Genomic DNA, 72,089 nt, shown 5'->3' with positions numbered 1-72,089 from the left:
ACAGCTAGAAGCTGAACTTTCATAGGTAGTGCCAGAGATGTAACTATCACTGATACTGCTAGAGACTGAATGTCCACAGGTGCTTCTAGAGACAGAGGGTGAGCAACCACAGGTATTCTAGGGACTGAACTATCACATGTAATACTAGAGAATACATCCCACAGGTACTGCTAGAAACAGAATCTCCACAGGTGCTTCTAGAGACAGAGAGTGAGATACCACAGGTATTCTACGGACTGAACTGTCACATGTAATACTAGAGAATACATCCCACAGGTACTGCTAGAAACTGAACCACCACAGGTGCTTCTAGAGACAGAGAGCGAGCTACCACAGGTATTCTAGGGACTGAACTGTCACATGTAATACTAGAGAATACACCACAGGTACTGCTAGAAACTGAACCACCACATGTGCTTCTAGAGAGAGAGGGCGAGCTACCACAGGTATTCTAGGGGCTGAACTGTCTCATGTAATACTAGAGAATACATCCCACAGGTACTGCTAGACACTGAACCTCCACAGGTGCTTCTAGGGACAGAGGGCGAGCTACCACAGGTATTCTAGGGGTTGAACTGTCACATGTAGTACTAGATAATACATCCCACAGGTACTGCTAGACACAGGACCTCCACAGGTGCTTCTAGGGACATAGGGTAAGCTACCACAGGTATTCTAGGGACTGACCTGTCACATGTAAAACTAGAGAATACACCCCACAGGTACTGCTAGAAACGGAACCGCCACAGGTGCTTGTAGAGACAGAAGGCGAGCTAACACAAGTATTCTAGTGACTGAACTGTCACATGTAAAACTAGAGAATACATCCCACAGGTACCACTAGAAACTGAACCTCCACAGGTGCTTCCAGAGACAGAGAGCGAGCTACCACAGGTATTCTAGGGACTGAACTGTCACATGTAATACTAGAGAATACATCCCACAGGTACTGCCAGAAACGGAACCAGCATAGGTGCTTCTAGAGACAGAGGGCGAGCTACCACAGGTAGTCTAGGGACTGAACTGTCACATGTAATACGAGGGAATACATCCCACAGGTACTGCTGGAAACGGAACCACCACAGGTGCTTCCAGAGACAGAGGGCGAGCTACCACAGGTATTCTAGGGACTGAACTGTCACATGTAATACTAGTGAATACACCCCACAGGTACTGCTAGAAACTGAACCTCCACAGGTGCTTCTAGAGACAGAGAGCGAGCTACCACAGGTATTCTAGGGACTGACCTGTCACATGTAATACTAGAGAATACACCCCACAGGCACTGGTAGAAACTGAACCTCCACAGGTGCTTCTAGAGACAGAGGGCGAGCTACCACAGTTATTCTAGGGACTGAACTGTCACATGTAGTACTAGATAATACATCCCACAGGTACCGCTAGACACTGAACATCCACAGGTGCTTCTAGGGACAGAGGGCAAGCTACCACAGGTATTATAGGGACTGAACTGTCACATGTAAAACTAGAGACTACATCCCACAGGTACCGCTAGAAACTGAACCTCCACAGGTGCTTCAAGAGACAGAGGGCGAGCTAACACAAGTATTCTAGTGACTGAACTGTCACATGTAAAACTAGAGAATACATCCCACAGGTACCGCTAGAAACTGAACCTCCACAGGTGCTTTTAGAGACAGAGAGCGAGCTACCACAGGTATTCTAGGGACACCACTGTCACATGTAATACTAGAGAATACATCCCACACGTACTGCTAGAAACTGAACCACCACATGTGCTTTTAAAGACAGACGGCGAGCTGCCACAGGTATTCTAGGGACTGAACTGTCACATGTAATACTAGAGAATATATCCCACAGGTACTGCTAGAAACTAAACCACCACAGGTGCTTCTAGAAACAGAGGGCGAGCTACCACAGGTATTCTAGGGACTGAACTGTCACATGTAAAACTAGGGAATACATCCCACAGGCACTGCTGAAATCTGAACCACCACAGGTGCTTCTAGAGACAGAGGGTGAGGTACCACAGGTATTCTAGGGACTGAACTGTCACATGTAATACAAGAGAATACACCCCACAGGTACTGCTAGAAACTGAACCTCCACAGGTGTTTCTAGAGACAGAGGGCAAGCTACCACAGGTATTCTAGGGACTGAACTGTTCCATGTAATACTAGAGAATACACCCACAGGTACTGCAAGAAACTGAACCTCCACAGGTGCTTCTAGAGGCAGAGGGCGAGCTACCACAGGTATTCTAGGGACTGAACTGTCACATGTAATACTAGAGAATACATCCCACAGGTACTGCTAGAAACTGAACCTCCACAGGTGCTTCTAGAGACAGAGGGCGAGCTACCACAGGTATTATAGGGACTGCACTGTCACATGTAATACTAGAGAATACATCCCACAGGTACTGCTAGAAACTGAAACTCCACAGGTGCTTCTAGAGACAGAGGGCGAGCTCCCACAGGTATTCTAGGGACTGAACTGTCACATGTAATACTAGAATATACACCCCACAGGTACTGCTAGAAACTGAACCTCCACAGGTGCTTCTAGAGACAGAGAGCGAGCTACCACAGGTATTCTAGGGACTGAACTGTCACATGTAATACTAGAGAATACATCCCACAGGTACTGCTGGAAACTGAACTGTCACATTTAAAACTAGGGAATACATCCCACAGGTACTGCTGGAAACTGAACCACCACAGGTGCTTCTAGAGACAGAGGGCGAGCTACCACAGGTATTCTAGGGACTGAACTGTCACATGTAATACTAGAGAATACACCCCACAGGTACTGCTAGAAACTGAACCTCCACAGGTGTTTCTAGAGACAGAGGGCGAGCTACCACAGGTATTCTAGGGACTGAACTGTCACATGTAATACTAGAAAATACACCCACAGGTACTGCTAGAAACTGAACCTCCACAGGTGCTTCTAGAGACAGAGGGCGAGCTACCACAGGTATTATAGGGACTGAACTGTCACATCTAATACTAGAGAATACATCCCACAGGTACTGCTAGAAACTGAACCTCCACAGGTGCTTCTAGAGACAGAGGGCGAGCTCCCACAGGTATTCTAGGGACTGAAATGTCACATGTAATACTAGAATATACACCCCACAGGTACTGCTAGAAACTGAACCTCCACAGGTGCTTCTAGAGACAGAGAGCGAGCTACCACAGGTATTCTAGGGACTGAACTGTCACGTGTAATACTAGGGAATACATCCCACAGGTATTGCTGGAAACGGAACCACCACAGGCGCTTCTAGAGACAAAGGGCGAGCTACCACAGCTATTCTAGGGACTGAACTGTCACATGTAATACTAGAGAATACACCCCACAGGTACTGCTAGAAACTGAACCTCCACAGGTGTTTCTAGAAACAGAGGGCGAGCTACCACAGGTATTCTAGGGACTGAACTGTCAATGTAATACTAGAGAATACACCCACAGGTACTCCTAGAAACTGAACCTCCACAGGTGCTTCTAGAGACAGAGGACGAGCTACCACAGGTATTCTAGGGACTGAACTGTCACATGTAATACTAGAGAATACATCCCACAGGTACTGCTAGAAACTGAACCTCCAGAGGTGCTTCTAGAGACATAGGGTGAGCTCCCACAGGTATTATAGGGACTGAACTGTCACATGTAATACTAGAGAATACATCCCACAGGTACTGCTAGAAACTGAACCTCCACAGGTGCTTCTAGAGACAGAGGGGGAGCTACCACAGGTATTCTAGGGACTGAACTGTCACATGTAATACTAGAATATACACCCCACAGGTACTGCTAGAAACGGAACCGCCACAGGTGCTTCTAGAGACAGAGTGCGAGCTACCACAGGTATTCTAGGGACTAACTGTCACATGTAATACTAGAGAATACACCCCACAGGTACTGCTAGAAACGGAACCACCACAGGTGCTTCTAGAGACAGAGGGCGAGCTACCACAGGTATTCTAGGGACTGAACTGTCACATGTAATACTAGAGAATACACCTCAGAGGTACTGCTAGAAACTGAACCTCCACAGGTGCTTCTAGAGACAGAGGGCGAGCTACCACAGGTATTCTAGGGACTGAACTGCCACATGTAATACTAGAGAATACATCCCACAGTTACTGCTAGAAACTGAACCTCCACAGGTGCTTCTAGAGACAGAGGGCGAGCTACCACAGGTATTCTAGGGACTGAACTGTCACATTTAATACTAGTGAATACATCCCACAGGTAGTGCTAGAAACTGAACCTCCACAGGTGCTTCTAGAGACAGAGGGCGAGCTAACACAGGTATTCTAGGGACTGAACTGCCACATGCAATACTAGAGAATACATCCCACAGGTACTGATAGAAACTGAACCTCCACAGGTGCTTCTAGAGACAGGAAGCGAGCTACCACAGGTATTCTAGGGACTGAACTTCCACATGTAATACTAGAGAATACATCCCAAAGGCACAGCTAGAGAGTGATCTATCATATGTACTGCTGGAGACTGAAGTATCACTCATACTCCTAGAGATTGAATGTCCGCAGGTACAGCTAGGGAGTGACCTATCATAGGTACTGCTGGAGACTGAGCTATCATTCATACTGCTAGATACTGAAAGTCCACAGGTACAGCTAGAAGCTGAACTTTCATAGGTAGTGCTGGAGATGTAACTATCACTGATACTGCTAGAGACTGAATGTCCACAGGTGCTTCTAGAGACAGAGGGTGAGCAACCACAGGTATTCTAGGGACTGAACTGTCACATGGAATACTAGTGAATACATCCCACAGGCAAAGCTAGAAACTGAACCTCCACAGGTGCTTCTAGAGAGAGAGGGCGAGCTACCACAAGTATTCTAGGAACTGAACTTCCACATGTAATACTAGAGAATACATCCCACGGGCACTGCTAGAAGCTGAACCATTACAGGTGCTTCTAGAGACAGAGGGTGAGCTACCGCAGGTATTCTAGGGACTGAACTGTCACATGTAATACTAGAGAATACATCCCACAGGTGCTGCTAGAAACAGAATCTCCACAGGTGCTTCTAGAGACAGAGAGTGAGCTACCACAGGTATTCTAGGGACAGAACTGTCACATGTAATACTAGAGAATACATCCCACAGGTACTACTAGAAACTGAACCACCACAGGTGCTTCTAGAGAGAGAGGGCGAGCTACCACAGGTATTCTAGGGGCTGAACTGTCTCCTGTAATACTAGATAATACATCCCACAGGTACTGCTAGACACTGAACCTCCACAGGTGCTTCTAGGGACAGAGGGCTGTCAAGACCGGTGGGGGGGGTCTGTACTTCCGCTCTCTATATGGTAGAGGAGAGGCACAGAAGACCCCAGCCAAGATTCTCGATTACGGTAGCGATGGACGAGCAATCAAGGCCTAGCTTCTCAGGAGGTGATGCAGGCTGGTTCTTAAGTACAGGGTATCCCCAAGCCCCCACAAAGGAATGTCCACACACTGTATTACTGAAAACACAGTCTTTATATAATTAATATTCAAGGGTTATGTACACTTATCACAATAACGCACTTTGTGCTCAGGAAAATCAGCAATGGTAAATATCTACAATTCTAAAGTGGTACCACTAATATTAGACCTCATTAAAGTGCATTCACAATACTGTTAAAATGGCACACAGATCAATAAGAAGGAAACCAGCAATAGAGAGAGGAGAGATAACAGAGGGTTGAAACAATAGGCAGAATACTGGCCCCTACCACTGGACACAGTTCTGTGTGGAGATCCCCCCACCTGGGCAACCTGTAAAATAAAGGGATATGACACAAGCCCAGTCCATATATTGTTCAACAGTCTTATTCTCTCCTACAATGTTTTTACCCCCCCAATGTACCTGGTGGAGTCGAGTTCTTCGAAGAGGCGTCGACAGATCCTTCTTGAATGACCCCCTTTTAAGCAGGAGTCACGGATCGTCGAGAGGCGTAGAGAAACGTCGAAGACCTCGGGGTTCGGCGACGGGGAATCGACGGCCCTTCTTGAATGCCTTCCCTTTCAAGCGGGAGGCACGGGGCGTCGAACGTCCGTCGACAAACGAGGTAGAATGATGTCGAAGAGGCGGCAGCTTCGTCCGAGCGGTGCTCGTCGGCGTCGGGGCGTCGGCGTCCTGCAAGGCGGAGGTGTGCGGGGCACCTCGATGACAATAGTTCTGGACCGCAAAGATTGTAGAGACGGGAGCCCAGCAAGGGCGTCGAGTCGCTCGAGTCTTTGGGATCGTGAGGTGGCGGGAAACCCACCGGCGGATTTCTCCTCGGCGCGTTGGTCGTCCTCGACTTTCTCCGGCAGGATAAGCGGTCGACGATGCGGTCGAGGGAGTCCTTCGATTGAAACGTCCTTAGGCAAGGAGCGGACGGCTCCGGTCGTCGGCGGCACGGCGTCAAGTGGTTCCCACGGCTGGGCAACACAACTTCGACGGGCCTCCAGCGGTTACACAGACCTGCGAACCCTGGTCGACGGCAATGGACTTCGACAGCGTCGATGTCCGGGTGCTTCACTTCGATCTCCTCGGCGGTCCCGTCTCGGGTCGGCAGCCTTTCGAGGGTCTGACTTCCAGGGCGCTTCGGCGAAGATTCAGCGGTGCTCGATGGTCCCTCGGAGCACGGGAAGAGGGCGCCTTACCAGGTCCTCTCTCGGGTCAGTCCTCGACGATTTCGACAACCTTCAGTTCCGTCGAAGCAAATGCCACAGCAAGTCTTCTTCTTCCAGCTGGACGTCGAGGATCAGCAAATCCAGTTACTCTTGAGTGGAGACTCAGCTTCTGAATGCTTCTGAACAATTTCCAGTGGTGAGAGGTCCCCAGATATACTATTCTGTCTCTCATCCACACTGCTGGCACACACACAGCAGCCAATCACACAGAAGGGCATTCATGCAGTCAGTCAGCCAATCAGGCACACAGTGCATTCAGGCCACACTCCTCCCTTTCAGACACTCACAACAAGGAATGTGGATTGGGACAAGTACCCAGCCATTCAACACTACACACTGCATTCAGGCCAGTTTCGGGCAGGGCTGTCTCAGTCTTTGTCTCTCATGCCAGAAACCAGACAACCACAACAAGGAGTGTATATTGGTCACACACTCCATTCACCCAGGTCCCACCCACAGGAGGTACCCATAACATACAGTCACTGGGAAGGCTCCAGTCAGTCTAGCTGGGCCTTTACAACAACACCATATATGGAACTTCCACCCAACAGCCAGTCAGGGGGAAGGGACAGAGTCAGGGCTTCCCAGGACTTTGGGAAAAACAAGATAACAGGCAATAGAAAGCAAGAGGCCACAGGGGCCATCTTGTTTCCTATCAGGAATCAACTGATTCCAATGGCAGGGCCTGGGTATCCCAAAATGGAGGACACCCAGAGCACCTGTCAAATTCAGCATGGAGCTGCCACCAGCCCATACCCTGCTCTGTGGGCCACCCACAGGTGCCCAAAAACATACACTAGGGGCACAGGGTTGTACCCCTACCCATGGGTGCCATAAGGGTATCCCATGGGTCTGTTCACCAAACCAAAAGAGAGCTGCACTGCCAGGAGTCCCTCATGGACTCCTGGGCAGAAAACATGACAGAACACACGGTAAAAACAGAAAAAGGACAAGGATTCAGAGGCCCTGTCCCTCAGATGCATTTCCGGCATCACAGTCGCCCCCCCCAGACTGAGGTGGAGGGTGCCTAATCTCCCACGGGATAGACACCCTCATCCAGACGGTCAACATACCTTCTGGAAAGGCCATCTGCATTATCGTGACTCTTCCCTGGTCTGTGCTCTATGGTGAAGTCTAGCCCTTGTAGGCTAATCGACCACCTGAGCAATTTCGGATTCTCACCCTTCATCTGCATAAGCCACTTCAGGGGCTTATGATCTGTTTGGACCTTGAAGGTGGACCCCGTAAGGTAGGGCCTAAAACGCCTAAGGCTCCAAACTATACTAAAACATTCCTTTTCAACAGTAGCCCACCTAAGTTCTCTACCCTTGAGTTGTCTACTGATGAATATGATAGGATGTTCTCTCCCTTTGTCATCTAACTGGGACAAGACAGCTCCAATTCCGGTGTCGCAGGCATCCGTCTGGACGATAAAGGGTCGGCTGTAGTCAGGCGCACTCAACACAGGTGCCCTACACAGACTTTCTTTCAAGCCATCAAAGGCCCTCTGACAGTCTTCAGTCCAATTAACCTTCCTAGGCTGTTTGGGTGAAGTTAGAGCTGTCAGGGGTGCAGCTATGGTTCCATAGTCTGCCATGAAATTGCGATAGTACCCAGTGAGGCCCAAAAAGGCTCTCACCTGGGTTTGAGTAGTGGGAGTCTCCCAGTTCTGTACGTCCTGTACTTTACTGGAGAGAGGTTGGATTTGACCCCCTCCTACCTCATGACCAAGATAGGTAACTTTCCCCTGAGCTATCTGGCACTTGGTGGCCTTGATAGTGAGGTTAGCCCTTTTCAAGGCCTGCAACACCTTATCCAGATGTGTCAAATGCTCTTCCCAGGTGGAACTGTAGACGGCAATGTCGTCTAAGTAAGCCACACAAAAGGCTTCCAGCCCACTGAGCGCATGGTTGACCAATCTCTGGAAGGTGGCAGGGGCATTCTTCAACCCAAAGGGCATGACCCTAAACTGGTAGAGTCCCTCAGGTGTGGAGAATGCCGTCTTTTCCTTGGCATGGTCCGTCAGAGCTATTTGCCAATAGCCTGAGGTAAGGTCAAAGGTGCTCACAAATTTGGCAGCACCTATAGTGTCCACGAGCTCATCAGCCCTGGGCAATGGGTGCGCGTCAGTTTTGGTGACGGCATTGACTCCTCGGTAGTCCACACAGAACCTCCAATCCTTGGTACCCGCCGGGGAACTTGCCTTGGGGACAAGGACCACTGGACTGGACCAGGGACTGGTGGAGGGTTCAATAACACCCAGATCCAACATCTTGGCGACCTCAGCCTGGATGTGGTTTTTGACGGTATCTGACATACGATAGCTCCTGCTTTTGACAGGCACACTGTCACCAGTGTCAATTTCGTGCTTACACCACGGTGTAAGGCCCGGTGTCAGTGAAAACAGAGGGGCATACTGCTGGAGCAAAGCCCGGCAGGCCCTCTGCTGCTCTGTTGTCAAATCGGGAGAGAGTTGTACTCCCTCCACTGAGCCATCCTGAGGGTTGCTATGCAGCAAATCAGGAAGGGGCTCACTCTCATCCTCTTCTTGCCCTGAAGCTAGCAAGAGACATGAGACCTCTGCTCGCCTGTGGAAAGGCTTGAGCCTGTTGACATGGAATACCTGGGGGGCTACCCCAGAGGCTCCCATGTCCACCAGATAATTGACTTCGCCCATCTTGGAGATGATCCTGAAGGGTCCAGTCCACTTGTCTGCCAAAGCTCTAGGCTTGGTAGGCTCCATCACAAGGATTTCCTGTCCCGGAGTCCAATCCACTTGCGAAGCTTTCAGGTCATGCCAGTACTTATTCAATTCCTGGCTGGCCTTGAGATTTGCTGTTGCCTGACCCATCATTTGTGTCATCCTCCGCCTGAGGCCTAACACATAGTCCCCCACTTGCTTGGCGGGACCTGGAGGGGTGGCTTCCAAGCCTTCTCGGATCAAGGCGAGGGGCCCCCTCACGGGATGTCCAAAGAGTAACTCAAAGGGGCTGAAACCAACACCCTCTTGAGGTACCTCTCTGTAAGCAAACAGCAGGCATGGCAGGAGGAGATCCCATTTCCTCCTTAGGGGCTCTTCCAAAGCACCTAGCATGCCCTTGAGAGTTTTGTTAAATCTCTCAACCAGACCATTGGTCTGGGGGTGGTAAGAGGTGGAGAACTTGTAGGTTACCCCGCACTCTTTCCACATGGTTTTCATGTAACTAGACATGAAGTTGGATCCTCGGTCAGAGACAACCTCCTTGGGGAATCCAACACGGGTGAAAATGCCCAGGAGAGCCCTGGCAACCACCTTGGCAGTAACAGTCCGAAGGGGTATTGCCTCAGGGTACCTGGTGGCATGATCTACCAAGACCAGGATGAACCGATGTCCACCTGAAGTGGGAGGGTCAAGGGGACCGACGATGTCGATGCCCACCCTCTCAAATGGTGTGCCAACCACTGGTAATGGCTGCAGTGGGGCAATGACCCTGCCTCCAGTCTTGCCAGACAACTGACAAGTTGGGCAGGTCCTGCAGTGGGACTCCACCTCTACTCCCATCCGTGGCCAGTAGAAATGGGCAGAGAGCCTCTGCTTAGTCTTCTTGGTCCCAAGATGACCAGCCAAGGGCACCTCATGCGCCAACTGCAGTAGGAAGGGCCTGTAAACCTGGGGTACCACCAACCTCTTGCGGGCACCAGGTTCGGGCTTAGTGGGCTCACTAACAAGGAGCTCACCCTCCCAATAAATCTTGAATGTCCTAGGCACTTCACCTTGTGCCTGGGACAGGGCCTGTTTCCTCAGGCCCTCGAGAGAGTGGCACTCTCTCTGTCCCTTACAGAAGTCTGCCCGGGAGGGTCCCCCTTCAGCTAACAAGCATTGAAGGTCGGGATGATCCTCCGGGTTGAGAACCTCTCCCACAGGAGAGTCTTCTGTCTCTTCTCCCACAGGAGTTGAGTTTGGGTTTTCCGCTGGACCCAGCCCGTCCGGAGCATGGATCCCATTGGGTGCTGTCGGAACAGCAGGAAGAGAAGGTGTTCCCTCCACAGAGGTGGCCTTCTTGGTCTTCCTTCTTCTTGCCTTAGGCCTCGCCTTTGGCTCGGATACCTGACTCACAGCCAGACCCGGTGTCACCTGTGACCTAGTGACTGCAGCAGCAGTCATGGGAAGACCATCCGAGATCAACCCCAACTCTACTAGATCATTTCCTAACAGAATGTTAGCAGGGACATTGTCCTGAACCAGGACAGGAAGCCTTGCTGTCTTGTCTCCAATCATGAGTGTGACTAGGGCTACAGGCGATAATTTGGGAGGCCCACCAGCTAACCTGGTGGTTTGCAGAGGAGCACCTTCATAGTCCTCTGGCTTGAGCAGGGTCCTGTCCACCACTGTCATGCTTGCCCCAGTGTCTCTCAAACCAGTAGAAGGCTGGCCATTCAAGAGGACACTTCTCAAAAATCTACGGGTGTTCTGTGGGATAGTCGCCAGTACTTCTGCGTACTGGTCCCAGGCCCCAAGGGACACTAAGGAAATCTCTACTGGAGCACCAAATGTGATTCCTGTAGAGGAGGGGAGGACAGTGGCCTCCACCTCAGACACGGGGTAAGGGTAGGTCAGGCTGACAGCCTGTACTCCAAGTGCCTTACCTTTACACTTGGGGTCACCCCTTTTGTGATCCAGAGCCCCACAATCCCAACAAGTGCCAGGAGTGCGGGGTACGGTACTGGAACCACTGGGAGCCTGCTTTGCAGCAGGTGGACCACTACTCTTATTCCCACCCACAGAGGACTTATCCCCACTAGATTTTTGGGTCTTAGGAGAGGAAGGTTTTGGTTTACCCGACTGTGACTGCTTTTGGGACTCCTCAGCTTTCTGAGAGGCCCCCTTTTCTTTGTCCTTGTCCTTCCCACTGGAGTCCTTAGGGGACACCCGGTGGGAGACCCACTTGTCAGCCAACCTAGCCAGCTTAAAGGGGTCCAAAATGTTCTGGTCAGCCACATACTGACGCAGCTCTGGTGAACAGGCTTCAGAAAAATGCTCAAAAAACAAGAGGTGGGACAACTCAACAAAAGTTTTCACCTTGTATCCATCAATCCACCCCATCAGGTTCATGTGCGCAGTACTCACCCAGTCAACCCAAGACACATTCTCTCTTTTCTTAAATTCCCTGAACCTTTTAAGGTATTGGGCAGGTGTCTTGCCAAACTTGGCAATCAAAGCAGACTTCATACACTCATACTGACCCCTTTCTTCCACACTCAGCTTCAGAATACAGTCATATCCAGTTTGAGGCACTCTGCTTAACAAACACTTAGCCCAATCTCTTTTATCTACATCATGAATTGCACAAGCCATTTCAAACGCTTCAATCCATTGGAGGATATCTGAACCCTCCACAAACACACCAACCAAATCTTTCATAAACTTGGTGGCTGGGGACCTGCCACTCTCAATTGGTCTAGCTGAAGTCTCCACTCTAGCTCTCTCTAGCTGGATTCTCTGACATTCAGTGTCCTTGTCTTTGAGCGCAAGATCCCTATTCTTGAGTTCCACTTGCTGTGCCAGCTCCTCTTTCTTAAGCTCAGCTTCTATTTCCAACTTGCGATATTCAAAGGCCAATTTCATCCTTAATAACTCAAGTTCCATGGAATTGCTGGGGTTTGGAACAGAGGCAGCAGGAATGGTGGCATTCCCAGAAACAGATTCAGCGACAACCCCAGGGGCAGAGTCCTCACTGGTTGCATCCCCCCCTTCATCAAGGGTTTCACCATCAGTCTGGTAGTCCACCAGGGCAGCTATCAGCTCAGCCCTAGACTTATCCACAAAGTCCAACTCCCTGGCTTCACAAGCACTCTGGAGAGCCTCTAAGCTCATCCGAGTCAATTTACCATTTGCAATGGGCTCCATTGCCTGTAATGCAGTTATTTGGTACACACCCAAACCTTAATCTAATAAAGTGCGGATATTTTGTAAGTGGCACGGTTATACACTGAGTCTTAAAACCATAAGCATCCCACCGCTGCCACCAGCTTGTCAAGACCGGTGGGGGGGGTCTGTACTTCCGCTCTCTATATGGTAGAGGAGAGGCACAGAAGACCCCAGCCAAGATTCTCGATTACGGTAGCGATGGACGAGCAATCAAGGCCTAGCTTCTCAGGAGGTGATGCAGGCTGGTTCTTAAGTACAGGGTATCCCCAAGCCCCCACAAAGGAATGTCCACACACTGTATTACTGAAAACACAGTCTTTATATAATTAATATTCAAGGGTTATGTACACTTATCACAATAACGCACTTTGTGCTCAGGAAAATCAGCAATGGTAAATATCTACAATTCTAAAGTGGTACCACTAATATTAGACCTCATTAAAGTGCATTCACAATACTGTTAAAATGGCACACAGATCAATAAGAAGGAAACCAGCAATAGAGAGAGGAGAGATAACAGAGGGTTGAAACAATAGGCAGAATACTGGCCCCTACCACTGGACACAGTTCTGTGTGGAGATCCCCCCACCTGGGCAACCTGTAAAATAAAGGGATATGACACAAGCCCAGTCCATATATTGTTCAACAGTCTTATTCTCTCCTACAATGTTTTTACCCCCCCAATGTACCTGGTGGAGTCGAGTTCTTCGAAGAGGCGTCGACAGATCCTTCTTGAATGACCCCCTTTTAAGCAGGAGTCACGGATCGTCGAGAGGCGTAGAGAAACGTCGAAGACCTCGGGGTTCGGCGACGGGGAATCGACGGCCCTTCTTGAATGCCTTCCCTTTCAAGCGGGAGGCACGGGGCGTCGAACGTCCGTCGACAAACGAGGTAGAATGATGTCGAAGAGGCGGCAGCTTCGTCCGAGCGGTGCTCGTCGGCGTCGGGGCGTCGGCGTCCTGCAAGGCGGAGGTGTGCGGGGCACCTCGATGACAATAGTTCTGGACCGCAAAGATTGTAGAGACGGGAGCCCAGCAAGGGCGTCGAGTCGCTCGAGTCTTTGGGATCGTGAGGTGGCGGGAAACCCACCGGCGGATTTCTCCTCGGCGCGTTGGTCGTCCTCGACTTTCTCCGGCAGGATAATCGGTCGACGATGCGGTCGAGGGAGTCCTTCGATTGAAACGTCCTTAGGCAAGGAGCGGACGGCTCCGGTCGTCGGCGGCACGGCGTCAAGTGGTTCCCACGGCTGGGCAACACAACTTCGACGGGCCTCCAGCGGTTACACAGACCTGCGAACCCTGGTCGACGGCAATGGACTTCGACAGCGTCGATGTCCGGGTGCTTCACTTCGATCTCCTCGGCGGTCCCGTCTCGGGTCGGCAGCCTTTCGAGGGTCTGACTTCCAGGGCGCTTCGGCGAAGATTCAGCGGTGCTCGATGGTCCCTCGGAGCACGGGAAGAGGGCGCCTTACCAGGTCCTCTCTCGGGTCAGTCCTCGACGATTTCGACAACCTTCAGTTCCGTCGAAGCAAATGCCACAGCAAGTCTTCTTCTTCCAGCTGGACGTCGAGGATCAGCAAATCCAGTTACTCTTGAGTGGAGACTCAGCTTCTGAATGCTTCTGAACAATTTCCAGTGGTGAGAGGTCCCCAGATATACTATTCTGTCTCTCATCCACACTGCTGGCACACACACAGCAGCCAATCACACAGAAGGGCATTCATGCAGTCAGTCAGCCAATCAGGCACACAGTGCATTCAGGCCACACTCCTCCCTTTCAGACACTCACAACAAGGAATGTGGATTGGGACAAGTACCCAGCCATTCAACACTACACACTGCATTCAGGCCAGTTTCGGGCAGGGCTGTCTCAGTCTTTGTCTCTCATGCCAGAAACCAGACAACCACAACAAGGAGTGTATATTGGTCACACACTCCATTCACCCAGGTCCCACCCACAGGAGGTACCCATAACATACAGTCACTGGGAAGGCTCCAGTCAGTCTAGCTGGGCCTTTACAACAACACCATATATGGAACTTCCACCCAACAGCCAGTCAGGGGGAAGGGACAGAGTCAGGGCTTCCCAGGACTTTGGGAAAAACAAGATAACAGGCAATAGAAAGCAAGAGGCCACAGGGGCCATCTTGTTTCCTATCAGGAATCAACTGATTCCAATGGCAGGGCCTGGGTATCCCAAAATGGAGGACACCCAGAGCACCTGTCAAATTCAGCATGGAGCTGCCACCAGCCCATACCCTGCTCTGTGGGCCACCCACAGGTGCCCAAAAACATACACTAGGGGCACAGGGTTGTACCCCTACCCATGGGTGCCATAAGGGTATCCCATGGGTCTGTTCACCAAACCAAAAGAGAGCTGCACTGCCAGGAGTCCCTCATGGACTCCTGGGCAGAAAACATGACAGAACACACGGTAAAAACAGAAAAAGGACAAGGATTCAGAGGCCCTGTCCCTCAGATGCATTTCCGGCATCACAAGGGCGAGCTACCACAGGTATTCTAGGGACTGAACTGTCACATGTAGTACTAGATAATACATCCCACAGGTACTGCTAGACACTGAACCTCCACAGGTGCTTCTAGGGACATAGGGTAAGAAACCACAGGTATTCTAGGGACTGAACTGTCACATTTAAAACTAGAGAATACATCCCACAGGTACCGCTAGAAACTGAACCTCCACAGGTGCTTGTAGAGACAGAGGGCGAGCTAACACAAGTATTCTAGTGACTGAACTGTCACATGTAAAACTAGAGAATACATCCCACAGGTACCGCAAGAAACTGAACCTCCACAGGGGTCTTCCAGAGACAGAGATCGAGCTACCACAGGTATTCTAGCGACTGAACTGTCACATGTAATACTAGAGAATACATCCTACAGGTACTGCTAGAAACTGAACCGCCACAGGTGCTTCTATGGACAGAGGGCGAGCTACCACAGGTATTCTAGGGACTGAACTGTCACATGTAATACTAGAGAATACATCCCACAGGTACTGCTAGAAACTGAACCACCACAGGTGCTTCTAGAGACAGAGGGCGAGCTACCACAGGTATTCTAGCGACTGAACTGTCACATGTAATACTAGAGAATATATCCTACAGGTACTGCTAGAAACTGAACCTCCACAGGTGCTTCTATGGACAGAGGGCGAGCTACCACAGGTATTCTAGGGACTGAACTGTCACATGTAATACTAGAGAATACATCCCACAGGTACTGCTAGAAACTGAACATCCACAGGTGCTTCTAGAGACATAGGGTGAGCTACCACAGGTATTATAGGGACTGAACTGTCACATGTAAAACTAGAGAATACATCCCACAAGTACCGCTAGAAACTGAGCCTCCACAGGTGCTTCTATGGACAGAGGGCAAGCTACCACAGGTATTATAGGGACTGAACTGTCACATGTAAAACTAGAGAATACATCCCACAGGTACTGCTAGAAACTGAACCTCCACAGGTGCTTCTAGAGACAGAGGGGGAGCTACCACAGGTATTCTAGGGACTGAACTGTCACATGTAATACTAGAATATACACCCCACAGGTACTGCTAGAAACGGAACCGCCACAGGTGCTTCTAGAGACAGAGGGCGAGCTACCACAGGTATTCTAGGGACTAACTGTCACATGTAATACTAGAGAATACACCCCACAGGTACTGCTAGAAACGGAACCTCCACAGGTGCTTCTAGAGACAGAGGGCGAGCTACCACAGGTATTCTAGGGACTTAACTGCCACATGTAATACTAGAGAATACATTCCACAGTTACTGCTAGAAACTGAACCTCCACAGGTGCTTCTAGAGACAGAGGGTGAGCTACCACAGGTATTCTAGGGACTGAACTGTCACATTTAATACTAGTGAATACATCCCACAGTTAGTGCTAGAAACTGAACCTCCACAGGTGCTTCTAGAGACAGAGGGCGAGCTAACACAGGTATTCTAGGGACTGAACTGCCACATGCAATACTAGAGAATACATCCCACAGGTACTGATAGAAACTGAACCTCCACAGGTGCTTCTAGAGACAGAGGGCGAGCTACCACAGGTATTCTAGGGACTGAACTTCCACATGTAATACTAGAGAATACATCCCAAAGGCACAGCTAGAGAGTGATCTATCATATGTACTGCTGGAGACTGAAGTATCACTCATACTCCTAGAGATTGAATGTCCACAGGTACAGCTAGAGAGTGACCTATCATAGGTACTGCTGGAGACTGAGCTATCATTCATACTGCTAGACACTGAAAGTCCACAGGTACAGCTAGAAGCTGAACTTTCATAGGTAGTGCTGGAGATGTAACTATCACTGATACTGCTAGAGACTGAATGTCCACAGGTGCTTCTAGAGACAGAGGGTGAGCAACCACAGGTATTCTAGGGACTGAACTGTCACATGGAATACTAGTGAATACATCCCACAGGCAATGCTAGAAACTGAACCTCCACAGGTGCTTCTAGAGAGAGAGGGCGAGCTACCACAAGTATTCTAGGGACTGAACTTCCACATGTAATACTAGAGAATACATCCCACGGGCACTGCTAGAAGCTGAACCATTACAGGTGCTTCTAGAGACAGAGGGTGAGCTACCGCAGGTATTCTAGAGACTGAACTGTCACATGTAATACTAGAGAATACATCCCACAGGTGCTGCTAGAAACAGAATCTCCACAGGTGCTTCTAGAGACAGAGAGTGAGCTACCACAGGTATTCTAGGGACAGAACTGTCACATGTAATACTAGAGAATACATCCCACAGGTACTACTAGAAACTGAACCACCACAGGTGCTTCTAGAGACAGAGGGCGAGCTACCACAGGTATTCTAGTGACTGAACTGTCACATGGAATAATAGAGAATACATCCCACAGGTACTGCTAGAAACAAAATCTCCACAGGTGCTTCTAGAGACAGAGAGCGAGCTACCACAGGTATTCTAGGGACTGAACTGTCACATGTAATACAAGAGAATACACCACAGGTACTGCTAGAAACTGAACCACCACAGGTGCTTCTAGAGAGAGAGGGCGAGCTACCACAGGTATTCTAGGGGCTGAACTGTCTCATGTAATACTAGATAATACATCCCACAGGTACTGCTAGACACTGAACCTCCACAGGTGCTTCTAGGGACAGAGGGCGAGCTACCACAGGTATTCTAGGGACTGAACTGTCACATGTAGTACTAGATAATACATCCCACAGGTACTGCTAGACACTGAACCTGCACAGGTGCTTCTAGGGACATAGGGTAAGAAACCACAGGTATTCTAGGGACTGAACTGTCACATTTAAAACTAGAGAATACATCCCACAGGTACCGCTAGAAACTGAACCTCCACAGGTGCTTGTAGAGACAGAGGGCGAGCTAACACAAGTATTCTAGTGACTGAACTGTCACATGTAAAACTAGAGAATACATCCCACAGGTACCGCTAGAAACTGAACCTCCACAGGGGTCTTCCAGAGACAGAGATCGAGCTACCACAGGTATTCTAGCGACTGAACTGTCACATGTAATACTAGAGAATACATCCTACAGGTACTGCTAGAAACTGAACCTCCACAGGTGCTTTTATGGACAGAGGGCGAGCTACCACAGGTATTCTAGGGACTGAACTGTCACATGTAATACTAGAGAATACATCCCACAGGTACTGCTAGAAACTGAACCACCACAGGTGCTTCTAGAGACAGAGGGCGAGCTACCACAGGTATTCTAGCGACTGAACTGTCACATGTAATACTAGAGAATACATCCTACAGGTACTGCTAGAAACTGAACCTCCACAGGTGCTTCTATGGACAGAGGGCGAGCTACCACAGGTATTCTAGGGACTGAACTGTCACATGTAATACTAGAGAATACATCCCACAGGTACTGCTAGAAACTGAACCACCACAGGTGCTTCTAGAGACAGAGAGATAGAGCTGCCATGGATACTTCTATGGACTGAAATGTCACATGTAATGCTAGAGAATAAATCACCACAGATACTGCTAGAGACCGAATCACTGCTAATATTGCAGGAGACAGAACCACTTGTGCTGCTAGAGCAGTATCACCACATGTACTGCTAGAAACAGGACTCTAACAAGTACTGCTACACACTGAATAGCCATGTGTTTTGCTAGAGATAGTACGATCACTGGCAGTGCTAGAGACTGAACCGCCACAGATATGACTAGAGACAGAGAGAACCCCACAGGTACCTCTAGGTACTGAATTGTAAGATTTGGAGCTAGAAACTAAATCGACAAAGATACTGCTAGGGACTTAACTGCCAGAGGTCTGTTAGAGGCTGACTCGCCACGGGTACTGCTAGAGACTGAACTATCACTGGTACTACTAGATACTTAATCAGCATAGGTGGTGCTAGAGACTGAACTATCGGTGGTACTGCTACAGACTGAATCACCAAAGGTACAGCTAGAGACAGAAATGTATTAGGTACTGCTAAAGACTGAAACATCACTACTGCTACTGGTAGAGATTGAATCTCCACAGGTACAGCTAGACTCTCAAGGACTGACCTATTATAGGTACTGCTAGAAACTGAACTATCAAAGATACTGCTAAAGATTAAATCACTGCCACAGATACTGCTAGAGACTGAATAATCACAGGTACAGCAGGAGACTGAACTATCACCAATACTTCTAGAGACTGAATTTCCACAGGTACAGCTAGAGACTGAACTTTCACAGGTACTGCTGGAGATGGAGCTATCACAGGTACAGCTAGAGACTGAACTTTCACAGGTACTGCTGGAGATGGAGCTATCACAGGTACAGCTAGAGACTGAACTATCACTGATACTGCTAGAGACTGAATGTCCACAGGTACAGCTAGAGACTGGACTTTCATCGGTACTGCTGGAGACTGAGCTATCATTGATACTGCTAGAGACTGGATGTCCACAGGTACAGCTAGAGACTGAACTTGCATCGGTACTGCTGGAGACTGAGCTATCATTGATACTCCAAGAGACTGAAAGTCCACAGGTAAAGCTATAGACTGAACTATAATAGGTACTGCTGGAGACAGAACTATCACTAATACTTCTAGAGACTGAACCTCCACAGGCACAGCTAGAGAGTGACCTATCATAGGTACTGCTGGAGACTGAACTATAATTGATACTCCTAGAGAATGAATGTCCACAGGTACAGCTAGAGACTGGACTTTCATCGGTACTGCTGGAGACTGAGCTATCATTGATACTGCTAGAGACTGAAAGTCCACAGGTACAGCTAGAGACTGAACTTTCATAGGTACTGCTGGGGACTGAGCTATCATTGATACTGCTAGAGACTGAAAGTCCACAGGTACAGCTAGAGACTGAACTTTCATAGGTACTGCTGGAGATGGAGCTATCACAGGTACAGCTAGAGACTGAACTTTCACAGGTACTGCTGGGAACTGAGCTATCATTGATAATAATAGAGACTGAAAGTCCACAGGTACAGCTAGAGACTGAACTTTCATCGGTACTGCTGGAGACTGAGCTATCATTGATACTGCTAGAGACTGAATCTCCGCAGGTACAGCTAGAGACTGAACTATCATAGGTACTGTGGAAACTGAACTATCACTGATACTGCTAGAGACTGAACCACCACAGGTCAACGAGAGACTGAACTATCACAGGTTGGGCTAGAGACTGACCCACTGCAGGTACTGTTTAAGACTGAACTATCACTCATACTGCAGACTGAGCCCCAACCGAGCTACCTGAGTCCTTACCCAATCACCCTTAGTCCACGACTTGTGTCAAACTGAGCACAAGAAGAAAAGAAATGGCAGAATGTTCGAGGAAACCTTAATCGGAAAAAAGCATTTCCAAAAGCAAACGGGTATTCATCATATTAAAAAGCAAAAATAATGACACAAATAAAGAGTGAAAGAGTATATTCCAGAAATGTGCTTTTCCAGGTAATGTGTGCCATGAACACATTTCAGCTCAGGTTGCGGCCCAGGGACTGCCATGCAAGATGCCCTGGCACGGGTTTAGGAGATAATGCCCTGCCTGAACACGCTGGGCAGATGACTCGCGCAATTAAGAAAAACAAGAGAACGAAATAAAACCCAGAAAGTAATGGATGCCTGAAGTGATTGTTGTGGTGGGTGTGCCGGGACGTGCCGGCACAGGTCCCGCATCCGCCGGATGACTCCCAAACCTTCAGACCCCACTTGACCTTCTCCCTTCTCTTTTTTAACTCTTCCCTGCCCACCATGCTTGGTTCTCTCATTCAGTGTGGCCTACACATGTCTTCTGTTCTGACCAACTCTTTCCCCTTCAAAGACCTCCATTGCTGCCTCCACACACACACTGTCCCGCATCATGACACCTGCCGCGCGACTTCACTTCTAAACCAAAGCAAGTGCCATGACCCCTATCCCAAACACCATCTTCTCCCAACCCTTTAAATTGGCACCTTTGCCAACCCAGGAGGGCATGGTGCCAGGGTGAAGCTTGCATGGCTCAGCCTCTATAGTGCTGTAATATGTGCGGAATACTATGTGTAGCGCACTGGTCGTGTCCCATGTGTGCAGTGCTCTGTTGTTTCCCAGCTAGGTTCACGCTTTGTAAATCATATGCCCTGCCAGCCATACCCACTCCCTTTCTTACTTGTGTGTCAGGTTGTGCCTCCCCCACCAGGTACACAAACACACAACCTGATGGCAGCTGGGGAGCTCAAGGCCTGCTTCCGGTGGTGCATGGAAGTGCAAACTGCACTTCGTCGTGCACCTAGATCATGCAGACCCCCTGGGGAGGTGCAACAGGTTGCTCTTGTGCCAGTGGCATTATCACCTATTATGTGGCCGAGAAGGTACTCGTGGCTGAGCCGCTGCTGCAAACTCCCTGATCGGCCGAAAGTCTACAGAAACCTCAAAGGACTTCCAAACTCCAGCAAAACAAGTCAATGCCATAGTTGGTCTTTCACAACGTCGACCACAATAGGATTTGTGAAGTGACACATCTCAGCCTCAATTAAAAAAACAAAAAAAATCATGGAAGAACTTTGGCTTGGCCCTCAACTCACATTAACCTGAATAATTAACCTACTTCCCTCCAAACGTATTGTTCCGAACAAAAGCACACATAATCCTGGCAGCAGATGCTGGTTGTTATAAAGCTGGATCTTCTGCCCAGGCTTGAACCCTTTCTTGCCATGGGAAAGATGTCAGCCTGCTTCTGGCAGAGCTAAGTTTGAATCAATGAGAGGCGGGGCTAAGGATCCGAATGCTCTCCTTCTGACTTCCGGTGTTTCTTCTGAACCCCAAGCTTCTACTCCCTTGCTGGTTGCCTGGGTTCCCAGGCGGCCTCCTCCCATGAGGTTACAGGCGCATGTGTGGTTCCTGTGTTCCCAGGCGACCTCCTCCCATGAGGTTACAGGCTCATGCGTGGTTCCTGTGTTCCAAGGCGGCCTCCTCCCATGAGGTTATAGGCTCATGGGGGCGACCTCCTCCCATGAGGTTACAGGCTCATGTCTGGTGCCTGGGTTCCCCGGTGACCTCCTCCCATGTTTCCAGGCAGCCTCCTCCCATGCGGTTACAGGCTAATGCCTGGTTCCTGGGTTCCCAGGCGGCCTCCTCCCACGAGGTTACAAGCTCATGTCTGGTTCCTGGGTTCCCAGGCGACCTCCTCCCACGAGGTTACAGGCTCATGTCTGGTTCCCAGGCCACCTCCTCCCATGTTCCCAGGCAGCCTCCTCCATGTGATTACAGGCTAATGCCTGGTTCCTGGGTTCCCAGGTGGCCTCCTCCCACGAGGGTACAGGCTCATGCGTGGTTCCTGGGTTCCCAGGCAGCCTCCTCCCACGAGGTTACAGAATCATGCGTGGTTCCTGGGTTCCCAGGCAGCCTGTAACTGGGTTCCCAGACGACCTCCTCCCATGAGGTTACAGACTCATGCGTGGTTCCTGGGTTCCCAGGCAGCCTATAACTGGGTTCCCAGATGACATCCTCCCACGAGGTTACAGACTCATGCGTGGTTCCTGGGTTCCCAGGCGGCCTGTAACTGGGTTCCCAGGCGGCCTCCTCCCATGAGGTTACAGACTCATGTGTGGTTCCTGGGTTCACAGGCGGCCTGTAACTCAGTTCCCAGACAACCTCCTCCTACGAGGTTACAGACTCATGCGTGGTTCCTGGGTTCCCAGGTGGCCTGTAACTGGGTTCCAAGGTGGCCTCCTCTCATGAGGTTACAGGCTCATGCCTGGTTTCTGGGTTCATAGGCGGCCTCCTCCCATGAGGTTACAGACTCATGCATGGTTCCTGGGTTCCCGGGCGGCAGACTCATGGTGTTTCCTGGGTTCCCGAACGGCCTGTAACTGGGTTCCCAGGCGGCCTCCTCCCATGAGGTTACAGACTGGTGCATGGTTCCTGAGTTCCCAGTCGGCCTCCTCCCATGAGGTTACAGACTCATGCATGGTTCCTGGGTTCCCAGGCACCCTGTAACTGGGTTCCCAGACGACCTCCTCCCATGAGGTTACAGACTCATGCGTGGTTCCTGGGTTCCCAGGCGGCCTATAACTGGGTTTCCAGATGACCTCCTCCCACGAGGTTACAGACTCATGTGTGGTTCCTGGGTTCCCAGGTGGCCTCTAACTGGGTTCCCAGGCGGCCTCCTCCCATGAGGTTACAGACTCATGCGTGGTTCCTGGGTTCCCAGGCGGCCTGTAACTAGGTTCCCAGATGACCTCCTCCCACGAGGTTACAGACTCATGCGTGGTTCCTGGGTTCCCAGGCGGCCTGTAACTCAGTTCCCAGACAACCTCCTCCTACGAGGTTACAGACTCATGCGTGGTTCCTGGGTTCCCAGGTGACCTGTAACTGGGTTCCAAGGTGGCCTCCTCCCATGAGGTTACAGGCTCATGCCTGGTTTCTGGGTTCCCAGGCGGCCTCCTCCCACAAGGTTACAGGCTCATGCGTGGTTCCTGGGTTCCCAAGCGGCCTCCTCCCACGAGGTTACAGGCTCATGCGTGGTTCCTGGGTTCCCAAGCGGCCTCTGCCCACAAGGTTACAGACTCATGCGTGCTTCCTGGGTTCCCAGGCAGCCTGTAACTGGGTTCCCAGATGACCTCCTCCCATGAGGTTACAGACTCATAAGTGGTTCCTGGGTTTCCGGGCGGCCTCCTCCCACGAGGTTACAGGCTCATGCGTGGTTCCTAGGTTCCAAGGCAGCCTGTAAATGGGTTCCCAGATGACCTCCTCCCACGAGGTTACAGACTCATGCGTGGTTCCTGGGTTCCCAGGTGGCCTGTAACTGGGTTCCCAGACAACCTCCTCCCACGAGGTTAAAGACTCATTCGTGGCTCCTGGGTTCCCAGGTGGCCTGTAACTGGGCTCCAAGGTGGCCTCCTCCCATGAGGTTACAGGCTCATGCCTGGTTTCTGTGTTCCCAGGTGGCCTCCTCCCATGAGGTTACAGGCTCATGCCTGGTTTCTGGGTTCCCAGGTGGCCTCCTCCCATGAGGTTACAGACTCATGCGTGGTTCCTGGGTTCCCAGGCAGCCTGTAACTAGGTTCCCAGACAACCTCCTCCCACTAGGTTACAGACTCATGCGTGGCTCCTGGGTTCCCAGGTGGCCTGTAACTGGGTTCCAAGGTGGCCTCCTCCCATGAGGTTACAGGCTCATGCCTGGTTTCTGGGTTCCCAGGTGGCCTCCTCCCATGAGGTTACAGACTCATGCATGGTTCCTGGGTTCCTGGGTTCCCGGGCGGCAGACTCATGTGTGGTTCCTGGGTTCCCAGGAGGCCTGTAACCGGGTTCCCAGGCGGCCTCCTCCCACGAGGTTACAGACTCATGCATGGTTCCTGGGTTCCCAGGCGGCCTCCTCCCACGAGGTTACAGAGTGGTTCCTGGGTTTCCATGCAGCCTGTAACTGGGTTCCCAGACAACCTCCTCCCATGAGGTTACAGACTCATGCGTGGTTCCTGGGTTCCTAGGCAGCCTATAACTGCGTTCCCAGATGACCTCCTCCCACGAGTTTACAGACTCATGCGTGGTTCCTGGGTTCCCAGGCGGCCTGTTACTGGGTTCCCAGGCGGCCCCCTCCCATGAGGTTACAGACTCATGTGTGGTTCCTGGGTTCCGAGGTGGCCTGTAACTAGGTTCCCAGATGACCTCCCCCCATGTGGTTACAGACTCATGCATGGTTCCTGGGTTCCCAGGTGGCCTATAACTGGGTTCCCAGATGACCTCCTCCCACAAGGTTACAGACTCATGCGTGGTTCCTGGGTTCCCAGGCGGCCTGTAACTGGGTTCCCAGGCGGCCTCCTCCCATGAGGTTACAGACTCATGCGTGGTTCCTTGGTTCCCAGGCAGCCTGTAACTAGGTTCCCAGACGACCTCCTCCCACGAGGTTACAGACTCATGCGTGGTTCCTGGGTTCCCAGGCGGCCTGTAACTAGGTTCCCAGGTGGCCTCCTCCCACGAGGTTACAGACTCATGCGTGGTTCCTGGGTTCCCAGATGGCCTGTAACTGGGTTCCAAGGTGGCCTCCTCCCATGAGGTTACAGGCTCATGCCTGGTTTCTGGGTTCCCAGGCGGCATCCTCCCATGAGGTTACAGACTCATGCATGGTTCCTGGGTTCCCGGGTGGCAGACTCATGTGTGGTTCCTGGTTTCCCGGGTGGCCTGTAACCGGGTTCCCAGGTGGCCTCCTCCCACGAGGTTACAGACTCATGCGTGGTTCCTGGGTTCCCAGGCAGCCTGTAACTGGGTTCCCAGATGACCTCCTCCCATGAGGTTACAGACTCATGCGTGGTTCCTGGGTTCCCAGGTGGCCTATAACTGGGTTCCCAGATGACTTCCTCCTACGAGGTTACAGACTCATGCATGGTTCCTGGGTTCCCAGGCTGCCTGTAACTGGGTTCCCAGGGGGCCTCCTCCCATGAGGTTACAGACTCATGAATGGTTCCTGGGTTCCCAGGCAGCCTGTAACTAGGTTCCCAGATGACCTCCTCCCACGAGGTTATAGACTCATGCGTGGTTCCTGGGTTCCCAAGCGGCCTGTAACTAGGTTCCCGGACGGCCTCCTCTCACGAGGTTAAAGAGTCATGCATGGTTCCTGGGTTCCCAGGCAGCCTGTAACTGGGTTCCCAGACGACCTCCTCCCATGAGGTTACAGACTCATGCGTGGTTCCTGGGGTCCCAGGCGGCCTGTAACTAGGTTCCCAGACGACCTCCTCCCACGAGGTTACAGACTCATGCGTGGTTCCTGGGTTCCCAGGTGGCCTGTAACTGGGTTCCAAGGTGGCCTCCTCCCATGAGGTTACAGGCTCATGCCTGGTTTCTGGGTTCCCAGGCGGCATCCTCCCATGAGGTTACAGACTCATGCATGGTTCCTGGGTTCCCGGGTGGCAGACTCATGTGTGGTTCCTGGTTTTCCGGGCGGCCTGTAACCGGGTTCCCAGGCGGCCTCCTCCCACGAGGTTACAGACTCATGCATGGTTCCTGGGTTCCCAGGTGGCCTATAACTGGGTTCCCAGATTACTTCCTCCCACGAGGTTACAGACTCATGCATGGTTCCTGGGTTCCCAGGCTGCCTGTAACTGGGTTCCCAGGGGGCCTCCTCCCATGAGGTTACAGACTCATGAGTGGTTCCTGGGTTCCCAGGCAGCCTGTAACTAGGTTCCCAGATGACCTCCTCCCACAAGGTTACAGACTCAAGCGTGGTTCCTGGGTTCCCATGCGGCCTGTAACTGGGTTCCAACGTAGCCTCCTCCCATGAGGTTACAGGCTCAGGCCTGGTTTCTGGGTTCCAAGGCGGCCTCCTCCCATGAGGTTACAGACTCATGCATGGTTCCTGGGTTCCCGGGCGGCAGACTCATGCGAGGTTCCTGGGTTCCCGGGCGGCCTGTAACCAGGTTCCCAGGCGACCTCCGCCCATGAGGTTACAGGCTGATGCGTGGTTCCTGGGTTCCCAGGAGGCCTCCTCCCATGAAGTTATAGGCTCATGGGGGTGTCCTCCTCCCATGAGGTTACAGGCTCATGCATGGTTCCTGGGTTCCCAGGTGGCCCCCTCCCACGGGGTTAATGGCTTGTGCCTGGTTCCTGGGTTCCCAGGCGGCCTCCTCCCATGGGGTTACAGGCTCGTGCCAGGTTCCTGGGTTCCCGGGTGGCCTTCTCCCATGGGGTTACAGGCTTGTGTGTGGTTCCTGGGTTCCCAGGCGGGCTCCTCCCATGGGGTTACAGGCTTGTGGGTGGTTCCAGGTTTCCCAGGCAGCCTCCTCCCATGGGGTTACAGGCTCGTGCCTGGTTCCTGGGTTCCCGGGCTGCCTCCTCCCATGGGGTTACAGGCTCATGCATGGTTCCTGGGTTCCCAGGCGGGCTCCTCCCATGAGGTTACAGACTCATGGGTGGTTACTGGTTTCCCAGGCTCCCATGAGGTTAAAGGCTCATGCGTGGTTCCTGGGTTCCCAGGCGACCACCTCCCAATCCATGAAGTTACTGGCTCATGCGTGGTTCCTGGGTTCCCAGGCGGCCTGTAACTAGGTTCCCAGATGACCTCCTCCCACGAGGTTACAGACTCATGCGTGGTTCCTGGGTTCCCAGGCGGCCTGTAACTCAGTTCCCAGACAACCTCCTCCTACGAGGTTACAGACTCATGCGTGGTTCCTGGGTTCCCAGGTGACCTGTAACTGGGTTCCAAGGTGGCCTCCTCCCATGAGGTTACAGGCTCATGCCTGGTTTCTGGGTTCCCAGGCGGCCTCCTCCCACAAGGTTACAGGCTCATGCGTGGTTCCTGGGTTCCCAAGCGGCCTCCTCCCACGAGGTTACAGGCTCATGCGTGGTTCCTGGGTTCCCAAGCGGCCTCCTCCCACAAGGTTACAGACTCATGCGTGGTTCCTGGGTTCCCAGGCAGCCTGTAACTGGGTTCCCAGATGACCTCCTCCCATGAGGTTACAGACTCATAAGTGGTTCCTGGGTTTCCGGGCGGCCTCCTCCCACGAGGTTACAGGCTCATGCGTGGTTCCTAGGTTCCAAGGCAGCCTGTAAATATATTCTCAGATGACCTCCTCCCACGAGGTTCCAGACTCATGCGTGGTTCCTGTGTTCCCAGGTGGCCTGTAACTGGGTTCCCAGACAACCTCCTCCCACGAGGTTAAAGACTCATTCGTGGCTCCTGGGTTCCCAGGTGGCCTGTAACTGGGCTCCAAGGTGGCCTCCTCCCATGAGGCTACAGGCTCATGCCTGGTTTCTGTGTTCCCAGGTGGCCTCCTCCCATGAGGTTACAGGCTCATGCCTGGTTTCTGGTTTCCCAGGTGGCCTCCTCCCATGAGGTTACAGACTCATGCGTGGTTCCTGGGTTCCCAGGCAGCCTGTAACTAGGTTCCCAGACAACCTCCTCCCACTAGATTACAGACTCATGCGTGGCTCCTGGGTTCCCAGGTGGCCTGTAACTGGGTTCCAAGGTGGCCTCCTCCCATGAGGTTACAGGCTCATGCCTGGTTCCTGGGTTCCCGGGCGGCAAACTCATGTGTGGTTCCTGGGTTCCCAGGAGGCCTGTAACCGGGATCCCAGACGGCCTCCTCCCACGAGGTTACAGACTCATGCATGGTTCCTGGGTTCCCAGGCGGCCTCCTCCCACGAGGTTACAGAGTGGTTCCTGGGTTTCCATGCAGCCTGTAACTGGGTTCCCAGACGACCTCCTCCCATGAGGTTACAGACTCATGCGTGGTTCCTGGGTTCCTAGGCAGCCTATAACTGCGTTCCCAGATGACCTCCTCCCACGAGTTTACAGACTCATGCGTGGTTCCTGGGTTCCCAGGCGGCCTGTTACTGGGTTCCCAGGCGGCCCCCTCCCATGAGGTTACAGACTCATGCGTGGTTCCTGGGTTCCCAGGCGGCCTGTAACTAGGTTCCCAGATTACCTCCTCCCACGAGGTTAGAGACTCATGTGTGGTTCCTGGGTTCCCAAGCGGCCTGTAACTAGGTTCCCGGACGACCTCCTCCCATGAGGTTACAGACTCATGCATGGTTCCTGGGTTCCCAGGTGGCCTATAACTGGGTTCCCAGATGACCTCCTCCCACAAGGTTACAGACTCATGCGTGGTTCCTGGGTTCCCAGGCGGCCTGTAACTGGGTTCCCAGGCGGCCTCCTCCCATGAGGTTACAGACTCATGCATGGTTCCTTGGTTCCCAGGCAGCCTGTAACTAGGTTCCCAGACGACCTCCTCCCACGAGGTTACAGACTCATGCGTGGTTCCTGGGTTCCCAGGCGGCCTGTAACTAGGTTCCCAGACGACCTCCTCCCACGAGGTTACAGACTCATGCGTGGTTCCTGGGTTCCCAGGTGGCCTGTAACTGGGTTCCAAGGTGGCCTCCTCCCATGAGGTTACAGGCTCATGCCTGGTTTCTGGGTTCCCAGGCGGCATCCTCCCATGAGGTTACAGACTCATGCATGGTTCCTGGGTTCCCGGGTGGCAGACTCATGTGTGGTTCCTGGTTTCCCGGGTGGCCGGTAACCGGGTTCCCAGGTGGCCTCCTCCCACGAGGTTACAGACTCATGCGTGGTTCCTGGGTTCCCAGGCAGCCTGTAACTGGGTTCCCAGATGACCTCCTCCCATGAGGTTACAGACTCATGCGTGGTTCCTGGGTTCCCAGGTGGCCTATAACTGGGTTCCCAGATGACTTCCTCCTACGAGGTTACAGACTCATGCATGGTTCCTGGGTTCCCAGGCTGCCTGTAACTGGGTTTCCAGGGGGCCTCCTCCCATTAGGTTACAGACTCATGAATGGTTCCTGGGTTCCCAGGCAGCCTGTAACTAGGTTCCCAGATGACCTCCTCCCACGAGGTTATAGACTCATGCGTGGTTCCTGGGTTCCCAAGCGGCCTGTAACTAGGTTCCCCGGCGGCCTCCTCTCACGAGGTTAAAGAGTCATGCATGGTTCCTGGGTTCCCAGGCAGCCTGTAACTGGGTTCCCAGACGACCTCCTCCCATGAGGTTACGGACTCATGCGTGGTTCTTGGGTTCCCAGGTGGCCTATAACTGGGTTCCCAGATGACCTCCTCCCACAAGGTTACAGGCTCATGTGTGGTTCCTGGGTTCCCAGGCGGCCTGTAACTGGGTTCCCAGGCGGCCTCCTCCCATGAGGTTACAGACTCATGCGTGGTTCCTTGGTTCCCAGGCAGCCTGTAACTAGGTTCCCAGACGACCTCCTCCCATGAGGTTACAGACTCATGCGTGGTTCCTGGGGTCCCAGGCGGCCTGTAACTAGGTTCCTAGACGACCTCCTCCCACGAGGTTACAGACTCATGCGTGGTTCCTGGGTTCCCAGGTGGCCTGTAACTGGGTTCCAAGGTGGCCTCCTCCCATGAGGTTACAGGCTCATGCCTGGTTTCTGGGTTCCCAGGCGGCATCCTCCCATGAGGTTACAGACTCATGCATGGCTCCTGGGTTCCCGGGTGGCAGACTCATGTGTGGTTCCTGGTTTCCCGGGCGGCCTGTAACCGGGTTCCCAGGCGCCCTCCTCCCACGAGGTTACAGACTCATGCATGGTTCCTGGGTTCCCAGGTCTCCTATAACTGGGTTCCCAGATTACTTCCTCCCACGAGGTTACAGACTCATGCATGGGTACTGGGTTCCCAGGCTGCCTGTAACTGGGTTCCCAGGGGGCCTCCTCCCATGAGGTTACAGACTCATGAGTGGTTCCTGGGTTCCCAGGCAGCCTGTAACTAGGTTCCCAGATGACCTCCTCCCACAAGGTTACAGACTCATGCGTGGTTCCTGGGTTCCCAGGCGGCCTGTAACTGGGTTCCAACGTGGCCTCCTCCCATGAGGTTACAGGCTCAGGCCTGGTTTCTGGGTTCCAAGGCGGCCTCCTCCCATGAGGTTACAGACTCATGCATGGTTCCTGGGTTCCCGGGCGGCAGACTCATGCGAGGTTCCTGGGTTCCCGGGCGGCCTGTAACCAGGTTCCCAGGCGACCTCCGCCCATGAGGTTACAGGCTGATGCGTGGTTCCTGGGTTCCCAGGAGGCCTCCTCCCATGAAGTTATAGGCTCATGGGGGTGTCCTCCTCCCATGAGGTTACAGGCTCATGCATGGTTCCTGGGTTCCCAGGTGGCCCCCTCCCACGGGGTTAATGGCTTGTGCCTGGTTCCTGGGTTCCCAGGCGGCCTCCTCCCATGGGGTTACAGGCTCGTGCCAGGTTCCTGGGTTCCCAGGTGGCCTTCTCCCATGGGGTTACAGGCTTGTGTGTGGTTCCTGGGTTCCCAGGCGGGCTCCTCCCATGGGGTTACAGGCTTGTGTGTGGTTCCAGGTTTCCCAGGCAGCCTCCTCCCATGGGGTTACAGGCTCGTGCCTGGTTCCTGGGTTCCCGGGCTGCCTCCTCCCATGGGGTTACAGGCTCATGCATGGTTCCTGGGTTCCCAGGCGGGCTCCTCCCATGAGGTTACAGACTCATGGGTGGTTACTGGTTTCCCAGGCTCCCATGAGGTTAAAGGCTCATGCGTGGTTCCTGGGTTCCCAGGCGACCACCTCCCAATCCATGAAGTTACTGGCTCATGCGTGGTTCCTGGGTTCCCAGGTGGCCCATGAGGTTACAGGCTCATGTGTGGTTCCTCGGTTCCCAGGTGGCCTCCTCCCATGAGGTTACAGGCGCATGCGTGGTCCATGGGTTCCCAGGCAGCCTCCTCCTGTGAAAACAAAAAGAAGATATTGAGGCTGAGTACCCCAAAAGGAAATACACCTAACACGGGTTACAAAGGAACATACAAAGATCTTTATTTTATACTGAACAGTTTCAAAGGACAAAGCAACAGTTAGCTATCGGCCCTCAGTACAACACAGCGAACTCCAGCATGGTTTGGTGTGCTCAGTGAGTGGGACTGTACATTAGAATAGTCGCACTCTTTATACCCTCGAAATCACGATGTTCAACCCATTTCCCAGTTGATATTGGTTAATACATTACGGGTCTAGGGTTCGTGCCGAGTTCGTACATTTGTACATTAAGGGTTCACTTTTAATGTATTCACCAACAAGCCTTAATAGTAAAAGTATATCTTAGGATTTCATGTTGAGGCTTCTCAAACAGTTTTATACAATGTAGTCAAACAAGTGTTCATATTTCAGTATTTGAATGCATTGTGTTTAACATATTCTTGCGGATTAGCTTAGTTGGTGCAACTAATCCCCTACACACAGGTCAGCGAAGGACAAGGTCTCAGTTCATGACCCCAACATGTAGCCTTCAGGCAAGTTATACATTAGTTTGTACACAGAGGTCAAGATTGCCATGCTGCATTCGAAATTACATTGTCCACCATCTTAGAACACAGGGTGACTTTAGAGGGAGAATCTAAAATGTCGGATAGATCTAAAATGGCGCCTTACACTTGATCTAAGGTCAAGACCTTGCAATGCGGATTTCCTCGCAAGTGGCTTATAAGCAGCTTGGCGTAGGCAAATGTACATATATTCATTCAGTATAGGAGGCACAATATAATTTCTGGTCGACAAACTCTCCTTTTGGCCTATGCCAAGCGCTAACTACTTCTGGTCACTTTACGAACAACTCCACGTCTCAACATCCATACACCCTGAATCACTGTCAGATATATCTATTGCCATTAGATCGTCTATCAAAATCTCTTCCAGCACATACTGTTAGGAACTCTTATCTGGGGCATATACCTTGTGTCCTATTGTACCTATCGCTTGTGCGCAACATCCCCCTAGCATCGAACATATACTAGGTAAACACTGTATACAGCAACAAAGAAACAACAGAATTCCCAAACTGATCAGCAAGACCGAAAGCACCTTCCAACCCCAAGATCGCAAGAAGTCCCAGAACCAAGCACTAAGATCCCAGTTTCCCTCGGAAACATGTACTTCTGAACTAAGGACGTGCAGATTCTGTATTGCCTTGAAGATAGTTGGGGAGGAATCTGGCACGAAAACACAGCAAGCGGACCCCACTAATTTACACACTCCACCACGTTCAGCCAAAATGACATCTAATGCCATCCTGTTCTGAAGTGCTACTAATGTTATTGCTTTCTGTTCTAACGTCATATTGTAGAGTATGTCAGTGGTCCGGTTGATGGTCCTCTCCAGTACTCTCGCTAGTCTCCTGATGTCTTCAGAGTTTGCTATTTGTCTCCAAAATGGCACAAGGGATTTCGCTACGTCCCCCAGAACCTGTGCTGGAGTATCCCCATTCTCGTCCCGCCGTGGACGAGCCTTTGAAACCTCTACAGTACTGGCTATGAATACCCTGGGTAACAAGATGCCTAAATAACAAGGTCCCTGCCAATCCCTGTGTAACCATGGAAATGCTACATTACCGCAAACAAAGTAGACAGGTTCGTCTACATACAAAGGTCTGTCTTCCCCAGTCAAATTCGCAACGTTGGCACAACCTTTAACATTTCCCATTGACTGAGTAACATTCCTCTGTATGCAGAAAAAAACTGAATCGGGGCTATGGTTAACATTGTAAGAAGGAGGCATGGCATCCTTATTGCCTATCGGAGCCATCTTAAAAGAAATCAAAGATTGAAAAGGACGAGACAGTCTATCAGAAGGCCTAATAGAAGCAATGTTGAGCTTGCTCCTATTTACGAAAAGCGAGCATCCCAAAGGCTTAAGAACACGTTTCTCAAAATTATTCAAATTAGTACCATCAAAGTTCCCCGAGATGCTATCGTTCCATCGGCCAAAGAATAGTGCTCTAAGAGAAGCATAACAAGCAGTTGTCAAAGGTAAAGGATGAATATACCAACCTAGCCCCTTATCCCCATGTTGCGGTAAATGCGAGCAGACCCAACAGTTGGACCTATTAAAAATAGCATGTGTCGCATTCATGATAAGTAACAACGTATTGTTGTAATATCTCTGTCTATGCTGAGAGTCTCTAGGAGATAAAGTATGCAAATGCACAAAAGGAGTAGGGACAGTGGGTACATTTTCAGTTGGTAACAAGGTTTCGAATGGATGCACTTCTTCCAGGTACCAAAAGGTTAGCACAGTTACTATTATAAAACCAATTGACATTATAAAAAGACAGCAGTACATTTTTGGGGCCCAAACAATGTGTCCATTCTCACTGCTCGTCACACGATCATTTATCAGTCCTGTACGAGCGGTAGCGGTTGCAGGCATTGCAGTCTTCAAATGAAAAACCCCAATGTTATTTGCTGGCGACCTCCCGGCCGAGCGACTTCTTAGTCCTTCCACAACCCTAGCCAACAGAATCCCCTTTTCTCATACAATTACTTGGGAAAAAAGCAAGCCCTTGATGATTTTCCTTTCTTCTTCGCATGCACAGCCGAACCGTGCCGTAAGTCTATTTCCTTGGACGCAAATTGTACCTTATCGTCCCCGGTACTGATTGATCCGAGAACAATGTGTTGTCACTTCCCGTTGGAAGCGACGTATCAAGTGAAGATGCAAGATCGGGAACAACAGTTTCCGGAAATGAAACTTTTGGAGAGTGTGGAGACAAAATAGCTAATTCCCCAGGCCTCAGGGGCTCAGAGAAAGACTCCGATGCACTCTCGTTGCTGTTTACTGCTTCGGGATCGTTGGTTGCAGTATTGGTGAGGGGTTCTGTTTCTTCTGTATCGTGTGGCACCGGGTGTGGAAGTCTCTTGACATGCGTCACGTGGATCCAATGTTTTCTGCCTGCGACACGCACCGCAGTCTGTGTGACCAGCAGGACCTAGAACGGGCCCCGCCACCGAGGTGCAAGGCAAGAAGATCGTTCAAATGCCTTCGTTAATACCCAATCTCCAGGCCGGATGCTATAACCTCGGCCCTCGTATCATACAGGTAAGGCCTCTCGCACCTGGTGATGAGTCAAATACAGGTTTTTAGTCAACTGGCTACAGTAATCTGAAAGAAGTACATTTTCAACATTCTTTAAAGATCGACATTTCGGAAGGTTCCAGATATTCGCAGGTCTCCCCATTACCACCTCAAATGGAGAGAGCCCAGTCTTAGTTTGAGGGGTTGTACGCATAGCTAGTAACACGATCGGTAAGGCTTCCGGCCATTTTAGTTTGGTGCCGGCACACGTTTTATCGAGCTTGTTCTTGATGATGCCATTGTGTCTTTCTACTAATCCGGCACTCTGAGCGTGTCTGGCCGAATGGAACCGTTTGTCGATTTGTAATGCTGCACATATCTGCAGAATTACAGCAGCGACAAAATGTGGACAATTGTCCGACCAGATGACTCTTGGTAGCCCAAACCTCGGGAAATATTCTTTTAACATAGTTTTTGCAGTATTCATGGCTGTAGCATCCTTGCATTTACGGTCTCCCTTGAAATGTACATCTCTGTGGAAAGATTGGTGGCAGTCTGTTTAGCTATCTGATCAGCGAAAGCCTTCCCTTATCCTATATCATCTATAATCTTTTGATGTGCTGCACATTTCACAACAGCTAACTGAGTAGGGAGTGCAAGAGCTGAGAGCAGTTGTACTATTAGGGAGCCATGCTGAATCTTTGTACCATGTGAGGTTAAGAACCCTCTTTCTGACCAAAGTCTACCAAACTTGTGAACCACCCCAAAGGCATACTGACTATCAGTATATATGTTTACTGTAAGCCCTTCGGAAAGTTCACAAGCTTGGGTCAATGCTATAATCTCTGCGGCCTGCGCAGAGTTATGCGTGATTCTCTTGGTTTCCACGACCGTGCTTAATGTAGTGATTGCATAAGCAGCTGTGGATGTACCATCCGGAAGTTTAAAACAGGAGCCATCGCAAAACAGCTCCCCTTGTGGATTATTCAAAGGAGTGTCCTTTAGATCAATTCTACCCTTTGTCTCTTGTTCGGTAGTGTACAGACAGTCATGTGACTCTTCATCACTGCAAGCAGTACCTTGCTGGAAAGGTAAGAGTTCAGCCGGATTAAGAACACAACACCTCTTGATTTCTATGTGGGGAGCAAACAAGATCAATTCATATCTCGTCAACCGTGCGGAAGTGAGGTGTTGCGTTTGGGTTCTGTTCAATAGAACATCTACAGAGTGAGGCACCATCAGGGTTAGATCATAGCCTAGGACCATTCCCTCACTCTGTTTTACAGACGCAGCAGCAGCAGCGACAGCTCGCAAACATCTTGGCAAAGCACATGCTACAGGATCAAGGGCGGAAGAAAAGTAACCGCATGGCCTATTCTTTCCTCCATGTTCCTGCGTTAATACAGCCGAAGCACATCCATCACATTCATGCACAAACAACACAATGGCCTTTTCATAGTTTGGTGTGCCCAAAACCGGTGCTGAGCACAATGCGGTCTTGAGCAGATCAAATGATTGCTGGTGTTCCGTGTTCCACGGCAATGGCAGAGAAATGCCCTTCTTTGTCAAAGCCAACATCGGTTTGATCACTAGTGAATAATTTGGGATCCACAACCTACAGTAAGAAGCCATTCCTATCAAGGCTCTAACTTCTTTCTGCGTATTTGGGACAGACATGCCAGAAATGTGTTTTATTCATTCAGGTGTCAATCTTCTTCCCTCCTTTGACAGGAGATAGCCTAAATAGGCGACCTCCTGACAACAATATTGGAATTTTTTAAGCAACGCTTTGTGGCCATGTTTAGCCAGATGTATAAGTAATAACACAGTGCCCTCCTTACAAGCGCTCTCAGAATCGGCAGCCAAAAGCAAGTCATCGACATACTGAAGCAATGTAGAGGGCAATTCAAGGTATCAAGCTGTTCTTTCAAAGCCCTACTATAAATGCTAGGACTTTCGGTGTAACCTTGCGGCACATGATTAAAGGTGAACGAGCGTCCCCCTAAGGTGAACGCGAACAAATATCTACTGTCCTTGTGTATAGGAATACTAAAGAAAGCATTCTTCAGATCCACAACACTAAAGTAAGTAGCTGAAGCTGGAATCATAGTTAATATCGTCGTCACATCAGGCACAATTGGAAATTGTGGTGCGACAACCTTATTGATGGCACATAGATCAATTATGAAACGAAAAGGAATTGCATTATCGCCTTTTTTGTACATGGTAAAATTGGACTATTGTACAAACTACCTGCAATTTCCTCAATCACCCCTCGGTGCACAAAATCAGTAACAATGCATTTCAAAGCTTGTTCACCCTCGACTGAAATCTTATATTGTGGAGTACGTGGCAGCTGTACTCCATGTTTCAAGACTATTTTAACAGGCTGGATCTGTAAAAGACCGACATCATTGTCATCAATTGCCCATAAACTCTCTGGTACATCACTGAATTCTGGCAGAAAAGGTCGAGTCAAGAATTGAGAGACAGAAAGTTGCTGTGGTGAAATCGTCAAACGCACTCCGTCAGAAGAACAATGAATTACCACATTTAATTCTTTCAACAGATTCAACCCCAGCAAATTCTCTCCACAATTTGCAGTCAAAAGGAATGGGCAGTGGTCCGTAAAGGGACCCAAAATATAAGTACCGGCGAAGAAACTGGACAAACAACTGGTGTGCCAGAAAACCCTACAGAAACATTGGTTTGCCCTGACAGTGGAATGTTTGGAACCTGAGAATGATCAATGGAACACTTCTGTGCCCCTGTATCTATCAAGAATAGATGCTTACTATTTCCCACTATCATCTCAACGTAGGGACCTTTCTGATTAACGGGGATAGGCGTCGGTTCCAAACCCTGCTTCGGGCAATCCTAACGAAACAGAATGTCATCAAAAGGAAGTTCTTCAGAGAGGTAAGCAGCAGAAGGATGGTCAAATATGTTTCTAGTATCCACACTTGGTACCTGATTATCCTGTGAAAAAGGTTGCTGTGGATCTTGTGTAAACTGACCGCTACCAGGGCCCCCTACACCTGGGCGACCTCTGGATCGTCTACCCATGTTTCCGAATGCGTTATTTGACCTTTGTCGAAGAATCGGGCATTGTGCACGCCAATGACCTTCTTGCCTACAATAGGAACACTGGTTCATGTTTACAGGACCCAAGGGCATACTTCCTTGCGGAACATACTGACCTCTAATCTGTGAACTACCCCCTCTAGGGCCTCTAACAATTTGCTGTAATAATACTTTAGTCTTTAAATCACCTTTTCTCTTCTCGACTCTTTCCTTTTCATTATTGACACGAATCTCATAGTACTGAGCCATGTGCAGTACTTCTGATTGAGAATTCGCTTGCCAAGCACTCTCAAAAGACATAATTTGTGACTGGAAGTCAGGCAGAAATCCAAGCACAAATTTGTCCACAAATAATCTTTTCCCAGACTCTGTGCCTAAGTCTTGTCCACTGAAATCCGAGAATACCTGTTTGAACCGATTAAAGAACTTGGTAGCACCCTCAGACTTTCCTTGGACACAGGCTGCGGATTAGCTTCGTTGGTGCAAGTAATCCTCTACACACAGGTCAGCGAAGGACAAGGTCTCAGTTCATGACCCCAACATGTAGCCTTCATTCAAGTTATACATTATTTTGTACACAAAGGTCAAGAAGGCCATGTTGCATTCAAAATTACACTGTCCACCATCTTAGAACACAGGGTGACTTTGGAGGGAGAATCTAAAATGGCGGATAGATCTAAAATGGCGGCTTACATTTGATCCAAGGTCAAGACCTTGCAACACGGATTTCCTCGCAAGTGGTTTATAAGCAGCTTGGCGTAGGCAAATATACATATATTCATTTAGTATATGAGGCACAATATAATTTTCCGTTCGACACTCCTATGGGGCTACAGGCTCATGTGTGGTCCCTGGGTTCCCAGGCGGCCTCCTCCCACTAGGTTACAGGCTCATGCGTGGTTCCTGGGTTAACAGGATGAGGTTACAGGCTCATGCATGCATCAGGGCAAAGGCCACACCAGTTACCTTTCAAAGGCAGGTTCCATGGGACTCTATAAGCAAGGCAGTGACCTGGGTAACCCCACACGCCTTCTGAAAGCATTGCTGCATGTGCCGTACCGTACCAGTAGTTCCTTTGCTTTTTACAGAGCGTGCCTTTAGTTCAAAAGTTCAAGAAATGCGTCCTGGCTGAATCTGTCCGTAGTCAGATACAGAATCAGCGCGGACTGGACCTGCAAGCTCTGCCAATTTACCAAGTTTTGGTCAGGCATAGACACACACAGCAAGTGACGGCCGGGCATAAACACACACAGCAAGTGACGGCCGGGCATAGACACACACAGCAAGCAACGGCCGGGCAGCAAGTGTCGGCCGGGCATAGACACACACAGCAAGTGACGGCCGGGCATAGACACACACAGCAAGCGACGGCCGGGCAGCAAGTGTCGGCCGGGCATAGACACACACACCAAGTGACGGCCGGGCATAGACACACACAGCAAGCGATGACCGGGCAGCAAGTGTCGGCCGGGCATAGACACACACACCAAGTGATGGCCGGGCATAGACACACACAGCAAGCGACGGCCGGGCAGCAAGTGTCGGCCGGGCATAGACACACACACCCAAGTGACAACCGGGCATAGACACACACAGCAAGTGACGGCCGGGCATAGACATACACAGCAAGTGATGGCCAGGCATAGACACACACAGCAAGTGACGGCCGGGCATTGACACACACAGCAAGTGACAGCCGGGCATAGACACGCACAGCAAGCGACGGCCGGGCAGCAAGTGTCGGCCGGGCATAGACACACACAGCAAGTGACGACCGGGCATAGACACACACAGCAAGCGACGGCCGGGCAGCAAGTGTCGGCCGGGCATAGATAGACACACACAGCGCCTGTGGCGTGCAGCCTGCGCACCTTCACCCCCTGCACATGCCTTTCCTCAGTGGCAAAGCCTTCATGGGCCTAATGAAACACTTCCAACTGAAAGACCTCTCCTTTTGGCCTATGCCAAGCGCTAACTACTTCTGGTCATTTTACGAACAACTCCACGTCTCAACATCCATACACCCTGAATCACTGTCAGAAATATCTATTGCCATTAGATCGTCTATCAAAATCTCTTCCAGCACATACTGTTAGGAACTCTTATCTGGGGCATATACCTTGTGTCCTATTGTACCTATCGCTTGTGCGCAACATCCCCCTAGCATCGAACATATACTAGGTAAACACTGTATACAGCAACAAAGAAACAACAGAATTCCCAAAATGATCAGCAAGACCGAAAGCAGCTTCCAACCCCAAGATCGCAAGAAGTCCCAGAACCAAGCACTAAGATCCCAGTTTCCCTCAGAAACATGCACTTCTGAACTAAGGACGTGCAGATTCTGTATTGCCTTGAAGATAGTTGGGGAGGAATCTGGCACGAAAACACAGCAAGCGGACCCCATTAATTTACACACTCCACCACGTTCAGCCAAAATGACATCTAATGCCATCCGGTTCTGAAGTGCTACTAATGTTATTGCTTTCTGTTCTAACGTCATATTGTAGAGTATTTCAGTGGTCCGGTTGATGGTTCTCTCCAGTACTCTCACTAGTCTCCTGATGTCTTCAGAGTTTGCTATTTGTCTCCAAAATGGCACAAGGGATTTCGCTACGTCCCCCAGAACCTGTGCTGGAGTATCCCCATTCTCGGCCCGCCGTGGACGAGCCTTTGAAACCTCTACAGTACTGGCTATGAATACCCTGGGTAACAAGATGCCTAAATAACAAGGTCCCTGCCAATCCCTGTGTAACCATGGAAATGCTACATTACCGCAAACAAAGTAGACAGGTTCGTCTACATACAAAGGTCTGTCTTCCCCAGTCAAATTTGCAACGTTGGCACAACCTTTAACATTTCCCATTGACTGAGTAACATTCCTCTGTATGCAGAAAAAAACTGAATCAGGGCTATGGTTAACAGTGTAAGAAGGAGGCATGGCATCCTTATTGCCTAACGGAGCCATCTTAAAAGAAATCAAAGATTGAAAAGGACGAGACAGTCTATCAGAAGGCCTAATAGAAGCAATGTTGAGCTTGCTCCTATTTGCGAAAAGCGAGCATCCCAAAGGCGTAAGAACACGTTTCTCAAAATTATTCAAATTAGTACCATCAAAGTTCCCCGAGATGCTATTGTTCCATCGGCCAAAGAATAGTGCTCTAAGAGAAGCATAACAAGCAGTTGTCAAAGGTAAAGGATGAATATACCAACCTAGCCCCTTATCCCCATGTTGCGGTAAATGCGAGCAGACCTAATAGTTGGACCTATTAAAAATAGCATGTGTCACATTCATGATAAGTAACAACGTATTGTTGTAATATCTCTGTCTATGCTGAGAGTCTCTAGGAGATAAAGTATGCAAATGCACAAAAGGAGTAGGGACAGTGGGTACGTTTTCAGTCGGTAACAAGGTTTCGAATGGATGCACTTCTTCCAGGTACCAAAAGGTTAGCACAGTTACTATTATAAAACCAATTGACATTATAAAAAGACAGCAGTACATTTTTGGGGCCCAAACAATGTGTCCATTCTCACTGCTGGTCACACGATCATTTATCAGTCCTGTACGAGCGGTAGCGGTTGCAGGCATTGCAGTCTTCAAATGAAAAACCCCAATGTTATTTGCTGGCGACCTCCCGGCCGAGCGACTTCTTAGTCCTTCCACAACCCTAGCCAATAGAATCCCCTTTTCTCAAACAATTACTTGGGCAAAAAGAAAGCCCTTGATGATTTTCCTTTCTTCTTCGCATGCACAGCCGAACCGTGCCGTAAGTCTATTTCCTTGGATGCAAATTGTACCTTGTCGTCCCCGGTACTGATTGATCCGAGAACAATGTGTCGTCACTTCCCGTTGGAAGCGACATATCAAGTGAAGATGCAAGATCGGGAACAACAGTTTCCGGAAATGAAACTTTTGGAGAGTGTGGAGACAAAATAGCTAATTCCCCAGGCCTCACGGGCTCAGAGAAAGACTCCGATGCACTCTCGTTGCTGTTTACTGCTTCGGGATTGTTGGTTGCAGTATTGGTGAGGGGTTCTGTTTCTTCTGTATCGTGTGGCACCGGGTGTGGAAGTCTCTTGACATGCGTCACGTGGATCCAATGTTTTCTGCCTGCGACACGCACCGCATTCTGTGTGACCAGCAGGACGTAGAACGGGCCCCGCCACCGAGGTGCAAGGCAAGAAGATCGTTCAAATGCCTTCGTTAATACCCAATCTCCAGGCCGGATGCTATGACCTCGGCCCTCGTATCGTACAGGTAAGGCCTCTCGCACCTGGTGATGAGTCAAATACAGGTTTTTAGTCAACTGGCTACAGTAATCTGAAAGAAGTACATTTTCAACATTCTTTAAAGATCGACATTTCGGAAGGTTCCAGATATTCGCAGGTCTCCCCATTACCACCTCAAATGGAGAGAGCCCAGTCTTAGTTTGAGGGGTTGTACGCATAGCTAGTAACACGATCGGTAAGGCGTCCGGCCATTTTAGTTTGGTGCCGGCACACGTTTTATCGAGCTTGTTCTTGATGATGCCATTGTGTCTTTCTACTAATCCGGCACTCTGAGCGTGTCTGGCCGAATGGAACCGTTTGTCGATTTGTAATGCTGCACATATCTGCAGAATTACAGCAGCGACAAAATGTGGACAATTGTCTGACCAGATGACTCTTGGTAGCCCAAACCTAGGGAAATATTCTTTTAACATAGTTTTTGCAGTATTCATGGCTGTAGCATCCTTGCATTTACGGTCTCCCTTGAAATGTACATCTCTGTTGAAAGATTGGTGGCAGTCTGTTTAGCTATCTGATCAGTGAAAGCCTTCCCTTATCCTATATCATCTATAATCTTTTGATGTGCTGCACATTTCACAACAGCTAACTGAGTAGGGAGTGCAAGAGCTGAGAGCAGTTGTACTATTAGGGAGCCATGCTGAATCTTTGTACCATGTGTGGTTAAGAACCCTCTTTCTGACCAAAGTCTACCAAAGTTGTGAACCACCCCAAAGGCATACTGACTATCAGTATATATGTTTACTGTAAGCCCTTCGGAAAGTTCACAAGCTTGGGTCAATGCTATAATCTCTGCGGCCTGCGCAGAGTTATGCGTGATTCTCTTGGTTTCCACGACCGTGCTTAATGTAGTGATTACATAAGCAGCTGTGGATGTACCATCCGGAAGTTTAAAACAGGAGCCATCACAAAACAGCTCCCCTTGTGGATTATTCAAAGGAGTGTCTTTTAGATTAATTCTACCCTTTGTCTCTTGTTCGGTAGTATACAGACAGTCATGTGACTCTTCATCACTGCAAGCAGTACCTTGCTGGAAAGGTAAGAGTTCAGCCGGATTAAGAACACAACACCTCTTGATTTGTATGTGGGGAGCAAACAAGATCAATTCATATCTCCTCAACCGTGCGGAAGTTAGGTGTTGCGTTTGAGTTCTGTTCAATAGAACATCTACAGAGTGAGGCACCATCAGGGTTAGATCATAGCCTAGGACCATTCCCTCACTCTGTTTTACAGACGCAGCAGCAGCAGCGACAGCTCGCAAACATCTTGGCAAAGCACATGCTACAGGATCAAGGGCGGAAGAAAAGTAACCGCATGGCCTATTCTTCCCTCCATGTTCCTGCGTTAATACAGCCGAAGCACATCCATCACATTCATGCACAAACAACACAATGGCCTTTTCATAGTTTGGTGTGCCCAAAACCGGTGCTGAGCACAATGCGGTCTTGAGCAGATCAAATGATTGCTGGTGTTCCGTGTTCCACGGCAATGGCAGAGAAATGCCCTTCTTTGTCAAAGCCAACATCGGTTTGATCACTAGTGAATAATTTGGGATCCACAACCTACAGTAAGAAGCCATTCCTATCAAGGCTCTAACTTCTTTCTGCGTATTTGGGACAGACATGCCAGAAATGTGTTTTATTCATTCAGGTGTCAATCTTCTGCCCTCCTTTGACAGGAGATAGCCTAAATAGGCGACCTCCTGACAACAATATTGGAATTTTTTAAGCAAAGCTTTGTGGCCATGTTTAGCCAGATGTATAAGTAATAACACAGTGCCCTCCTTACAAGCACTCTCAGAATCGGCAGCCAAAAGCAAGTCATCGACATACTGAAGCAATGTAGAGGGCAATTCAAGGTATCAAGCTGTTCTTTCAAAGCCCTACTATAAATGCTAGGACTTTCGGTGTAACCTTGCGGCGCACGGTTAAAGGTGAACAAGCGTCCCCCTAAGGTGAACGAGAACAAATATCTACTGTCCTTGTGTATAGGAATACTAAAGAAAGCATTCTTCAGATCCACAACACTAAAGTAAGTAGCTGAAGCTGGAATCATAGTTAATATCGTCGTCACATCAGGCACAGTTGGAAATTGTGGTGAGACAACCTTATTGATGGCACATAGATCAATTATGAAACGAAAAGGAATTGCATTATCGCCTTTTTTGTACATGGTAAAATTGGACTATTGCACAAACTACCTGCAATTTCCTCAATCACCCCTCGGTGCACAAAATCAGTAACAATGCATTTCAAAGCTTGTTCACCCTCGACTGAAATCTTATATTGTGGAGTATGTGGCAGCTGTACTCCATGTTTCAAGACTATTTTAACAGGCTGGATCTGTAAAACACCGACATCATTGTCATCAATTGCCCATAAACTCTCTGGTACATCACTGAATTCTGGCAGAAAAGGTCTAGTCAAGAATTGAGAGACAGAAAGTTGCTGTGGTGAAATCGTCAAACGCACTCCGTCAGAAGAACAATGAATTACCACATTTAATTCTTTCAACAGATTCAACCCCAGCAAATTCTCTCCACAATTCGCAGTCAAAAGGAATGGGCAGTGGTCCGTAAAGGGACCCAAAAAATAAGTACCGGCGAAGAAACTGGACAAACAACTGGTGTGCCAGAAAACCCTACAGAAACATTGGTTTGCCCTGACAGTGGAATGTTTGGAACCGGAGAATGATCAATGGAACACTTCTATGCCCCTGTATCTATCAAGAATGGATGCTTACTATTTCCCACTATCATCTCAACGTAGGGACCTTTCTGATTAACGGGGATAGGCGTCGGTTCCAAACCCTGCTTCGGGCAATCCTAACGAAACAGAATGTCATCAAAAGGAAGTTCTTCAGAGAGGAAAGCAGCAGAAGGATGGTCAAATATGTTTCTAGTATCCACACTTGTACCTGATTATCCTGTGAAAAAGGTTGCTGTGGATCTTGTGTAAACTGACCGCTACCAGGGGCCCCTACACCTGGGCGACCTCTGGATCGTCTACCCATGTTTCCGAATGCGTTATTTGACCTTTGTTGAAGAATCGGGCATTGTGCACGCCAATGACCTTCTTGCCTACAATAGGCACACTGGTTAATGTTTACAGGACCCAAGGGCATACTTCCTTGCGGAACATACTGACCTCTAATCTGTGAACTACCCCCTCTAGGGCCTCTAACAATTTGCTGTAATAATACTTTAGTCTTCAAATCACCTTTTCTCTTCTCAACTCTTTCCTTTTCATTATTGACACAAATCTCAAAGTACTGAGCCATGTGCAGTACTTCTGATTGAGAATTTGCTTGCCAAGCACTCTCAAAAGACATAATTTGTGACTGGATGTCAGGCAGTAATCCAAGCACAAATTTGTCCACAAATAATCTTTTCCCAGACTCTGTGCCTAAGTCTTGTCCACTGAAATCCGAGAATACCTGTTTGAACCGATTAAAGAACTTGGTAGCACCCTCAGACTTTCCTTGGGCACAGGCTGCGGATTAGCTTAGTTGGTGCAAGTAATCCTCTACACACAGGTCAGCGAAGGACAAGATCTCAGTTCATGACCCCAACATGTAGCCTTCATTCAAGTTATACATTAGTTTGTACACAAAGGTCAAGAAGGCCATGTTGCATTCAAAATGACATTGTCCACCATCTTAGAACACAGGGTGACTTTAGAGGGAGAATCTAAAATGGCGGATAGATCTAAAATGGCGGCTTACATTTGATCCAAGGTCAATACCTTGCAACACGGATTTCCTCGCAAGTGGCTTATAAGCAGCTTGGCGTAGGCAAATATACATATATTCATTCAGTATAGGAGGCACGATATAATTTTCCGTTCGACACTCCTATGGGGCTACAGGCTCATGTGTGGTCCCTGGGTTCCCAGGCGGCCTCCTCCCACTAGGTTACAGGCTCATGCGTGGTTCCTGGGTTAACAGGATGAGGTTACAGGCTCATGCATGCATCAGGGCAATGGCCACACCAGTTACCTTTCAAAGGCAGGTTCCATGGGACTCTAAAAGCAAGGCAGTGACCTGGGTAACCCCACACGCCTTCTGAAAGCATTGCTGCATGTGCCGTACCGTACCAGTAGTTACTTTGCTTTTTACAGAGTGTGCCTTTAGTTCAAAAGTTCAAGAAATGCGTCCTGGCTGAATCTGTCCGTAGTCAGATACAGAATCAGCGCGGACTGGACCTGCAAGCTCTGCCAATTTACCAAGTTTTGGTCAGGCATAGACACACACAGCAAGTGACGGCCGGGCATAGACACACACATCAAGTGACGGCCGGGCATAGACACACACAGCAAGCGACGGCCGGGCAGCAAGTGTCGGCCGGGCATAGACACACACAGCAAGTGACGGCCGGGCATAGACACACACAGCAAGCGACGGCCAGGCAGCAAGTGTCAGCCGGGCATAGACACACACACCAAGTGACGGCCGGGCATAGACACACACAGCAAGCGACGGCCGGGCAGCAAGTGTCGGCCGGGCATAGACACACACACCAAGTGACGGCCGGGCATAGACACACACAGCAAGCGACGGCCGGGCAGCAAGTGTCGGCCGGGCATAGACACACACACCCAAGTGACGACCGGGCATAGACACACACAGCAAGTGACGGCCGGGCATAGACATACACAGCAAGTGACGGCCAGGCATAGACACACACAGCAAGTGATGGCCGGGCATTGACACACACAGCAAGTGACAGCCGGGCATAGACACACACAGCAAGCTACGGCCGGGCAGCAAGTGTCGGCCGGGCATAGACACACACAGCAAGTGACGACCGGGCATAGACACACACAGCAAGCGACGGCCGTGCAGCAAGTGTCGGCCGGGCATAGATAGACACACACAGCGCCTGTGGTGGTGCAGCCTGCGCACCTTCAACCCCTGCACATGCCTTTCCTCAGTGGCAAAGCCTTCACGGACCTAATGAAACACTTCCAACTGAAAGACCTCTCCTTTTGGCCTATGCCAAGCGCTAACTACTTCTGGTCACTTTACGAACAACTCCACGTCTCAACATCCATACACCCTGAATCACTGTCAAAAATATCTATTGCCATTAGATCGTCTATCAAAATCTCTTCCAGCACATACTGTTAGGAACTCTTATCTGGGGCATATACCTTGTGTCCTATTGTACCTATCGCCTGTGCGCAACATCCCCCTAGCATCGAACATATACTAGGTAAACACTGTATACAGCAACAAAGAAACAAAAGAATTCCCAAAATGATCAGCAAGACCGAAAGCACCTTCCAACCCCAAGATCGCAAGAAGTCCAAGAACCAAGCACTAAGATCCCAGTTTCCCTCGGAAACATGCACTTCTGAACTAAGGACATGCAGATTCTGTTTTGCCTTGAAGATAGTTGGGGAGGAATCTGGCACGAAAACACAGCAAGCGGACCCCACTAATTTACACACTCCACCACGTTCAGCCAAAATGACATCTAATGCCATCCGGTTCTGAAGTGCTACTAATGTTTTTGCTTTCTGTTCTAACGTCATATTGTAGAGTATGTCAGTGGTCTGGTTGATGGTTCTCTCCAGTACTCTCGCTAGTCTCCTGATGTCTTCAGAGTTTGCTATTTGTCTCCAAAATGGCACAAGGGATTTCGCTACGTCCCCCAGAACCTGTGCTGGAGTACCCCCATTCTCGGCCCGCCGTGGACAAGCCTTTGAAACCTCTACAGTACTGGCTATGAATACCCTGGGTAACAAGATGCCTAAATAACAAGGTCCCTGCCAATCCCTGTGTAACCATGGAAATGCTACATTACCGCAAACAAAGTAGACAGGTTCGTCTACATACAAAGGTCTGTCTTCCCCAGTCAAATTCGCAACGTTGGCACAACCTTTAACACTTCCCATTGACTGAGTAACATTCCTCTGTATGCAGAAAAAAACTGAATCGGGGCTATGGTTAACAGTTCAAGAAGGAGGCATGGCATCCTTATTGCCTATCGGAGCCATCTTAAAAGAAATCAAAGATTGAAAAGGACAAAACAGTCTATCAGAAGGCCTAATAGAAGCAATGTTGAGCTTACTCCTATTTGCGAAAAGCGAGCATCCCAAAGGCGTAAGAACACGTTTCTCAAAATTATTCAAATTAGTACCATCAAAGTTCCCCGAGATGCTATCGTTCCATCGGCCAAAGAATAGTGCTCTAAGAGAAGCATAACAAGCAGTTGTCAAAGGTAAAGGATGAATATACCAACCTAGCCCCTTATCCCCATGTTGCGGTAAATGCGAGCAGACCCAACAGTTGGACCTATTAAAAAAAGCATGTGTCACATTCATGATAAGTAACAACGTATTGTTGTAATATCTCTGTCTATGCTGAGAGTCTCTAGGAGATATAGTATGCAAATGCACAAAAGGAGTAGGGACAGTGGGTACATTTTCAGTCGGTAACAAGGTTTCGAATGGATGCACTTCTTCCAGGTACCAAATGGTTAGCACAGTTACTATTATAAAACCAATTGACATTATAAAAAGAGAGCAGTACATTTTCGGGGCCCAAATAATGTGTCCATTCTCACTGCTGGTCACACGATCATTTATCAGTCCTGTACGAGCGGTAGAGGTTGCAGGCATTGCAGTCTTCAAATGAAAAACCCCAATGTTATTTGCTGGCGACCTCCCGGCCGAGCGACTTCTTAGTCCTTCCACAACCCTAGCCAACAGAATCCCCTTTTCTCAAACAATTACTTGGACAAAAAGCAAGCCCTTGATGATTTTCCTTTCTTCTTCGCATGCACAGCCGAACCGTGCCGTAAGTCTATTTCCTTTGACGCAAATTGTACCTTGTCGTCCCCGGTACTGATTGATCCGAGAACAATGTGTCGTCACTTCCCGTTGGAAGCGACGTATCAAGTGAAGATGCAAGATCAGGAACAACAGTTTCCGGAAATGAAACTTTTGGAGAGTGTGGAGACAAAATAGCTAATTCCCCAGGCCTCACGGGCTCAGCGAAAGACTCCGATGCACTCTCGTTGCTGTTTACTGCTTCGGGATCGTTGGTTGCAGTATTGGTGAGGGAATTCTGTTTCTTCTGTATCGTGTGGCACGGGGTGTGGAAGTCTCTTGACATGCGTCACGTGGATCCAATGTTTTCTGCCTGCGACACACACCGCAGTCTGTGTGACCAGCAGGACCTAGAACGGGCCCCGCCACCGAGGTGCAAGGCTAGAAGATCGTTCAAATGCCTTTGTTAATACCCAATCTCCAGGCCGGATGCTATGACCTCGGACCTCGTATTGTACAGGAAAGGCCTCTCGCACCTGGTGATGAGTCAAATACAGGTTTTTAGTCAACTGGCTAAAGTAATCTGAAAGAAGTACATTTTCAACATTCTTTAAAGATCGACATTTCGGAAGGTTCCAGATATTCGCAGGTCTCCCCGTTACCACCTCAAATGGAGAGAGCCCAGTGTTAGTTTGAGGGGTTGTACGCATAGCTAGTAACACGATCGGTAAGGCGTCCGGCCATTTTAGTTTGGTGCCGGCACACGTTTTATCGAGCTTGTTCTTGATGATGCCATTGTGTCTTTCTACTAATCCGCACTCTGAGCGTGTCTGGCCGAATGGAACCGTTTGTCGATTTGTAATGCTGCACATATCTGCAGAATTACAGCAGCGACAAAATGTGGACAATTGTCCGACCAGATGACTCTTGGTAGCCCAAACCTAGGGAAATATTCTTTTAACATAACATAGTTTTTGCAGTATTCATGGCTGTAGCATCCTTGCATTTATGGTCTCCCTTGAAATGTACATCTCTGTGGAAAGATTGGTGGCAGTCTGTTTAGCTATCTGATCAGCCAAAGCCTTCCCTTATCCTATATCATCTATAATCTTTTGATGTGCTGCACATTTCACAACAGCTAACTGAGTAGGGAGTGCAAGAGCTGAGAGCAGTTGTACTATTAGGGAGCCATGCTGAATCTTTGTACCATGTGAGGTTAAGAACCCTCTTTCTGACCAAAGTCTACCAAAGTTGTGAACCACCCCAAAGGCATACTGACTATCAGTATATATGTTTACTGTAAGCCCTTCGGAAAGTTCACAAGCTTGGGTCAATGCTATAATCTCTGCGGCCTGCGCAGAGTTATGCGTGATTCTCTTGGTTTCCACGACCGTGCTTAATGTAGTGATTGCATAAGCAGCTGTGGATGTACCATCCGGAAGTTTAAAACAGGAGCCATCGCAAAACAGCTCCCCTTGTGGATTATTCAAAGGAGTGTCCTTTAGATCAATTCTACCCTTTGTCTCTTGTTCGGTAGTGTACAGACAGTCATGTGACTCTTCATCACTGCAAGCAGTACCTTGCTGGAAAGGTAAGAGTTCAGCCGGATTAAGAACACAACACTTCTTGATTTGTATGTGGGGAGCAAACAAGATCAATTCATATCTCGTCAACCGTGTGGAAGTGAGGTGTTGCCTTTGAGTTCTGTTCAATAGAACATCTACAGAGTGAGGCACCATCAGGGTTAGATCATAGCCTAGGACCATTCCCTCACTCTGTTTTACAGACGCAGCAACAGCAGCGACAGCTCGCAAACATCTTGGCAAAGCACATGCTACAGGATCAAGGGCGGAAGAAAAGTAACCGCATGGCCTATTCTTCCCTCCATGTTCCTGCATTAATACAGCCGAAGCACATCCATCACATTCATGCACAAACAACACAATGGCCTTTTCATAGTTTGGTGTGCCCAAAACCGGTGCTGAGCACAATGCGGTCTTGAGCAGATCAAATGATTGCTGGTGTTCCGTGTTCCACGGCAATGGCAGAGAAATGCCCTTCTTTGTCAAAGCCAACATCGGTTTGATCACTAGTGAATAATTTGGGATCCACAACCTACAGTAAGAAGCCATTCCTATCAAGGCTCTAACTTCTTTCTGCGTATTTGGGACAGACATGCCAGAAATGTGTTTTATTCATTCAGGTGTCAATCTTCTTCCCTCCTTTGACAGGAGATAGCCTAAATAGGCGACCTCCTGACAACAATATTGGAATTTTTTAAGCGAAGCTTTGTGGCCCTGTTTAGCCAGATGTATAAGTAATAACACAGTGCCCTCCTTACAAGCGCTCTCAGAATCGGCAGCCAAAAACAAGTCATCGACATACTGAAGCAATGTAGAGGGCAATTCAAGGTATCAAGCTGTTCTTTCAAAGCCCTACTATAAATGCTAGGACTTTCGGTGTAACCTTGCGGCGCACGGTTAAAGGTGAACGAGCGTCCCCCTAAGGTGAACGCGAACAAATATTTACTGTCCTTGTGTATAGGAATACTAAAGAAAGCATTCTTCAGATCCACAACACTAAAGTAAGTAGCTGAAGCTGGAATCATAGTTAATATCGTCGTCACATCAGGCACAATTGGAAATTGTGGTGTGACAACCTTATTGATGGCACATAGATCAATTATGAAACGAAAAGGAATTGCATTATCGCCTTTTTTGTACATGGTAAAATTGGACTATTGCACAAACTACCTGCAATTTCCTCAATCACCCCTCGGTGCACAAAATCAGTAACAATGCATTTCAAAGCTTGTTCACCCTCAACTGAAATCTTATATTGTGGAGTACGTGGCAGCTGTACTCCATGTTTCAAGACTATTTTAACAGGCTGGATCTGTAAAACACCGACATCATTGTCATCAATTGCCCATAAACTCTCTGGTAGATCACTGAATTCTGGCAGAAAAGGTCTAGTCAAGAATTGAGAGACAGAAAGTTGCTGTGGTGAAATCGTCAAACGCACTCCATCAGACGAACAATGAATTACCACATTTAATTCTTTCAACAGATTCAACCCCAGCAAATTCTCTCCACAATTCGCAGTCAAAAGGAATGGGCAGTGGTCCATAAAGGGACCCAAAAAATAAGTACCGGCGAAGAAACTGGACAAACAACTGGTGTGCCAGAAAACCCTACAGAAACATTGGTTTGCCCTGACAGTGGAATGTTTGGAACCTGAGAATGATCAATGGAACACTTCTGTGCCCCTGTATCTATCAAGAATAGATGCTTACTATTTCCCACTATCATCTCAACGTAGGGACCTTTCTGATTAACGGGGATAGGCGTCGGTTCCAAACCCTGCTTCGGGCAATCCTAACGAAACAGAATGTCATCAAAAGGAAGTTCTTCAGAGAGGTAAGCAGCAGAAAGATGGTCAAATATGTTTCTAGTAACCACACTTGGTACCTGATTATCCTGTGAAAAAGGTTGCTGTGGATCTTGTGTAAACTGACCGCTACCAGGGCCCCCTACACCTGGGCGACCTCTGGATCGTCTACCCATGTTTCCGAATGCGTTATTTGTCCTTTGTCGAAGAATCGGGAATTGTGCACGCCAATGACCTTCTTGCCTACAATAGGCACACTGGTTAATGTTTACAGGACCCAAGGGCATACTTCCTTGCGGAATATACTGACCTCTAATCTGTGAACTACCCCCTCTAGGGCCTCTAACAATTTGCTGTAATAATACTTTAGTCTTTAAATCACCTTTTCTCTTCTCGACTCTTTCCTTTTCATTATTGACACAAATCTCATAGTAATGAGCCATGTGCAGTACTTCTGATTGAGAATTTGCTTGCCAAGCACTCTCAAAAGACATAATTTGTGACTGGATGTCAGGCAGAAATCCAAGCACAAATTTGTCCACAAATAATCTTTTCCCAGACTCTGTGCCTAAGTCTTGTCCACTGAAATCCGAGAATACCTGTTTGAACCGATTAAAGAACTTGGTAGCACCCTCAGACTTTCCTTGGACACAGGCTGCGGATTAGCTTCGTTGGTGCAAGTAATCCTCTACACACAGGTCAGCGAAGGACAAGGTCTCAGTTCATGACCCCAACATGTAGCCTTCATTCAAGTTATACATTAGTTTGTACACAAAGGTCAAGAAGACATTGACCACCATCTTAGAACACAGGGTGACTTTAGAGGGAGAATCTAAAATGGCGGATAGATCTAAAATGGCGGCTTACATTTGATCCAAGGTCAAGACCTTGCAACACGGATTTCCTCGCAAGTGGCTTATAAGCAGCTTGGTGTAGGCAAATATACATATATTCATTCAGTATAGGAGGCACGATATAATTTTCCGTTCGACACTCCTATGGGGCTACAGGCTCATGTGTGGTCCCTGGGTTCCCAGGCGGTATCCTCCCACTAGGTTACAGGCTCATGCGTGGTTCCTGGGTTAACAGGATGAGGTTACAGGCTCATGCATGCATCAGGGCAAGGGCCACACCAGTTACCTTTCAAAGGCAGGTTCCATGGGACTCTATAAGCAAGGCAGTGACCTGGGTAACCCCACACGCCTTCTGAAAGCATTGCTGCATGTGCCGTACCGTACCAGTAGTTTCTTTGCTTTTTACAGAGCGTGCCTTTAGTTCAAAAGTTCAAGAAATGCGTCCTGGCTGAATCTGTCCGTAGTCAGATACAGAATCAGCGCGGACTGGACCTGCAGTTCAAGAAATGCGTCCTGGCTGAATCTGTCCGTAGTCAGATACAGAATCAGCGCGGACTGGACCTGCAAGCTCTGCCAATTTACCAAGTTTTGGTCAGGCATAGACACACACAGCAAGTGACGGCCGGGCATAGACACACACAGCAAGTGACGGCCGGGCATAGACACACACAGCAAGCGACGGCCGGGCAGCAAGTGTCGGCTGGGCATAGACACACACAGCAAGTGACGGCCAGGCATAGACACACACAGCAAGCGACGGCCGGGCAGCAAGTGTCGGCCGGGCCTAGACACACACACCAAGTGACGGCCGGGCATAGACACACACAGCAAGCGACGGCCGGGCAGCAAGTGTCGGCCGGGCATAGACACACACACCAAGTGACGGCCGAACATAGACACACAAAGCAAGCGACGGCCGGGCAGCAAGTTTCGGCCGGGCATAGACACACACACCCAAGTGACGACCGGGCATAGACACACACAGCAAGTGACGGCCGGGCATAGACATACACAGCAAGTGACGGCCAGGCATAGACACACACAGCAAGTGACGGCCAGGCATAGACACACACAGCAAGTGACAGCCGGGCATAGACACACACAGCAAGCGACGGCCGGGCAGCAAGTGTCGGCCGGGCATAGACACACACAGCAAGTGACGACCGGGCATAGACACACACAGCAAGCGACGGCCGTGCAGCAAGTGTCGGCCGGGCATAGATAGACACACACAGCGCCTGTGGCGGTGCAGCCTGCGCACCTTCTCCCCCTGCACATGGCTTTCCTCAGTGGCAAAGCCTTCACGGGCCTAATGAAACACTTCCAACTGAAAGACCTCACAAGGCACGCCTTACCCACTCATCTGTGGGAGTTAATGTGGCCAACACAAAGCTTCCCTTTACATGGTGTCCTGCCTGGCAGGCAAAAAAGCAAAGTTGCCTTGTGCCACTAATCGAATGTTCTCAACATCACGACTGCCGAGGCGGTGGAGGCTTGGGTTAGTGGAGTGTATGGTACAATGTATTGTATTGCTTGTGAAATCTCTGAAAGTGTACATTAAGCTGTGACCTGCACCCCCACCCCCAATCTGTCCCACCTTCCCACTCCCTCCCTTTTGGACGCAGCCAGAGTACCACTCCTTCCTTGTTTCCACTTCCACCACTGGCTACACGGATGAGCCTCATTTTGGGCGAGCCGTCCTGAGGAGTCTGCTTGCTTAAGTCCCTTGAGACGTCTTCCTCCTGGATTGGAAGCCAAGGGGATGGGAACAGGGCGATTAAGAAAACGTGTCTCGCCTTTAGTGACTACCGTACACGTTGTCCATAATCCCTTTCCTCTATAAATCCCTCCCGCAGAACCCAAAATGATCCCGATAACGAGCCTCGGGACGATGTGCCAAAAAGGGGGCTACATGGTGGGGAGAGGAGTCAATGGAGGGCGAACCTACCGGGCGCCCCTCCACATGTGCTTACATCTGAAGAGGAAGGCATGTTGGGGTGCACATGGCTCCTGTCCTGTCACCGAGGGACACCCGGAAGTACAGAGGAGGGAGGAAGGAGAGGATGCTTGAGTTCCAATTCATCCTTTCTCTGAATCGAGTAATAGCTATAATCGATTGGATGCAATGTACAGCTTTAAAGTCCGCTTCAAGTGCCTGGTGGGGAGTCCCGGGGCTCCTCTGCGTGCCCTCTGGCCTGAACGCATCCCAGGAGGGGTGCAGGTGGCAGCAGGGTGTGGATGCTACTATTACTCCTGAGTGGAAGGCTGATTTGAAGGGGTAAAGGTCAGAGGCCCCGCCGCTTAAATGAATCTCTGAGAAACCTAAACCTTTCATTTGGTATGACCTCCCCCTCCCCCTTCCTCTCTTGGAAACTCTTTTTTTTCCCACTATGCAAATCGTTTTTAAATGCGTTGGACAGTAAGAAGAGAACCAGTTAGCTAATATATCGATTGATAAAAGTGAAATTATAATGTTCTCACATATGACCATAAATAAGCCATCTTCAGCCCTCAAGTGCAGAGATGCAGAGTTTTTCCAAATACTGCCGCTTTTGTAGGTTACTCCTCTCTGCTTGATAACCTGCTCGCCTTGGAAACGAGAGCACACGAAGCAACACAGGTTCGATCCCCGAGTCCGCGCTTAGAAACCTCTGGCTATTAAGCGCGTTATAAATACGCAACTAAGACATATTCCTGTAACAGCGCCTCGATGCCCCCCGGGCGGTGTGAGCGCTTTAAAAATGTAAATAAATAAAATATATTTTCGCGTGCGGCGGGCAGCACATAACGCGTCAATGTTTAACTGCAACCGGCCACAAAAGCGCTCGATGGACATTTTGGCTTACTGCACAAAAAACCCAGACTCATTTAAAAGTGGAAAAGTTTGCTTTAATGTGACAGGCCAAAGCTTACAATCAAAACGCTTAACTGGCTCTATGGCCTAACAAACTAAAGAAATATTTGAACAACCAATTAAATAACTTAAACATTTTCATTTTCATTTTTCCCCAACCATTAAATAATTAAATAACCAATTTCCTCCCTAATGATCCCTTGGATCCTACCGTCTCCTTGCCCCTTTTCCAGGCGTCCCGCTTTCTCCCGGGGCCATGCCCCTCTAGGCTCAAATACCTGTTCCCCCGGGGTGACCTGCTTGTGCAAACAGCGCCACCCCCTCCTTTCCCGTGTCATTCCCACATTGTGCTTCCCTCCCCCCACATCAAAAGGGGCCTTGCCCCCGGCGCCCCGACCCACTTCAACCCCTTTTAAACTCCCCTCTACACCAAACTCCCCCTTCCTATGACCTGCAGCCAGCCTGACCTGCCACATCAGCAACATATATTACACACAAATTTTCACAATGCCCTGACCTGTCACACAAAACTACCAAACCCTACCCTCATAACAGACCCCAAAAACTCATAAAAAACTCCCCATGACATCTAAAAAAAAACCCCGCCTAATCCCATGAACAATGGACCCCCCCTATTCCATAACGGACATTACCCTAAAACCAAAATGAAGGGGTGGGAGGGTGGGACAATCACTAAGTCCTAACCGTCGCCTGCCTCCCGAACCTTCCCTGAGCCCTTAAATACCCCCCCGGGAGGCGCTCTGCACCCCCACGGCCACTCGCTGGCCGTGTGCAGCGCCAAAAACTCCCCGTGGGGGAAACGCTTCGCGTTCCCCCCAGGCCTCCCCTTTTGGCTTACTGCAAAAAAAACCCAGACTCATTTAAAAGTGGAAAAGGTCGCTTTAATGTGACAGGCCAAAGCTTACAATCAAAACGCTTAACTGGCTCCATGGCCTAACAAACTAAAGAAATATTTGAACAACCAATTAAATAACTTAAACATTTTCATTTTCATTTTTCCCCAACCATTAAATAATTAAATAACCAATTTCCTCCCTAATGATCCCTTGGATCCTACCGTCTCCTTACCCCTTTTCCAGGCATCCTGCTTTCTCCCAGGGGCCATGCCCCTCCAGGCTCAAATACCTGTTCCCCCGGGGTGACCTGCTTGTGCAAACAGCGCCACCCCCTCCTTTCCCGTGTCATTCCCCCATTGTGCTTCCCTCCCCCCACATCAAAAGGGGCCATGCCCCCGGCACCAGAAAAACCCTCCCCCGAGGAGTTCTTTCTGCCCCAACCCCCCCCCAAATTTTGCTACCTCAAACTTTTTACCCAGTCCCCCAGCCAAGACCCAAAGTCTGCCAGGTAGTGATTATTCCCATACACGGACAAGTGTACCCCATCCTCTCTAAAGATAAGGAAACCCTCATATGTTATTTCCTTATGGTCCATGACCTGCACCGCCACCGAGGCACAAAATTTTACCATTTCCCTGTTTATCCCCTTCCTGGCCCGCTCTATTGCTCCCTCACTCCTCGCTCCCCTCCAAACTCTTTGCGGCAACAACTTAGTCCACACCACCACCGCTTGAGGCCACATATCCCGCACCCACACTAAGTCCCTCTTCATTTTCTTTAGCAGAGCCACCCCCGTATCCCTCACCAGGTCATTCTCCCCTGCATGCAGCATCACCACCTCTGGAACCCCATAGCGTTCCCTCATCCCTGCCAATATGGGCAGCAGCTCATCCCACCGCAGGGCCCCCAAACCGTGCCATCTCACCACCCCTTCCTTGTAACTGCACCCCAACTGCCTTCCAAACACCCTTTTCTCCGCCTCTTTCCCAGCCCACTTCACAAGTGAATGGCCAACAATCCAAACTTGCGCCAACTCCCCTTTCTTTTGCGCAGCATCTGAAACAGAAATTACAAAAATCACTGACAAGTCAAAAATTATTACCACAACAACAATTTACCCACAAAATCCTCCTCCATCTTTCTTCAACATTCCCCTTTATCTAAATCCCTGACGTACCCCTTGTATTTCCCCGACCTCCAACGCCCCAATCTTTTCACCTTGTCTTCCGAAAAACCCAGCCTGGTACCCTCAGATGCTGCGCCCATCCTAAAAGAATGAGTCCCAAAGTCCTCAGCCTTTTCTCCCACCGCCACCAGCGCCTTCCGCAATACCCCTAGCACCTGTGCCGCTGAAACCGGCGATCCATCCGCATGCTGAAAAACTAAGCCTGACTCACCCCCACAGCGCTCCTTCCACACCTTGCCTGCCTGAACTGGGCATAAAACCTCGCTCCCTCTACCCAGCAGAACCCAAGAGCCCCTTCCCTTCTGATCCGTCTTGGACCTTTTAATCTTGATGTCTAAACCTTCTTCTGTAATTTGAAATGGAATTGATCTTCCCATTGCAGTCCCCCTACCCCCCCTTTTCCCCCGACCAACTCAGAAACCCTGAAAGCCCCAAAGAATAACCATGTAAAACAAGTCGCAAACAATTCCCCTTCCCATACCGACCAGCAAACTCCCCCCACCACCTCAATCAACCTCTGCAGCAATTCTGCCGATATCGGCCTCCTCTTATCCTTGTCCCTCTTACTCTCCCTTGCCCATCCTTCCAACATCCTACTCGCCATCTCCCCCCCACTTGGTTGAAAACCCCAAAACCATTTCCCATAAAAGGCAATCCCTGCTAGCTTTCCTGCTATCGTCGCCCTTGACCAGCCCCTGTCCATGCACCTCAGTAGGAAATTCATGACATCATCCCTCCTCCGCTCTTCCGCATCCCATCTAGGCGACGGTTAGGACTTGGTGATTAGGCGACGGTTAGGACTTGGTGATTGTCAGTCCTGTTGCCTGCTCCCGAGCCTTCCCTATAGTAGCTGGGCCTAGGAGTGTGCGAGGTAGAGCAGGTGAGGTAGGGGAGTGTTAGTATAGTGTTAGTATAGTGGGCGGTTAGGTAGTTTTGTTAGTTTGTTAGTATAAAAAAAAAAAAAATAGATATATATAGTTGTGTGAAGTGGTATTTAGGGGTGCCGTAGATAAGACACCCCTCGCTACTTACCGTAGCGCCTGGTCCGCGTCGTTAAGGAAGTAAAGGAAGTTGTTGGCTCGAGGGCGCGGGGTGCCGTGAGCGTGTAGGGGAGTTTTTTATTAGGCGCATCCGTGCTCCGTTCGCTTGCCGGCGGGGTGCTGGGGTTGTGGGAGAAACATCGTGCTGCCACGAAGCGCATCCGCACGGGAGCGGGTGGGGGACAACACATTTTACTGTGTATATGGCATTGGCGTTCCCGTGTTGTTTCGTCGGGGAGAGGGGAATTGTGTGTGCGGTGTCCGTCGTGGGACAGAGCGGGCAGTGCGCTCCCATTTAAAGGGGACTCGTCCATTTGTGGGTTTGAGGTGCGGTGGTGCTCACTCGCCGCCAGGGGGCAGTGTGACAGGGAAGAAAATAGGCCCTTATATCAGTTAGGCTTATTGTTGTTGGGGATTTTCTTTTTCTGGTGGCACTTAGTTGCCAGGGCAGGGGGCTACAGGGGATAGGGCAGTATCTAGGAGGTAATTAGAGGGGGCAAATAAAAAAAAAAAAATCCTAGTTTAAAAATTATTAGTTGCAAATTTTGGGATAGGTCCACCGGTAGTTTCGGCTCGGGGGCTTAGGTTTGCTAGGTTCATTTTCAGGGGGCATATATATTGTGGTGCACAACCAATTTAGTAGTGCACGATGGTGGGCCAGGGAACCAGCAGGAAGGGGATGGTTGATGCTAAGGCTCTTAGGGAGGCTTTGGAAATTATTAGTATGGCATCTAGGGCCCAGTTAGAGGGGGCAGAGGGGGAGGTCACTGGCGGGGGGGGCTCGGGGGAAGGGGAGATAAGTGAGGGAAGGCCGCAGCGTAAAGCAGCGGCAGATGGGGCTCTCGCGGCAGTGGTGGCTTGCACCCCATCGGCGGGAAAAGGGGAGGTTTGGGAAACTAGGGTTAGGAAGCTGAGGAAGGAGATAGATAGGAGGGCGTCAGGGGGGGAAATGATCTCAGGTGGGCAGCCATGGAGGGAGGGAGCGTGTCATAGTGCTAGGGAAGATAGGAATTTTCAGATGGAGGGGGCTCAAAGAAATCAGAGTGGAGCCGGTGAAGGGGTGCAGAGGGGGGTGATAGGGCAAAGGGGAAAAGGGGGTAAATACCTGCGGAAGAGTGCAGGTGGGAGAAGGAGGGAGAGGTCACCGTCACTTGAGGAAGTTGGAGTGGGGCGCGGAACGGCCCCCCTGGGTAGGAGGAGTGAGGGCGGAGGGCGCTGCGCAGCCCCCGCTGGTCAGGTGGAGGTTGAGGGTTTCAGTACGGCCCCTCCTCGGTCAACGCAAGGAGAGCCTAGAGGGCGCAGCACAGCCCCTAGCAATGAGGATTCCAGGGTGGAGGTCGGAACGCCTCGCCCGAGAGAAGAGGACCAGGCAGGGGTTTCCACAACCCCGCCAAGAAGACGTCAAAGGAGTGGCGGGGCGGACGCCCCGGGCTCGCAAGAAGATCATCAACTCAACTCGGGCAAGAGCTCGCATCCGCAATGGTATTTAAGGGGTGATGAAGTTGGATGGGAGGAATATGTGGGGCAATGGGAGTTGGAAGATTACAGGGCGGAAAGGGAAAGGGGGGAGGAGAGAAGAAGGTCAACGTGGGACATGGAAAGGGAAGGGCAGGTGGACGGGGCGGAAGGGGTCAAGGGAACTATTGGCTGGGTGAGTGTACTGACATGTTTTGTCCCCGCAGTAGGAGCCCTCTAAGAAAGGAGAGGAGGAGCATTGGTGTGGACGCCAGACCACAGGCGGCAGGTGTGGAAAGAGGTGAGCGGGAAAGGGAATGGTCATCTGCATGGCAGAGAGGGGTCCCAGGAAAGGGGACAGAGGAGGAAGGGTCTGGACGGCGAGATGTAAGGAAAGAAGTTGGTGTGCAGGCCATTGGAGCCACAGGGGTTGAGAAGAGCATTTGCTCGGTGGAGGTCCAAACGGACAAGGTGGTGGAGCCATTGGTGCTCGGAGTGCAAGCTGGAAAAGATAAGGAGGTTGAAGTGAAGGGAAAGGAGAAAAAATTGCCATACATGGGGATAACAAAACCATTGGGGGCGCACTTGATGGCAGCGACCAGGGAGAAGATTCAGGCGGGGGAATTTGTCGATGTCTTTAAATTGCTACATAGAGAAGTGAGAGCAAAAGAGGGGTCTAAGGAAGAAGAGAGGGAATTGGCTTCACGCCCCAGGGTCCCGGTGACTATTGAGAATTGGACGTCGGCGTTTATCATTTATGCCAGTGTGTATTGTGAAAAATTCCCGGAGCGGTGCGTGGCCCTGCTTAAATATATGGATGTAATTAGGAAGGCTTTCACGAGTTTTGGGGGTTTTGCCTGGGTAAGGTACGATGAGGAATTCAGAGCGAGAATGGCAGAGGACAGTCAGGCGGTCTGGGGGGAGATAGATATGGATCTCTGGCTGCAATGGATGGCCCCAACGAGGCCTGCCCCGACATTGCACACAGCAAGTGGGCTGCCTGTGCCTTTCCAGCCCTTTCTTGGTCGCCCCGCCCATGAGGGGGCAGGGGGAGGAGGCAGGGGTCAGTCCTCAGCAGCGTGCTGGGGGTATAATAAGGACGGCTGCACAAGGACCCTGTGTAGGTTCAGGCACGAGTGTAGCAAGTGTGGTGGAAAACACCCTCTCACTCAGTGTTTCCAACAGGGAGACAGGGGGAGGGGGAGGGGTTCAGGAAAAGGGGTTGTGGGGAAAAGCTTTTACTCCAATTAAAGTGGGTGTGTTGGAAAAATGGTTGCAATTTTATCCGGATAGGGAAGGGGCTAAGATCTTGAGAGAGGGGTTTGGTCAGGGGTTCAGGCTAGGTTACCAGGGCCCAAGGGTGCGGCGGTGGGCTGAAAATTTGAAGTCGGCGTGAGAGAATGTTGAGGTGGTAAGACAAAAATTGAACAAGGAAATAGCGGCAGGGAGGATAGTGGGCCCATTTGATGACATGCCAGGTGATTTAGTGATATCCCCATTGGGGGTGGTGCCCAAGAAAGCTCCGGGGGAGTTCAGACTGATTCATCACTTGTCCTGGCCGGAGGGTATGTCAGTTAATGATTTCATTGCCCCGGGAGAATGTGGGGTTGTGTATGCGAGTGTGGACATTCCAGCTATAAGGACATGTTGTATAGATTGCAAATCGTTTCAGAGGGAATCGAGGCGTGCAAACTATTCCGGTGGATGTCGGTGGACCTTTTTCACAAACGCCTTGGAGTTGTGCAAGCCACTGGATGCAGAGGCAGAAAGAAGACCCATTTAGATGCAGTATCTGTCATGTGAGCAGTGCATACAGGTTAATCAATGAACATGTGGCTCGTTCAGAAACATGTACTCTGCAAAGTGAGCAAATTGTGCATGACTTAAAATGTGTATAGAAATGTTTGTGATTTACACAAAAAAGTATTCTTGAAAAGTGTGCAGCCTGGCTAAGCAAGTCCCTGTTATTCAGTTGCCTGTGGAAGGTACCCAGTGCAAGTGTAAGCAGTCCCAGGTCGGAGTAGTTACGTCAACATTGCTTTAGCTGGGACCACGTGCAGAGGTGGGAGTGGCTAAAGAGTGTCCTTCTGACTTCAGCCAATAGGATGAAAGGAATTATAGAGGCCACTCCCAACTCCTGTCTAGTGGTGACTCATCGGGGCTTCTACTCCGCTCTAATATTGATACCCTCCAGGAAACAATGTTGAGGGGGCGGGGGTGGTACGATCAATATTTATGGGTTTTGTGTACATCATTCGGGTGCTAAGAATGGTGTGTTGGCTCGTCCTAGTGGTGGTCTAAGTGTTGGGTGGATAATTAATGGAATTCCACAATAATTGTGCCCTTGGAAAAGGGGGGTAGTGTCCTGACGGTGGAAGTTATGATCAAGAATCCAGGTGGTCAGTATCGTCTATTGATCTTTAACATCCCTGATCGCCCGGGTATGGAGGCAGAGGCAGACATCTTGAATTATATAGAGGCCACAATGTCATCATGGCTGACCCACACGGCCACTGAAATGGTGATTTTGTGTGGAGATTGGAAGCCAGATGTGTCGACGTGGGTCAGCTCTCTCAGTATGAGCACGTGATGGGGAAAAGGGTTAGGAGCAGTCAGTTATCCAACTTGCGGGGGATTCAATGTTTGGGATGGTTGAGGGATTGGGACATGGCTATTCTCAATGGATGCGCCAATGGGGACAACCCGGGGGAGCCGACTTGCTTGGGCGGCCGTAAGAGTGCTACCCTTGATTATTTTGCCGCGGACAATAGGTTATGGGAATGTGTTAACGATCTAGTGGTAAGGCCCGTGGGTTTTAGTGACCATGCAATGCTAATCCTGGAATTAGAGCCGGAGCAGGCTGAGCGGAACAAGTGGGTACTTGTCTATTAATCAGGGGGGAAGCTGGCTGAGCTGGTCCAGTAGGCATATTGATAAGATCTGTGTGCATCTATTTGAGGAATTCTCTTATCTCTCATATAGTGAGCAGTATGTTCGATGCTGCGAGTAAGCTCCACTGCTTGTTCAAGAGACAGATTTTTTGCCAATCATTTCTCTTGAATTTTAACATTGTTTGTGACCTCACTAACTGATCTCTAATTATAGAATGTGTTAATTGTCCAAATTCACAAGTGTGACTGAGGGTGCGTAGGGCAGCCACATAACCCTCAACTGGTTCCGCAAACTCTTGTCGTCTCTGGAAGAATGCATGCCCCTTAAATGGCATGTTCTTCTTCGGCTCATAATGTGCCTGTAACATTCTGACTGCTTTTGTGAAGTCACCCAAATCACTGAACCCTCAGTTGTGGGTTATGATAAGCCTTCAAATACACAACGTCCTTCCGTTCTCAAGTTGGGTAGTAGAGAAGCATGTTTCCTTGCAGGGGTAACCCCCCCACCCCCACGGAAACAGGTAAGTGTCCACACACTCTTGTCCACCTTTCCCACCTTATTGGGGGGTTTCCTGGTCCTGCTGCAAAGGTGGTGGAGGGGGAATGCTTGCCGCGGCCATGACTGTTATGTTTTGTTTCTCTCTGTGGTGATTCAATAGTATGCCAAAGTCTCCTTTGTTGCTCAGTAATCGCAGCGCAGTGCTAATTTTCCAATTTTCTGCTCACTGATCACTGCGCTACGCCATTTCTGATTGGCAACGTTTCCCTTGTAGTCGCGTGCGCATGAGCGGCAAGCGCTAAGGTCCTTTACTCTAATTGAGACACGCGCTCATTGAGTCGCAAGCTCTGCTCCGTGCGCTCTACATTCCTGCGCACGACTAATTCATGGTTTGCTTACTGCGCACCTTCCTTCTGGGGAAGGGTTTTCCCTGAGCGCTCTGTTGGGACCACCCAACTTTCCCCTTCTCCTTCACTTATCTTGGCTTTCCATCGTCCCGCTGCTGTGCAGAACGCTGTTCTCTTGGTCACCACCATTTTCTGTAGCACTGGCAGCCGCTGTCCTTGTGCTCCGTGGGCTTCAGGATGCCTAAATCCTCTTCGCCATTGAAAAGATGACACTTTGGTGAGTTATATTGAAGCCCACAGAACCACAGCCTGTGCTGCCGACTCCAGCACTCAACAGTCAACTCTTGAATCCAAACACTCTAAGTGACACTAATACATTCTATAGTGGAATATGGTTGCAGAGAACCCAGAACATGAGTAACTTTGGACATAACAGCCTCTTTTGGCTAACAGGCCGCGCCACATTGCGCGATGTACTGTGATTGTAAATTAGGCATAGTTTCCGCTCGCGCAAGTTATCGTTTTTTTGTGGTGAATCAGCATTTAAAGGCTGCGGGTAGAGTTTAGCGACGTAACGCTAATAGTTCCGGCCACACGCAAGACACCACCCCTGGGCGCGGAGGGTGGGGGCCTATTCCTAAGGCGCTATAGTAGCAGAAAGCGGTTTTGAGAATCTTGCCAAATGAATGAGCTTTTTAATCCGCGAGCCCCAATTCGGGTCTAAATGCACCAGTGTCGCGTGCACAACACCGAGCATGAGCAAGTGAGAACTGCAGAGGGTGGAGGTGGTGAGGGAGGGGGGCGCCTGCTCGTCCGGTAAACGCCGAGAATGTTCTGCCAGGACCCCGACAGGAGCGCATTCCTGTCTGCAGGCAGATGGGCAGGGATAGGTCACCAGGCCGGGAATGCGAGGGACCCGAGGCGCGCACACAAAGGCGAGGCCTGGGGGTGAAGTGCAGGGAAACGCTGCACCTGGGGGCAGGGGCCTGGAGCCCAGGAATGCCTGCACCCTGAGGTCATGTTCAAAAGGTCCGCGGATTATCGCCAGGTGATGACGTGATGACTGACCTCTGCCCTTTCCTGCGGGAATGATGCTCAGAGAGTCGCCCAAATTAAGACATCAATGGTGCTGGGCTGACTGGCAGACCTTTGACATCTGCTACACGTGGGTGCGCCCCCGCCCCCCTCCTGCAAGGGAGCTTGGCCACAGAGTACATGCGTTCCCCTCGGAACAGGTCGCCTGCGTTACTGCAGCTCCCATAGACAACACGACCACTCACCCAAAAGCGGAGGGTTGTGCTCGCAGTTACCGTCTATAGCCCCGTATTGCGGCAAACAATAGGTAACAGTACCACGAAAAGGCAGCCCACCTTCGGCAAAAGTGATTCATGGCATTTCGCGACCAACTGCTTGAGTGGTGGGCAAAGGATACTTGCAAAAAGCGCCGTCCTTCATGTGCTTTTTTGTGAGAGGGTTTGTGGTAGAGTTTGTGTGTCTGCTAGCAAGCTGTGGTGTTGCTAACAATGCTCCACTACCATTACTCAAAGTGATCTGTCCACGTCTTAGTGCTCGTGCACGACACCATTACTGTGGCCTCGGCTACCTTCACATCTGCGCCTGTCAGGATTCCACTTCCGGGGCACCAGAGCTGTGACGAATCAACTTCCAGGGCACCAGTGGTCCAGGGACGAATATCGGTTTCTAAACCATCAGCCCTACACCTCTAGTACACCAGAAGGGATCCGAACAGATTGGAAAACAAGGAAATTACAAACCTCCTTGTGCAATTTTGGTAACGTGGACGGAACGGCAGCCTTATCTCCGCAAGGTCGTGGATCGTTGTTTAGTTGCAACAATGCGAAAATACAATTATTACCCAATGATAAAAGGGACTGTCCAGTCAAGGTTGTGTAAAAATATCTACTTTATTACTATCACAACTGACATTTCTAGCACACTACGAAATACAACCCACCCTGTAAAGGAATACAGAGGACAGACAGTTTCACGAAGCAAAAGAAATGCACCCTGGATACTGACAAGAGGGTAGTTGGTAAAGTAATGAATCGCAACAGTTGAAGGATACTTGGTTTCAACACAAAGGGGGCAATGGGTCGTACAATGTCACTAGGGGGCTTCAGAGAAGGACCAGGGGGACAGAACCACAATGTAACTTCTGCTTGCAGAAGTTCTTGGTGCTCGACAGTGTAGAGTCGGTTTCACAACGTTTTGCAGTTCCTGCGACAGAGTTCAAAATGGGAGACAGGTGCGGGCATCAGGCGGCAGGCAGTTTGGCAAGCAAGGCTGGGGGGATGGCTGCAGGCTTGCCTACACAGCTGCTTGGGGGCAGGAATCATTGTCTCAGTGCTGGATGGCAGGTCTGAGGCACTGGTCCGGGCGTCTCGGTCAGCGTTAGCAACTGCACACGTAACAACAGTCAGCGGTGCAGTCGGTTCTAGGTCGAGGGGCTCGACTGGCTCGAAAATGTCCTTTAAGATGGATGTCGATAGATGCGTGTCGATACACTCCTCTTAGCTTCTTCACTGGGCTTGTGTCATCCTTTAAGGCGGGTGGCCCAAAGCTAAGGAGAGTGTTGAAGGCTTGTCCTCAGTTTGGTTCAGAGACTCTCTGACACTTCCCACCTAGGAAGCTTGCATCAGAGCCTAGCAGGGCACGCTGTGTGCTGGCTGGGTACCGGTTCTGGAGCTGTTTCAGGGTCCTCTGGATTCGTTATCTCCCTCCTTTCCATGCACGATGTTTAGGGGAGGGATCCTGCTTCCCTCCTTGGAAATCCTGGCCTTCCTTCACTGGCAGAAGCTGTAAGGCAGACTGTACCTTCAGCCAGGGTCCAAATGAGTTCTTCTTGTTACTCCTTGTAAAGTCTTCAGATGATCTGGCCAAAAGAGAGGCTTGGCCCTCTTTTAAAGACAAATGGGCCCCAGTGATTGGTGCAGGCTATGCCTAACTTAATTAGCCAATCCTGAGTCCCCACCAACAATCTCCTGTATGCATGAGGTCATAGCCAGAGTGCTTTGCAACAGAAAAGGTAAAGGGGTGAAAACATGTAATACTAAGTCCCACCCATCTTTCTGTCTTTTGTGGATCAAAAAGTCTCTCTAGTTAATGGTGCTCTCTGTGGTTCCTGATTAAAGCGGCAGGTCTCCCTTGAAAGTGCGGCGGGACCAGACTTTTGGTCACCGCCAACCCACATACTCGTACCTCCTGAATGGGGTCCCCCTGCGGGGATGATTACTTTAAATACATAGTTCCAGACATGACAGGTCACTGCCCTTGATGCTGAAAGGTGGGAGCTAGCTTCAGGTTAACACAGTGAATATCAAAGGTTGTTGGGGTTTTCCTGTCATTTGTTAGTCCTGCGACCAGGCCTCCCGTGGGCCTGCCTCAATTAACTCTGATTAGTATGCGAGGCTGCCACCAGCAGCTAACAAAGGAGACAGCGGATCCAAGGAGTCTTGTTAGTTAATCAGGCTGGCCATGGCAGGAGGAATGTTTTGCCCTCCCCCTTCTGAGATGCCTTGATGTACTCTTGGCTGTCATATTCCAACTAAATATGACATGGGGGACAGCACCTGTAGGCAGTGTCCAACCAGAGTACAGGTGTCTATGTGTATGTTGTGCGGCGAGCATAGGAAAATGTATGCATTCTAGCCCCACACATTTTCCGGTGGTTCATCTACCATCATTCAATTTCATTTAAAATTTCAAAAAAGCCCAGGCGAGGGCACACCCACCGTGCGGATGTTCGAATTCCTCACAGCGCCCCATTTATCATACTGCTAACCCTAAAATCAGCAGTATTTACCTGTCTTGAAGAAGCACTGGCGTAAGCCCGAAACACATGCTGGCAACATAGCTGTGCAAAATAATACAAAATGTCTTGCGATAGCACTAAGATGCATGTGTGGGAACTGTTAGAGGTAGTGCCGGGAAACATGTGTTATTAGCACTTGGGCAATCATTGTCAGCCAATCACTTTCACCGGACAGGAGCTTTACTCACAGATAGAAGCATGCATTCGAATCTGCTGGCCGGTGCCTTGCCCCCGGAAACTCCATTTGTCTCCCCATGCCTTCTCTGCCCCTTCCTGCACTCCTATTATTATTGTTATCATGAATTTTTATAGTGCGCAACATGCGCAAAGGCCTCAGTGCGCAACATGCGCAAAGGCCTCAGTGCGCAACATGCGCAAAGGCCTCAGTGCGCAAAAGACTTACACAGGAATAAAAGCAGAGCAATCCATAGACACACCGCGTCAGATGGACAGGTGAGAAGTCCCGGTTTAGCCTCCCTGGCTCCTCCTCACCTATTGCTGATGCCATGCCCAGCAGGGCGTGTTTGCCATACGTGGCCCACTTTCCCTTGCCACCGCCTCTATGCCAATGCATTAGAAATGGAAATGGGCTCCGCACACGATCAGGTGACCATACTAGTGGGAGCTCGTAGTGTATGTGCAAAACTGCCCTCTTTAACCATTTAAAAAAAAGTAAGTGGCAAACATTGTGATAGCTCGGCCATGAAAGAGCCGCCATGGTACCCCCCATGCTGCGTAGAATGGAAGGGGGGAGAAGGGAAGAGGGTTGGAGGCTCTAACATGTGGGACACAGAAAGATGCATGGCGGCGGTGGTGCTGCTAGAAGCCCACCAGTGCGCCAGGAAACCTGGTCTTTGGCATGTGTAGGATGCGAGCACGTGCGGGTTCAAATTGAAACCCTGAAGGAAATCCACCCACGAGGTTGAACCTGCACATTAATGAGCAGGGCAAGTGGGGAGGACTGCCTGGGTCAATGCAGAACAGGTTTAGGGAATACGTCATTAGAGCATCCAGTAATTCCATGTGTTTTATTACAGGCTAGGACTTACCTTCGTGAATTGGATGCAAGGTTATTTATCTGTGAATTTTCCTTTTGGTGCACTGCCTTTAATCGACCAATGAAATAAGAGTATATTGTTCTAGGTCACTGAAGAACACACAAGATTAACATGCAACAAAGAAAGGACAACGCATAGCCCTGAAGATGAATAAGGTGCATTATCCGAAACGCGTTGGCAAATGCTCTACTTTCTCGCGTTACTGTTTGTTAAAGTCTTTATTGATGTATACACCAGCCTTGGAACTCAAAAAGCTGTTTATATGATAAAATATTAGAACCCCAGGTTTGGGTCTGTAAGTATAGCTATTTTGATGTTTTGTGAATTTTGTCTGGTGACATTTTGATGAAACTCTTTAAGTTGTTAGTAACACGATTTGGTGAAGTTTTCTTAGAAGGTCTTTGGTCCATTAGGAGTGCACGTGGGTTAACCCCTCGGGAACTAGGCGCTTTTTCTTTATGCATTACTAAGCATGCTGGACATACTTTTTCCTCTGAAGCAGAAACCCTGGGTTGGCGCTCACCGCGGTTTGCATTTTCCCACTGTTACTTCACCCTTAGCACTCTGCATTTGCTTAGGCGTTTTTAGCTGTAATTCCTCGTTCTTCGAGGCCCTACCTGGTAAATATGGCCCACATGGTTAACCAACAGGCCCAGCCCTCAGAAAGATGTTTTATTGCTTTAATAAAACGCTTTAACACCCCGCTCACTGGTACCCTCTTTACAGGGTACTCCCTAGACAAGATAGGGCAGGAGTGCCTCCATGCCAGAAACCCTGGACTGCACCCCAACATTTTAATATCACTGCAATATGAACAAAGGCTGGCTTTATTAACTTGTTATAAAGTCCTTAAAAGTCATATGTAGACACATCAAAGTAGACCACATAATTCAAAAAATAATTCACTTTCATTAATTGCATAACCATGCGCCTAGCTTTTGAGACGCAAAAGCATTTTTAGCTGCTGTTTAGCCTATTTGATGTAGGACTGATGCTAAACAAGTTATAGAAAGAAGTCAAAGAAAAAATAAAAAAACAAAAAAGAGAAAAAGGAACAGCCAGTAACTAAGGCGGGCAATTAACAGAGATGCCTGCTATTTGTTAAAGATACCCTTGAAAGGAAATCACAGAATTAACTCCTCCTCATTAGTCTAGTAAAACAGGAGTACTTTTATTAATAGCGTACCTGGCAAACTGAATCGCTTCTAGGTGCGCCCCACTTTGTCAGCTTGGGCACCGCGAGATTAAATGACTGAGCAAGATCACACATTTTGTTTACGCAGTGCTTTGATACTAGTCTGCAATTGAGCCACTTACCCACATAAACTGCTCTAGTTGGGTAATGATATGTGTTAATATTTGGCTTATCAAGGCTAAAATAATATTCAGCATATTAGAGATTAATGTAAAAGTACACAAATCGCACAATAAAACCAACTGACAAAATATAAATCATTACAGTAATATGTTGAGCAGAAAAAGCCTGATTGTAGCTTTACTTTCCCTGGGGGGAGGGCAGCTTGTTGGCGTGAGGCATCGGCCAGGTAGGCCTGCGTACCGCAGGATATGTTGGCCGCGCACGCGCCGCGCCGCCAGCATAGAAAGCCTTGGCAGTAGGAGCACTTGCTTCTGTAGCCTCGTGGCTTGTTGCACCAGCGTGTTCATTATAAGCGGGGCTTGAGCCCCACAAACCCATATAACCTATTAACTAATGGGCTTCATGGCCAGTCCACACCCAGATGTGGTGGTTAAAGGTTAGACGCACACATCCAACTGAGTTACCAGTAGGTGATGCCCGCCACTGCAGGTAGGAATGCGAACGACATCTATAGCACAGCAACATTGATCAACTTGATGGAGACCCTCATGAATTGGTCATCACGGCCAGGCGGCGATCGGTTTCCTGCACTACGCCCACCCCAGCCTGCAGCGGGTCCTTTGCCCACCGCCTTGCCCACATGTATACATTCTGCAAGGAGCCCTACTGAGGGTGGAGAGTGGAGGCCTTGGGGTTCCAGAAGCAGTGCGCCTCAATGTGGTGGGTACATCACAGCCCCCCATCCATGGCCCTTCTGCTGCTAGAGGTGGGCTTGCTCGCTGAGCCAAAATGGGCGACTCTACACAGCAGCCTTTGCCAATTTAAATATACTTCTACACCTCAGAGATAGCCTGGCTAGAACATGAGGAATTGCATAGCCTCCTGTCCTCACAAGACAATGGTGTGCCCCTGATTTTGAGGGTGCACAAAGGGCACTCCTGTAACAGCTGGAGACGCTGCAAATCTTTCCCTCTGCACCGGAAGAGCTTTTCAGAACGTCCCTGGTCAGTAAAGGACAGTCCCTGTATTCAAGGGTCAGAGTCGGAGTGCCCCTGCAATGCCGGACAGAAGTCCTGAATGCCCACCCTGCACCCCTCTGTATTCGGGGTGTTATGGGCCCTGAACACCACGTCCATGGCCTAAGCGCAGTGAAGTGCTTAACAAGGTGTATGGGCTCAGAGGTCTTTCAGGCCTGAGAGTAGGATCTATATAGTCACCTTAAAAGTATATAGCATGCGTATACATTACTCGTTTCGGTCAGGTGATATGAGTACCAATTTCGGTTGGGTGATATTGTATGTAAATATTTGCTCTGTGAAGCGCTTTGGATTAAAGTGCTATATAAATAACACACCATTATCATTATTATATAGAAGTTGTTAGTACATCAATCCACCTGGGCCACTGCAGGAAATTGGCTGGCAGCGCTGCGCACTGCCCAGCCTTGGAATGTATCGTTTTGAACAATCTACAGGCTATTTAAACCAATCTGCGGTCTGCACAGGATCGTAGAGCCTGTAGATTGGAGATTTTGCAATGAGAGCACTCTTCGAACACTACAAGGTGTATAATGTGCCCTCAAGGCCTCCATCAAAGCGCTATTCACTGTGCAATGCACAGCGCCTGCCATATTGGAAGGGCTCTGGCACGTGGGCGACCACCCTCTAGGGGGGACCAAATGTTCAGTGGCATGTTGGTAAAACGGCCGAACGGACTCTGTGTGTACCCCTGGAACTAGCCATTATGGCAATTCTTGTCATTAGAGGCAGAGTTTGGGTTAGCCTGACTGTTATGGGGCCAGTTGCTGTGGCCACCATTAGCGTCATAGTTGACTTCAAGAGCATTGCAACTACCTGGAGACAGCAGATCCCAGGATAAGAGTGTCTCCATGTCTCGGGAGGATAGCTCAGAGGCAACAGGCTCGCCTTGGAAACAAGGGGACGCAGAGCCCCACAGGTT

Source organism: Ambystoma mexicanum, chromosome 13 (assembly GCF_040938575.1).
Source record: "Ambystoma mexicanum isolate Mex_15411 chromosome 13, UKY_AmexF1_1, whole genome shotgun sequence".
Classification (NCBI taxonomy): domain Eukaryota; kingdom Metazoa; phylum Chordata; class Amphibia; order Caudata; family Ambystomatidae; genus Ambystoma; species Ambystoma mexicanum.
This window is presented reverse-complemented; position numbering follows the sequence as displayed.